General features: G+C 37.3%; 2 protein-coding genes and 1 long non-coding RNA gene across 3 annotated transcripts; 1 reads left to right on the forward strand and 2 right to left on the reverse strand.

Moving 5' to 3' along the window:
- The first annotated feature begins 10,592 nt into the window (after positions 1-10,592).
- Positions 10,593-11,781, forward strand: LOC133798007 (endochitinase PR4-like). Its single transcript, XM_062236169.1, has 2 exons — positions 10,593-10,964; positions 11,113-11,781. Exons 1-2 carry the CDS (start codon positions 10,673-10,675, stop codon positions 11,529-11,531), a joined length of 711 nt encoding a protein of 236 aa, XP_062092153.1. The 5' UTR covers positions 10,593-10,672; the 3' UTR covers positions 11,532-11,781.
- Positions 11,782-15,525: 3,744 nt separating this feature from the next.
- LOC133793932 (uncharacterized) lies at positions 15,526-16,145 on the reverse strand. The gene is made up of 2 exons (XR_009875037.1): positions 16,078-16,145; positions 15,526-15,756 (listed from the first exon to the last, which is right to left on the reverse strand). It is a non-coding gene; the product is annotated as an uncharacterized LOC133793932 (long non-coding RNA).
- Positions 16,146-20,380: 4,235 nt separating this feature from the next.
- LOC133795741 (pentatricopeptide repeat-containing protein At1g10910, chloroplastic-like) lies at positions 20,381-31,690 on the reverse strand. The gene is made up of 8 exons (XM_062233198.1): positions 31,620-31,690; positions 31,413-31,498; positions 31,273-31,367; positions 30,552-30,648; positions 29,553-29,875; positions 28,732-28,908; positions 23,166-23,294; positions 20,381-21,392 (listed from the first exon to the last, which is right to left on the reverse strand). The coding sequence occupies exons 1-8, from the start codon at positions 31,688-31,690 to the stop codon at positions 21,108-21,110; spliced, it is 1,263 nt and encodes a 420-aa protein (XP_062089182.1). The 3' UTR covers positions 20,381-21,107.
- Positions 31,691-72,089: the final 40,399 nt, after the last annotated feature.

Genomic DNA, 72,089 nt, shown 5'->3' on the forward strand with positions numbered 1-72,089 from the left:
AACAAAGAAATAAACAAAACAAACAATGAAAAACTAGCTATTCTAAAAATCGGGATCTTCTACATCCGATCCTTCATCTAGCATATCATTATCTATCTCCTTATAATCATCATTGTCTTGAGCCTCAAAATTTCCTCGGGGAAGATTTAAGAAGATCCTATGTTGTTGCTCATTAGTGAATTGAAACTCTAAATCATAGGTGAACTTAAGTATGAGAGAATAATATCTTAGGGCTGCTTGTAAGTCATCATCATTATTTATATTCTCCCATATTTCTTCTAAAGTTAAAATTGCTAAAGGAAAATCTTTTAAAAGCCTAATTACTAGGACATATTGTTCTGCAGCACTCATCATGATTTGCTTAGACTCTTGAAGGTGACCTATCTCTTTGTGGAACAAGATCAATCTTTGAGTGATCCTTTCTAGTGCTCCTACGGTGTTCCTTGGCTCCCTTATTCTTTTTAAAGCCTTAATGGCTCGGATATCCTCATTGCTTAAAGCTCCGTTCATTCTTAACTGAAAACATAAACAATAAAAGTGTTAGCTATACACATAAGCAAAGTAACTTGTAACTTAAACACTTACTTGGCGGTCCGATTCGGAGCTTTGAGCGTGTGTATCGAGGAGAACTTCATGCGAAGGAACCGTTTCTCTGATACCAACTGTAGCGACCCACTACTCTAGACTATTTGGACCATTAACGAATCTATACATAAAACTTACATTTTTGCGGAAATACCATAGTTTATTATAAACTTGTAGAAACAAAGGTTACTTTCATAAAATAAGTAGGATATGGGTACCCATTGTCTTTAAAACAAAAATAACTTAAAAACTAAAAAGAGTTACATAGAAAATGCGGAAAATACATTTGAAACCATAAAAACACAAAGAAGACTACATCCTCGAATCGAATAACGCTCGGCCCCTTGACTCCATTCACCATCGATACACATCCTCCAAGCGTCACGAATCTTACCACCTCTAAAGCTTATTTCCTGCACATAAACAGAAAGGAATGAGCCTAATGCCCAGCAAGGAAAAATCTAACACATAGTCATAAACATAAACATAATTTCATAATAACGTAAAAACATATCATAACACATAATACACTTATTATAATGGCCATTATTACTTGGGGTCCCATAGACTAAACAAGCATATGCCCATGGGGTTAATGGGGTCCTACTAGCTAAGTAGGTCATATGCCCATAACCCATTTGGGGTCTTGTTAGTCATATGGGTCATATGCCCAAGCCTACATACACATATACATATCATAACACTTTTAATAACATAAACATATAGATAACATAAGCACATAACATATTAATTCTAGCCTATTTTCCTTACCAAAGTTACCGGGATATAATGGACTGAGTTGGGACTTTTGGAACACTCCTAAAACCATAATGAACAAGAGTGAGTTGAAAGAAGAAGAAGAAATGAGAAGGATGGAAAGACTAAACCATAAAAAAAACATACTTACCGACTTATATGCTTAAGAGCTTGGATTCCCTAACCAAAATAAGAATAAGGTTAGGGGACTGAGTAGAAGGTTTTGAGAAAGGAAATAACATAAAATACAGAAAGGAACTAGAGTTTTGGGTTTACCTCAAAGATTGCAAGATCAATCTATCATCCACCGAAATACTATAGCACTCACTTCCCAAAGTGTTTGATAAGCTTATGATGTTTAAGCTTATAGTTTTTCCCCAAACCAGGTGTTTACACTCTCACACTCACTTAACACTAGCAGCTTCTGAACTTAGAGCAAATGGTGAATAATGGCTGGGTACTAGGTCCTATTTATAGAGTTTGGGAAAGAAAATATCTTGATTTTACTTGAATAAAAATAATGGCTTTTTAGGTGAAAATCATTTGAATAATCGTTCAGCAGAGGCTGAAGACTCGTTCAAAAGATGTTGGACTGTTGAAGGAGTTTGAATGGCTGAAAGGAAATGAATTCAAAAGAGTTTGAATTCATGCTGAAGGAGGCGATATATCGCCCCCTGTAGGCGATATATCGCCTGGGCCAGTATGCCCGAGGCGACCGTGCATCGTTTCGTGTTTTCCGTATCTACGTGCTGCGACATATCGCCCCCTATAGCTGCGATATATCGGCACACGCTGAATATTTAAACACGAAATTACACATTTTTAGCTAAGTTTGAATGGAGTAAACAGCCTTGACTAAGCCCTCAACGTACTCAAAGCTGCTGACTGACCCTATAACATTCAAACTTTACTCCTTATTATATTTAATCCTCAAAAATCTTAATCCTTAATTACCATTCAAAACATGTGCTTAAAATCCTATTGGTTGATGTCTAAACCTTATAATATAATAATATAATCCTTAATATCAGTCACATTAATCAAATCTTAGGTTATACTTAATATTCTTAAACTATAGGTTAAACTTAGAAAATCTATAAGTACTACTATGAGTGTCCAAATAACTCCCGGTGTGAACCAAAAATCCAAAGTAACAAAGATAATGCTATAAATACTATCATACTACTATCTATCTTAGCTAAGTAAAGTTCTTGGACTCTACAGGTTCATCAAAGGAGGTAAGATTCAATTCGTAGTTTAGAGTTTAAATTCTGAGTTTTCTTGATTGGTTTTAGAGTTCTTGAGCTACTGGGTTTCGAAAATCAAAATGGGAATTTAAGGAGTTTTTAAGCTAGGTTTTTGTTGGATTAAGTTGCTAGAATCATGTTAGGAGTTTGTGATCAATGGGTTTTGGAATTAGGATGCTTTGGGGTGGTTTTTGGCAAGGTTAGGATGCTAGAAATGGTGGTTTTTCTGGGCACAAAGGGTTGGGTCGCGGCTCTGTTCTAGAGTATCGCGGCCATGCGATGCAAAGAAGAGCCAAGGAGGCTCTACAGTGGGGAAGCGCCACGGCGCCACAGGGCAGGGCCGCGGTGCGTGTCTGTCTTCAGAGAGGCTTAGCCTCTGTTTCAGGGGCGGGCTGCGGTTGGGTTTCAGGGGCCGCATCCCTTAAGGGTATCTTTGATCTTTTGGAGGTTTTAAGAGTGGGAACTTAACCTTGGGTGCTCGGGATCGATTCCACCACCGTGTTTGGTGGAATTCGATGTCCCAGAAGCTAGAACTCCATCCGAAAATAATGGTATTCCCTATCTTGGTTGTGACTAGGTATTAAGCTAGGGCTCAGGAAGCGGATCGTGCTCAAAAGGCGTCGCTCATAGTCAGTAAACTTGGGAATTAAAGGTAAGAAAACTGTACCCGATTGTGGATTTATAATTGGACTAACAGTTCCTTATTTTTGTATGATTTTTAAAGGATGGTATTATGCCATGAGAACAATAAACCAACAGCCTAAGAGTGCCAAAGTTTACACTAGCGCATAGGGCGCGGCCCGGGCATTGGTAGCTGAGGATAGCTTATTATGCACTGAGCTCGGTTTAAGCGGGCTGGAGTCAGTGGGGTAAACAGAGGGTGCGACCTAAGGTGTCGACCGTGATTATTATGTGATTTGCTTGTTATTATTGATTGGTGGATAGTTATGATGTATAGTTGGGTGATGATTAGCTAACTCTTTGGTTGAATCTTCATGCTTTGTGATTATTGTGGTATGTTAAGTGTATGAACATGCTTAAAGGGGTTATCCAAATGTTATTATTGCTTGTTATATATTATGATATGTTTTCTTGCTAGGCCTTGGCTCATGGGTGCTTCATGGTGCAGGCAAAGGCAATGGCAAGCTTGATCAGTCGTGATTTGGAGAGCTCTGAGAGCAAAATGTACATGAGCAGCTGCTCAACCGCCACGGTTGAGGGGAGACAGGGACAGGAAAACCATAAACGTCTGTTTTGCCTTCAGAAAGGCTGGTGGTTGTCTGTACACTAGAAATTTTGTAAACATACTTTTGAACACTATTTCTTTTGGGATCCCATGTGTAAAATGTTTAATTATATGGAAAATATCTTTTGAGACCAAAACCTTTTAACCTTAGCGCATTAATGGCTTTGGCAATCATATTTTTAACTGATTGGCTTGATTAGCAAGTTCTGTACCTTTATAAATACACATTGTAGGGGTCTTGGCTATCCAGGGCGTTACACCATTAGGGGACGAGTTGAAGGAGTTATGGACTAAGGGAGTTGACACAAGAGATGGCAGAAATAATGAATTGTTTAAGATGAGAGTGACACTTTTGTGGATGATTAATGATTTCCCTGCTCGCAACAGTTTGTCTGGATGGAGTGGGTAGGGATACAAAACTTGTCCAACATGTAATGAAGATACTTCATCTATCCGAGTGATTGGTAAAACATCTTATGTTTGTTATAGGAGGTTTTTGGGAAATAATCATAAGTATAGAAAGAACAAAGAATTTGACGACCAAGTTGAGAAGAGAGATCGTCCAAGATAGTTTACTTGCCAACAACTTTTAGAGCAAGTTAATGATTTACCACCTCAAGTTCTCGATAAACATTACAGTTTTGGGGGTGTGAAGCGCAAACGAGGTTCATATGAAAGTAATTGAAGGAAAACAAGTATATTCTATGAACTTGAATGTTCAAGGAAAATGTATGTGATAGTCTCCTTGGAACATTGTTAGACAATGATAAGTCTAAGGACACTACTAATGGAAGAAATGATTTGAATAAAATGGGATGTAGGAAAGAGTGTTGGGTCTACGAAGATCATAACAAAAAGCTACTAAAGCTGCATGCTCCGTACGTTTTGACTGTTGAACAAAGGCGCCAATTTTGTCAATTTCTAAAAGGAGTTAAGTTGCCAAATGGTTTTTGTTCCAATCTGAAGAAGAAAGTAAATGATAATTACACAAACATTATTGGGTTGAAGTCCTGTGACTGTCACGTGATAATGCAACGATTGCTTACAGTAGGTGTTCGAAAGTTTCTACCAGAATTCATATCAGTCACAATCATGGAATTGTGCAATTTCTTCAAAAAGTTGTGTTTTAGGACATTGAACGTAAAAGACATGTAGAAAGAAAAACAAGATTTGATTATCATTTTATGTAAGATGGAGTTAATTTTTCCTCCAGCATTATTCGATATAATGATCTATTTGGTGTTGCATCTGCTTGACGAAGTTATATCAGGAGGCCATGTGTTTATGAGGTGGATGTATCATTTTGAAAGGTACATGAAAAATTAAAAAACTATGTCAAGAATAAAGCTCGTTCAGAAGGGTCTATAGCAGAAGGATATGTTGCGGATAAGGCTTTGACATTTCGCTCCATGTATTTCAAAGGTGTTGAAACAAAATTTAACCGTCCTGATTGGAATGAAGATATAATTTATGTCCCACGACAACTTTCAGTGTTTCAATCTCAATGTCGTCCACTTAGTAAGAGACATCCAGCAAGTTTAGTTTAGGAGACCAGCAACATAGTTAAGTGGTTCATTTTCAACAATTCTCCCTAAATTCAATGTTATTTGGAGTAAGTTCTTTAATAAAATTAAATTTAGTGATAATTAACTATTATCATTAATTCTAATATGTCCACTATGTTAATTTATAGTGAACACCTTCTCGAGATCCGACAACGTCCTCTATCTGTTAATCATGGGGAGTTACAAAAGAAAGAGTTTCGTACATGGTTTCATAAGAAGGTAATATGAAATTACCAAATTATTTACTCAAACATTGTATATTGTTTTATTGCTCAGGATCTTAATTTAAGTTTAATCTATATATATATGTTTGAGTTGCACCAACTCGAATCGCCTGACTGCACAAATGAATTACTAACTTTAGCATCTGGGCCAGATTTTCTTGCTCATTCCTACCAAGCTTGTATTGTTAATGGAGTTCGATTTGTGACACATAATCAAGATCATAATCGCATTACACAAAATAGTGGAGTATCTGTGCTGGAGAAAAAGGTTTGACATTTTATGGCCAACTTGAGGAAGTATTTGAACTATCTTATACTGGTGAATATAAAGTAATATTATTTCGGTGCAAATGGTTCAATACAGATCCGAGCAAGAACAAATCAATCACTAAAAATATTATTACTAGTATAAATGTCATTGGTGAATGGTATAAAAATGACCAGTATATACTTGCTACCCAAGCGAAGCAAGTTTTCTATCTTGATGATCTTGTGAAAGTTCGAGGTTGGAAGGTGGTTCAAGATGTGAATCATAGACATGTTCAAGATATTCCAGAGGCTAATGAAGTCATTACTGTTATTAATGTTGTCCATGATGATTCCTCATCAAATTTCATCCTAACTATCGATTTGGGAAAGTTGATTGTGCAATATTCTAAGAACCAACTCAACATGTTGACGTTGTGTCTCGTCCTTATACTACTAATCAACAAGACCATGACAGTGAGGATGAAGGTTTTATTAACGATGGTGATGGTGATGGTGATGGTGATGATGGTGATGGTGATGGTCTACTACTAATCAACAAGACCATGACAGTGAGGATGAAGGTTTTATTAACGATGATGATGGTGATGGTGATGGTGATGGTGATGGTGATGGTGATGTGATGGTGATGGTGGAGAAAATTATGATGAAGAATTGCTTGAAGACATTAGTGATGACAATAATGATGAGGAATAACAACTTGAAGACATTAGTGATGACAGTTTTTACTCTATGTAGTATAATTTTGTTTTCATACATGTAACAAAACGTTATGTTTATAAATTATAATATGTCTATTATTATTAGGCCAATATGTGTCTCGCATTAACACTATCTAATTTTGTCATATTTCAATAAATATTTTTGTTATAAAGATGCCAGCAGATGTCGCACGGTCTCATGGTGGAGATGCAGGAAGTGATCCTCCCCCTGATCCTACTAGGATCCCTTCATCTTGTCAATCAAGTAATTAAATTGAGTCTTTTTTTAATTTTAAAAAATTAAGTGATCGTTTTGTATTATTTATCAATATTTTTATTTTGTTCTACAAATAAATAAAAACATCTCCACGTAAAGGGCGTGGAGGAGGAATAGGCCAGGAACTCAAAAAGGCGAGGCGCAAAGCAGGCAAACCACTTCCAATAACTTTTGACTCAGACACTTATAATCTGTTGGGTAAGCATAGAACCTGGTTCACACGTTTAGTCGGGAACACCGTGACTAGCAAATTACCACCATATTTTCTGAATTGGAAAATAGTGCCTGATCAATACAAATAGTTTTTTTATACCACTGTAAAGGTAAATAATTCAAATATATTTCTAAATAATATGTGTTTTGGAGGTACGTCGTTTTACTAATGTTTTTTGTTTTCAAAATGTAGCATTATTTTGATATAGCAGGGCGACCAGACTATGATCATATTATTGAGGCTATAAATGATGATGCTGGCGTCAAATATCGTGATAAGAAAACGTGTAGGAAGGCGCACTTCAAGAAAATTTATGGTGAATATAAAAACTTAGAGTGGGCCTCAACAACCCCCACAGAGGTGTTAATGCAAAGATTGGATACAATGCATTGACTTATGGTTGGATGAGAAATCAATTAAACAGGTCGAAAAGAATCAAGCCAATAGGGATATGATGAAGTATCCTTCTACTCAATGATTGAAGTCGTTCGTGGTGGCCCGTCACGATAGAGTGAGTAACAAAAAAATATAAGTTTTCTTAATTAATAAATTATTTATCTAATACGTTGTTTCTTTGTGTTTAAGCGAACCCGAAATCTAGAAATGTACCAGGTTACATTGAAAGCTGGAATCAATTCCACACCCGCAAGGAGAAAGAAGAATTCGTCAATGAGTAAGCGAAAATGGACTATGTAAGAATTATCTTATTGTTTGACCTTAAAATCACTATGGTTTGAATATATTACTGATATTTTTATGTAAAAATAGGAAATGATGTACAAAGATTTTGAAGCACAGAGCCAGCAAGTCCCATCTTCCATTTCTGATGAAGGAAGCATGGTTGACAAAAGGATGATCATGAGAAAAGTGTTGGGTGAACGTCCCGTCCATGAACGAGGAGTTGGTCGCACATTAATGGGGAAAAAGGCCTCCAGCAGTCAATCTCAGACTCGAGCACAGTCGTCATCATACACTCAGCCCACTCAATCCAATGATAATAATAGCATGATGGGATAGGCGATGGTTAACTTCCTCAGACAATACAAAGCGAACATTGAGTTCCTGTCTCAGCGCCTTCCTCCTAAATCTCGTCCACCACCTCAAACAATGAGATCGGATGAAGTAACTCAATGGTGGGAGATGTATGCGACTGCACCATCACAAGCTCCACCACTGCCTCCACATATGTTCAGAGATGACGCGCCTATACATGTTCCCCTGCCAGTCCTGCCTCAATCTACATTTAGAAATGGCGTGTCTTCGTCAGCACCTCTGCCACGATCTCCACTGCCCCTAGTCATTCAGTATCCAGATGACAATGACGATGATCATGCAATCAACTTAGGATAGATTATATAGTTATATAAATAGTAGTGTTTATTTGTTTTATTACTATAAAGACAATTATTAATATTAGATTGTATGGTCTATTTTCTTATAAATTAATGGAGACTACAATTCTGATTTTCAATTTTATTACATATTAAATTTGATTTTTTTATTTTTTTTTCTGTTACACTATTTGCGACAAAAATATATCGTATTTGCGGCGAATATTTTGCTGCAAATAAGAGTCAAGCAAGACAAATCACCCATTATTTGTGGCGAATTATTTTAAATTTTTGTCGCAAATAAGAGTCAATTACGACAAAATCCAGAATTATTTGCAGCGGAATTACTAATATTTACGGCGATATGTTCGCCGCAAATAATGAGATTATTTGCGGCGGGAATTTATTCTCCGCAAATAAAGGTATTTACGACGACGTATTTAAGCGAATTATGAGGGTATTTACGGCGAAATTGATGGCCGCAAAACCCCAATTTCTTGTAGTGACTAGAAAGATCTCTGGGATATCTTTTCCTCCAACTGTTCATCGATCCACAAGATTGAGTTTGTAAAGTGGTTCGCTAGCGATCTCGCAGAACTAGGGGATGAGTCCGTTCACGCAATGACTCCTTTTGCAAGGACCCTCCTCGCAAAATGTCCATTTGGCTCTTTGTGAGAGTGTCTCCCTTAATCAGAAGTGGCTCTTAGATGGCATTCACAAGAATAGCAACTCGGGACTAGTCTTTGGGTGCCACATGCTCTTGTGTGAAAAATTTTATAACATTCTTAATAATTTTTTTTTTTTCAATTTTACGTTTATATTTAATGATTATACCTAAAAGTTTAAATCACCTAAGATAAAAAAAAGAAGCCACATTTTTTATATTTTCAAAATAAGAAGTCAGCTAAAATCTAGTTGATTTTTTTTTTTTTTAAAAAAGTTAAATAAATAAAAAGTATTTTATTATTTCAGTCAATTAACTCTGAAGAAAAGTATAATAATTTATTAATTTATTTAAATGTTAACTTTTTAATTAAATAAATAATTTTTCTTATTATAAAATCAATGTCAAAATTTGATTTTATATATATTATACTATGTAATTAAAATAGTATATAATTTAGATATACTAAAAATAAATTTGATCAAAATTGTGGTGAGGGTATATATGTTTTTATACTTATTTATTAATTAAAAAAGAAGTGATTTAATATTAATTAAACTATATAGTGGTAAGCTGTATATATGACCCCATAAATTTATAATTGGCATATATATATATATATATATACTAGATACTAACAATGTGCAATATGCACGTTTTGCTTAGTTTATAAAATTTATTTATTATTTTTATTAAATTTATATTAATGTCATATAAATTTTAAATAAATATCCTATTTTAATTAAATAATTTATTTATTATTGTTTAAGTTTATGTTTGTTCTAGCTTTTGAATTTGAGAGTGACAACAAAATATTGTATATTATACGTTTAATATAATATTAAATATTATATGTGGATTTTAAATTTAAGTTTCTTGCTAGTTTTTTTTTAAAGCAATTTGTTACTAATTGACAATAGATTATATTATTTGTTTAATATGATATTATTCTAATAAGTGTATTTAAGTTTAATTAAGTTTTATTTAAGTTAAAAAAAACGTATAATTCTATTATTTTTAAATAATTATCATTGTAAAATATCTAAAAAAATATCTTATTTTAATTTGTTTAATTATTTATTTTATTTATTATTTTTAAATAATTATCATTGTAAAATATCTCAAAAATATCATATTTTAAGTATTTATTTTATTTTATTTTATTTTAATTGATATTTACAATCTATCGTTAAATATAAGAATATTCCATAAAAGTTAACATTAAAAAAAATAAAAAACCGTTAAAACTAAGAATTTCTGTTATCTATACACTTTTTATACAGAATAGATATATATATATATATATTCAAGTAAAATGAAAACAAAACGAGAGAAATACTCAAAGTCATCACTATGCGCACTTCGTCAAGATTCAAAGTCATCACAATAGCGTACTTAGTCAAGATTCAAAGTTATTTAATTTACATAATGGAGTCGTAAACTACACGATTTCATGACTCTCATTTGTTTCCAATTCCATTTATGACGCTTACTATAAATACCCCTAATTCCCAAACCTTCCTATCTCATCAAACACACTTACTTTCATTTAATAATCCGTATAACCTCGATATAATAATATTCTGTGCCCCAAAATGACTTCTTCTAATGTGGCCAAAACACTAGTAAGCCTCATTGTGGTAGGAGCCATCCTAGCCCTGCCCAAAAATGTGATGGCTCAAAGTTCGGTAGGTTCTATTGTGACACAAGACTTTTTCAATGGGATAATCAACAAGGCTACCGGGGACTGTCCCGGAAAGAGCTTCTACAACAGAGACGCTTTCCTTAACGCTGTCAACTCGTATGGTCAGTTTGCTTCTGGTCCTGATGAGCAATCTAAACGTGAGATTGCAGCTTTCTTTGCCCATGTTTCCCACGAAACAGGATGTAAGATATTCTCTCTCCCTTTTGATGATAACATACTTTATTGAACCCTATTTTTTAAATTATCGATTGAAATATTCTAGATAAGTTAATCAATTAATACTGATTATATATATATATATGTATGTAATATGTAATTTCCTTCGTGCAGTTCTATGCTATATAGAGGAGATAGGAGGTGCAAATCTGGACCCTTCTCACTACTGTGACCAAACTAGAATTTCAGAATATCCATGCAACCCAAGCAAGGGTTACTACGGCCGTGGACCACTCCAGCTGACATGGAACTATAACTATGGAGCTTTCGGCAATGCAAACAGCATCGATGGCTTGAACGCACCCGAAACACTGGCACAAGACGCTGTCGTTTCGTTCAAATCCGCATTGTGGTTCTGGATGGAGAACGTTCATTCTGTGATCGGCGAAGGGTTTGGTGCCACCACAAGAAGGATCAATGGTGCTATCGAATGTGACGGAAAGCGGCCTGACCTAGTTCAAGCTCGCGTCAACTATTACAATGACTACTGCAACCAGCTTGGTGTTGCTCCTGGAGACAACCTCTATTGCTAAGCAAGTTATATATAATATATATATATATATTAATTACATGGCGATCATATATACACTCTGATTGCTTCTATCATATATATAAATTGTACTACGTACGTACTGCCCAGCCTTTTTCTATTTGTTTGAATAATTATGTCCACGCGCATTATCAGCGTTTTGGCCGTATGAACTACTCTTTGCTAATTTACATGTATATGCTATTAGAATAATATGTTCTATTTTTCCATATATGAATATAGACTTTTTTTAACTGTGTTTTGGAAAGAAACTAAATATTTGTTTTTCATTTTTTTTAAAACACAAAAAAGAAAAAAAAATTAATTTTTAAAAAGGTAAATACCCATTTAGTATTATATGTTTTATCTAAATACAAATTTGTTATCCTATGTTTTTAATAATCCTAATCAGGTACCATGTAATTTGAAATCATACATACATGGTACCTTAGTACCAAATTTCGTCAATAAAATTTTATCAATATGACTAAACTATTTTCGATTATATGGATTTTAAATTCAAATTTAATTACTTAATTACATTTAATTGAGGGTGATTTGGTCATATTGATAAATTTTACTAATCAAATTTGACTCTAGGTACCAAGTATGTACGATTTCAAAATACAGGATATCATACCAGAATTTTTGAAAACATAGGGTACCAGGTCTGTATTTCAATAAAATATAAGGTACCAAATGAGTATACATTTTTAAAAATAAAAAATAAAAATGTGTTTAGTAAGTATTTTTGTTTTTTATTTTGAAAATGAAAAACAAAAAATGTTATTTTAAAAAAATATAATGTTTGGTAATTCATATTTTTATTTTTTATTTTCCAAACTAAAATATAAAAATATTTTTGTGACCATTATTTATTATTTTAAAAATAAATATAAGAAAATTATGATAAAAAGATCAAATCAATAATATCAAGTAATTTAAACCTCGAAACGCATTATATATCCATAAAATAACACAAAATTAATAAAGTTTACATAGTAAAATAAAAATATATGAACTAATAATTATCCAAACTTAAAAAAAAAATTATTAAATGAGTCATAATAACCAACAAATGTCTTTAGTCATTCTTATTATCATCGATTAGTTTTTCATATATGATTAACAATTTCATCATAAATGTGAGCCATATAATTGAAAAAAAAATGTATAAACAAGGAGTTTACAAATTTGGATCCTTTTGTTTTTGTTTAATATTAATTTGGACCTTCAGTTTTAAACAATTACATACGAGACGATGTATTTTGTAAAAAAAAATACCAACTAAGACCCGTTATTAATTTTAGTCAACATAATACTACAATATGTCACTACAAGAAAAAGCGTTTTTAGAAGCAGAAATATTATCGGAGGACAAAGTCTGCTGGTAATGTACAGGTTATTAGCGGTGGTGTACTGGGTCCGCCGCTAATGATGGGGAAATTAAAATAAAAAATTAAATTTTTTTATTAGTGGCGGACTTGCCCATTATCAGCGACGGATGTCCATCGCCAATACAATGCCCGGGAAAAGAGAAGGAGAACGGGTCCAAATTTATTAGCGGCGGGTTCATATATGCCGGTAATAACACTACCGACGAGGGCATTACCGGGGGGGTCAGGGTGATAGCGACGGGGCCCGCCGGTAATAAAATTACCGGCAGGGACATTACCGACGGGGTAATAACATTACCGGCGGGTGAATTACCGGCGGATTATGGTGAATTACCGCCAATACAATGCCAGGGAAAAGAGAAGGAGAGCGGGTCCAAATTTATTAGCGGTGGATTCATATCCGCCGGTAATAACATTACCGACGAAGGCATTACCAGGGGGGGGGGGTCAGGGTGATAGCGACGGGGCCCGTCGGTAATAAAATTACCGGCAGGGACATTACCAACGAGGTAATAACATTACCGGCGGGTGAATTACCGGAGGATTATGGTGATAGCGACGGGTAACATTACCGGCGGGGACATTACCGCCGGTAATAATGTTATATAATGGTTTTTTGTGAGATGCCTCGGCCTCCTTCGCAGATCTCTCTCTTCGCTCCCCTCTCCTCCCTTCTCATTCTCTCATCCCTCTCACCGTCGGTTTCGCAATAGCAAAGGTGAATCACAGTAAGGTTTTTATCTATGATTTGTTTTCCTTTCTGTTTTCTTTTTCCTATCTATGGCTTTTTTTACTTTCTATTTTCTTTGTTTCCGCTAGGTTGTTCTATCAGAAGGTTGCACACCGTCGGCATCCCCATACCTCTCACCGTCGGCGTCTCTTCGCAGCAGTAGTCCACGACTTCCCGGTGCCGGCAGCAAGGAAGGAGGTCAAGTGGTACCCCGACCTTCTCTCTAGTACCTATTTTTGTCCCTCCCAAAAATATATTTATATAATACTTGAATAAAATTATATTATTAGTGAAATGGAATTGATAATAAATATTGGGTTGGTGCAGGTACATTGTTTCTGATTGTGACTCAGTGGATGTGTTGTTCAACTCCCAACACTACACTAAGACGTCCGAAGAAGCTACTGCCAAGTCTATATTAACTGGTAATTTGTTATCTTACAAAATATATTTTACCAAGTGGTATTTTTGAAAAAAATTTGAAACAAAATTGGTACTTTTGAAAGCTTATGGTCAATATATTTTACAAAATATAATTAGTAACATTTATAAATGTCACATGTGAATTAGTGACATTTCTAAATGTCACTATTATTAATATTTAGTGACATTTTACATTTTAATGACATTTGTGGCAAATGTGAGTTATTCTAGTTTCACTAAATGGATTATTTTAGTAGCATTTTAAAATGTCACTTAATTATAATTAGTAACACTTTGAAATATCATTAAATTATTTTTTATTTATTTATTTTTATATTCAAAGAATTCTTTTAGTGACATTTCAAAAATGTCAAAAATGCTAATAAGTTATATTAGTGACATTTTTTAAAATGCTATTGAATTTTTTTTATATAATATATAAGTTGTTTCAATTAAAAGAATATTAGGTATGTCATTCAATGTTTTCTATATAGTAAATAATAATTGATTTCAAATATTTTAGTACAAATTTAACTTAATATTTAAAAATCCATTCTAATAAAAAAAAAAAAGTTTGACACATAAATATCACAATGATATAAAAATGTAGTAAGATAACAATTTTTTTTACAACAAACTACAACAACAATTAATCAACAAAAATTAAATATTTACAAGAGTTTATTTTTCCAAGACAATGAAATCACATCATTGAATCATGGAGTTGTGTATCTAATTCCCATGAAATCTGCATATTTTTTAGCAAACATATAATTATTTGTGCACATATATGATATTTAATGCAAGAGAATTGCTTAAAAATTGTATTCAACTTACCACAAATGTCATCGGCCATGCAATAGGTGCTCCAACAACTTCATCAATTATCTTAAAATGTCAATATGCTCTAATTAATTGCTCGTTAAGCTAGATAGGAACTTGAACAATAACTTCATAAAAGAAATCTCTGAGCTCTTTTCCTCCAACTTCTTTTGATGGATCTTTAATACTAACTAGACTGATAGCACTACAAGAAAAAATGATTTTAATAACACCAAAAATGTGTTATCAAAACATACGATAACACTTTCTGATGTGTTAAGACCGACTATGTTATCGTAGGTCAGAATACTTTACATAACACTTTATCAGTGTTATACAGATGTGTTATTGTACTGTCAACGATAACACAATTTCTGTGTTATTTTAATATATAGATAAGTGTTGAATTATGTTATTTATAGTCGATTATATAACACTTTTTTTGTGTTATACTACACTTTAGTATAACACATTTTTTGTGTTATACTACACTTTAGTATTACACATTTTTTGTGTTATACTACACTTTAGTATAACACATGTGTTATATTAGCTTAGAGAAACATAATCTTTTTTTACTTACACAAAACTAGGAAAACAAATATGAAAGTTGAAGCCAAATAAGGTAACATAAATAGATTTTTATTAATTACTCAAATGTAATTACAATATTTAGTCTACTAGTCTAGGCTTAAGAAATCATATTACAACATAATTTATGCCCAATTCAGATTCCTTTATCACTAAATACAAAACAAGAAATGTATACAAAAATTAGTGAAATACATTCTTCCATTCTAAAGGCCTCAACTACAAATGTTGTCAAGAATTGCTCCAAAGAAATCATCTCAATATACCTGCACATTGTAAAAAAAAGTCCTTTTATTATTAAGAACATAAGACTTAAGCTAGTTTCCACCTGTAAGCATATAAAGTATAAATTAAATTTGTAATAACTCCAAAACTTGATGAAACAGCAGGGTATAGCAAGATGTACTACCATGCAAAACGATTGAAGCAAAAAAACATGCAACTTAAAACAATAAGCTAAGAGATGAACGAAGAGAAAATTCCACTGCCAAACAGAGTACTCTATCAATACCTAAAACTTAATGAAAATGAAAGAAACATTCAACAGCATAATTCTAAAGCACAACAGAAGACTTTCTTCTTTATACCTTGACAAGGGCTGATGAAAGTCATCTTTTTTTTGGTAATTTGTCTTCTAACATGGCCATATCAGCCTATTAAGAAAGAAAAATCTAAGCATATGAATTTCTTAGGTATTTTAGCTAGCCATGAACCCATGTGTCCCGGTAGGCGAGAATCACAAATATTCACGTAGTTAAATAGAGAAACATCTCAATTAATAAAACGTCATAGACTTTTATTAACTACCTATTCCATCCAATCAAAGTAATGGAAACTCATGTGTCCCGGTAGGCGAGAGTCACAAATATTTCTTACTTTATGAGTTTGACCCACGGCTTCGATTATTATAGACTTAATTCCTATAGTCAACGTAGGGATGAGTCTATAGAAGGTCCATCTATAACCATCTATCCTAAGAAATTTAACCATGTTAAGAAGTCCAGTGAACACCTTCCGTAGGGAGACGAAATCAAAGCGCCATGAGGCCCCACTGAACTCTAACCTTGTTAAATCAACGGTGGAGATCGAATTGAAAATTTTTAAAACTCATTATTAAATATTTTAGTATTTTATTCTTTTTGAAAAAATATCAACTTAGGTTTTCCAAATTATCAAAATAATCAATAAACCAACTAAGGTTCGCCAAATTATAAAAATAATCAACAAACCATAGTTTATAAATTTTCCATTAATTCTAAAACTACCATTGAAAATTAATCCAAAAATTAGAATCAATATGTTTCTAATCAATTATTAGGTCCAACTAAAAAGAATAACCTAATACAATTAAGTCCAACTTAGGTAAATGGGCCTTAACAATTCGAGCTTGCATGGAGGAGAGCTGGATTCAATATGCCGGACCCACTACTAAGGCTCCCTAACTTCCACACAAAGCCCAAAAAGACAGGAATTTGAACCTTTGTTTTATTAATTGTTATTCAATTGATTAGGCCCAATCTAGTAATGCAAAGCAAATGGGCCTTCACAAGTGGAACCACCCACAAGAGAGGAATTTAAACTTTACATGTTCAATTGGGCCCAAATAAAACCTAACATTTTATGAAAGTTTTATTTGAGTTTTCCCACATTTTTTAAACACAAAAATTGGCCCATCATTATACTTATATTTAAAGCCCAAATGCAAAAAATAACTTAATAATGATGTTTGATATGTTAATAATTGGATGGGCCTAACATGTTATTCTATAAGCATGTATTATTAAATTATGCAAATATTCCACAACAATACACTATTTTGTAAAATACCATAATTAATTAACATAGAATTCATCGGACAAAATTCAATATAATTAATTAAACAAGTTACAAAATATTAAATTAATTAAAATAGAATTTATCAAACAAAATTCAATTTCAAACAATTAATTTAACCAAGGTTGTTAAGTTGTTAGGAATGATAAGATATTTTATTTTTAAATATTTTAACAAATTTTAAAATATCAAAATATCTTTTAACCAAATTTAAAATAGTATTATTTGATAACTAATTATAAATATTTTAAACAATAAAAATATCTTGAATAATCAGATAACTAATTTTAATATTTTATTTATAACAAAATAAAAAAAAAATTATCTTAAAATATCCTGATTATCAGAGAACAAATTCAAAATATTTTAAAAAGAAAAAATATCTATAAAATTATCAGATAATCAATTTTGAATATTTTAAACCTAACTGCACAAAATATCCAATTTTTTTTTTTTTGCGAAAAAATGTCGCGCGCGGTTCGGCACCGACGCCGTACAGATCCGTACGGCGTCCGTACCCCCCGGTCCTGCCGGCGGCTCCATGCGTGCCCAGCACACACACTGCAAAAATCAGTCAATTTTTTTTTTTTTTAAAAATCTGTGCAGTTTTTAAATCCAAAAGAAGCCAAAAACAACCAAATTATTGCTAAATTTACATAAGAAAACATAACACATACACCAATAACATGTACCATCCAATTAACACCTAACATATCAATCAATTTCATACATGTTCATTCATGAAAATAAACTAGCAACCTATGGCTCTGAGGCCAATTGTTGGAAAAACTCATTGCAGGATCTTTATTTATTTTCATGCAATTTACATATTATCAAACAAACATGCAAATTCCTAGAACATGCTCCTATGAAATTGATACAAATACAGAAAGTAAAAACTTACATTATGCAGCGGAACTAGAACAACTCCATCCTTCAATCTCTCTAACCCTTGATTCCTTTCTGTAGCAGAATATTATCAAGAGATTGAACAAGATCAGCAACACAGTCTTCCTCACCAAGCCTTTGATCAACCTAGAACTAGTGTGGGCTAGTTCTCAACACATGAGATAGAGATCTAGAAAAGAAGAAGAGAATGTGGCTAAGAAATGATTAGAGTGTCTAGGTTTTCACTTACCCAAATCAACTGAGACTGACTTCATTATGAAAACCCTAGATATCATATTCCTTATATAGGCAACTTAATGGGATTTATTTAAATTTAAATTAATTAAAAATAATAAACAAAAATAAAAGCCTTGGGCTGCCATAAATGGACTTGGGCCCAATCTCTTTGTTTTGAATTTAAATCCCAACTGGGCCTAAATTCAAAACCTTTTTATTTTTATTTTTTTTAATTAATTAATTAAATCCTTATTCAAATTAACTAATTATAATTTGAAACTTGATTTAATATTATTTATTTATATTGATACCAATTTATCAATATTAATAAATTTACCCAAAGATTCTCTTTTATTATCTAAATCTCATATCTCTGTAAATTTTCCAAAATTGACCTAGTCAACTTTAAAAATCCTAATTGATAATTAAATCAATTAATTGAGACATTCTAGATGATTTACTCAAAGGTGATGTGGGGACCATGGATCCATGAAATCAAGCTCCAACAAGTTACCGTGAATTTATTTACGAATAATTTCATTACCCTATTAATTCCCCGTGACTCCACTATAGACTTGGAATTGAACTCTTGAATTCATAGAACGTATTTTCCAAACCATAAATACGCTATCCATTGTTATAACCATTACAGTTAGTCATTCATCTATCGATGACTTACTAACGAGCTGGGTGCAAATTACCGTTTTACCCCGCATCAGTATTTTATCCTTAACTCCCACTAAGTTCCTTATAAATGATATTTCCGTGAACTTAATCACAGAAATGAGATCTCAATCATTTAACATTTTGAACAAAGCAATTAAGGAAATCATCTTTTCACTTCTCATACAGAAGTTATAGATTTCATATCTATGAATAATACTCCCACTCAATTACACTAATAAATCTCCAAGATGTAAGTATGGGCTAAATCGTAGGGTAAGATGGTAACGAACAAGTCAAAAGATTTAAATAATATAATTAGCAGAATATTATCACTCAGAATTAAGATCGACTTAATATATGGTCAACGTTGTGACATTGATTAGATTTGATAACAACGATACTTATTTATCAATCAATAATCAATATCGGTCCTAGTCCGATGTAACTAAATACATCCGATCTTATCTACTTGGTCGAAGCCTTGGACAAGACATCACACCTTGAATGTGTAAGTAGATCATATCGTAGATTGCCTAATCAGTGAAAATCCAATACACTGATCTAATCTTAGGACTCGTTCTTTTGAACATATAATTACAACTATAATCCACTGTGACCTAGTCACTATAATTGTAACTATCCATATGTTTGGGATTTTATAAATGTTTGTATTATTTCAATAATCATGTAATAAAACAAGCAAGCAACACAGTTGTCAAACTAAATGATTTCTACTACTTTTATTGATAATATGAAATCGTGCTACATGTCCGACATGGTTTTATAAGGGCATAAAACCCAACAATAAAATCAGCAATTGATTATGCACTCAGAATGTTACTTACTTAATTACCATTGTAATTAAATCTTTACACTTATATGTTTCAGTTGATACCAACTCAAAGACAGCTTTTGTTACCAACTCAAAGATAGCTTTTGTTACAAAGACAAAATACTTATAAAAACAGAAGACAAGGCATCATCAAGAGAGGACCATGCAATAAAGTTTATACAGCATGCTACAAGAAAAAATGCTTTTAATAACACCAATATGCTTGTGGTACACAAATTTCAAATCATGGTAATGAGATGTATAGTAGCCAGAACCTGCATATGTAGTGACTTTTTGTTATTTTGTTTCTAATTAGTTCATTTATTTTGAATAAAAAATGAAACTAATACTTCCTTCTGTGATGTGTGAGTTTTTTTGGAGGTGTAATAGGTACCAAAATTATCCAATAAAAAAAGTATAATTTTGTTAAGTTAACTAGAACAACTACTTACTTATTAACTACTGTATTTAAAATTTAATTAGCAGAAATAAGAGAAATACGAAAAGGCCTTCAAAATCATAAATACCCATACATACTCAAATATTTTAAAAATAAAACCATACCTTTAATAGCTGAAAATCTTCTTCTAAGAGCCTATTCTGCTTGTCAGGCTATTCTCAGATCTAAAATATCGAAAATGAGGAAAGAGAAATAGATTTTTGAGACATGATATTGAAACTAAAAGAGAGGAAGAGAGAGAGTGAAATAAATGATAGAGATATGTGAGAATGAGATGATAATCTTATCCAAAGAAATCAGAGTTGAGAGTGGAAGCCACAGATGAGAGACGAAGAAATCGCCATTGATGTAGTGTGTGTGAGGAAGATGAGAGAGAGAGAAATGAAAAAAGTATTTTAAAAAAAACATAATTTTGTTTTCAAAATTTACTTTATTTTTATTTCTAAATTAAAAAATAAAAAGCAAGAGTCACCTACCGAACATGTTTCTTTACTTTATTTTGAAATTTATAATTAAAAAAATGAAAAACTATTTTTTAATGGTTACCGAACAGACCTAGTATAAGCAGAACTTCTAATTTCTTGTTACATAATCAGGCATTATTCATTCCTTGCACGATACAACAACAGAAGCATGAGAATATAAAAAAACATAGGTTTGATACACTTACCAGTGCAAATTTCGGAGAGAGATTTGTTGTATCAGTCAAATGGAAAGCTCTCTACAAAAGAGGGGTTGATCTGCAACTGTTCAACGAGCAATCCATCGTTTTTATCAGATTTTGGAGCTTTTAACATAGTATGCTGCTTGGACAGTATTTCAGCAATAAGTTGGCGACCAAATAAGTGAGAGTTCTTCAGGATTAGGTTTCTTGTAGATGAATCAACAGTATAATCATGTGGGGACATCCATTGCAGAAGTTGAATAAGTAAATCCTTCTTTTCAGGCTTCATAATATAACGTGATATGGCCATCTGAAATATTTCCTGTGGAACAAAGCAAGGTTAATGGCTAATTAAACTTGAAATTCAAAGCAGAGAAGGGAATAAAGGATTATTTTTATTTCATCCACAGGAATCTAACAATAAGAGGAGAGTTTAAAGAAAAGAGAGGATGTTTTAATTTTTCAATACCATTCCTATAGCAAACAATTATTTCTATTAAGAAAAATAAAAATTACAAAAAAGAAGGGAATGAAAAGTTCCACAAGAACTGACAAACCAAATCAGCAATACATGTGAACATAGTTCACATTTCGAATGATATGCTTAATTTATTTGATACACAAAATCTATGTCGACTTTCCTAGTTTAGTGGAGATATTTTCTTCGTTTATTTGTATGCATTTACTCCCTAAAATCAGGAATTTTACTTCCTATTCCTAATATTAAATAGTTTGTTTTTCTATACATTAGTCTGTATGTATTTCATAAAAGAAGAGGACAATTCCTATTAGTAATGCTAGACACACTCTCAATTTACGCATAAAAATTACACACATCAAGTGTATTTAATTTTAACCATAGACATTTTTAACTAGGGGCCACATCATCTTTAATTGCATGATTAAGATTAATAATGTTGACGCCGTTTCTCGTCAAACAGTAAAAGAAGAGCACGTAAACAATGAATGACAATGGCTAAACGAAATAAAACAAATCAAACACGCAATTTTTACGTGGTTCAGCAGTTAAATCTGCCTAGTCCACGAGTCTCTGTTATTAATCTTAAGATTATCTCTGAAAATTCCTTAGCATGAATTCTTCAGAGTTTTCTCTCAAGGATCAGAATTTCGGTCCTTTACAATGGTGCATGGCTTCTCTATTTATAGAGAAGGATGCAGAATACTATCCCACATATGTTGGGTAGTTACTCTTTTGTGAATAAAATAAATGGCTTTAAATGCCTATAATCAGATATAAAAGGAAACGTCCCTGAAGACCAGGAAATGCATAACTGACCAAATAATATCCCACGATTCTTGGGGATTTACATTAATAAATGAGGATTACATCTCATATTTATAATACTTGTAGATATTCAAGGTGATTATCACGTATCTCTAAGGCTTTAGCATCCCAGGTCTCACGTCATTGTTCGAGCTAATGGCATCTCCCGAGATCACGTGTCTTTCGAGATCGTGCGTACATCTAGCTCGAGACCCCCGATCCGAAGTCGTCCCCGAAGATGAGTGTGTTCTCGGAGCTACCTTTCGAGATTGAGACCATTTCGAGCTCATATATATTCGAGGTCATATATCGTACTTTGCAGGCTCGATATACAATCCTGGAGCATACTTCAATCCTTACGAGACCATTTGTTGCGAATCCAACTTTCGAGGTCATATTTACCATGGCTTGAAATCTGGGTATAACAAATAACACATTATAGTGAGTAAATTGTGTGTATCCCAATCATTGCTCATTACCTAAAACACAGTACAAAACAGAATAAAAATTTTGACAAATAATTTAAACAGAATTGTATAAACAAAAAGATAGAAGCGGAGGTTTTAGACGAGCATAATCTTCTTAACATATCTGGCTTAACCTGGATGCCTTTATGGGAGGTCCAACCTACGGTATAAATAGAAGAAAAAGGTAAAGAAAACGTTCAAACTTCAAAGTATGGACAGGCTTGATAACATTCAGGCTAGCCCCAGCACCAAACATATTCCAAGATCATCAGCATGGATCTAGAAAATGATAGGAGAATTGGAGTCAATGTAAGGTAATTCAATGACACCAGTAATTTGTTACCTCATCAATCTTGCAGCCGAAACCATGGATCACTTTCAAAACATCATTTATTGAATTGATGTTTCCTGACTTAATAAATATAGTTGTAAACTTTTTCATAGCAGGCGTGGAAATCAACTCTCCATTGTCCTGATCATGAAATTTGTGGTTTATAATCCACAGAAAATTCGTTTTGGAATACTTTTTCCTTTCTTGGAAGAGTTAGTTAAGGTTGTTAGCTAGTTGAGTATGTTTCAAGTGTTAGTTGGCTCGGGTTGTGAGCTTCTCTAACCAGTATATATATTGCATTATAATCTCAATTTATAAGGTCAAGAAAAAGAGAGTAAGAGAGAAAACTGAGAGAGATTGTGTGAGAAAGAGAGTCAAAGAAGAAGACTTATGAAGATGAAGAACCATGGCATTCATGGTGTCTCGAGTAGCTCAACCTTGGTGGTTTGAGAGTCAATATCTCTCTGTGTGATTCTCAGTTTGTAATACTCTCAATTGGTGTTTGTTAACAACCTTTCATAGTGGAGAAACTCCTTGGGGGAGAGCTGGAGTAGGACTCACATTGAGATCCGAACCAAGATAATTTCTTTGTCTTGTTTCTTTATTCTTCCTCTGTTTTATGATTGATTATGTTCTTAATCTATTTGATCTAATTTCTGGTTTAATCTATATGTTTGTGTGCATGGTTGTGTATGTTGAGCTTGTGTTGTAGGATTTACAACAGTGGTACCAGAGCCAGGTTCTTGGAGGATCCAAGACTCAACATCGAAGCAGTCAAGAATCAAGAAAGGTTGATCAATGGCTTCTTCATCAACCAGGTTTGATCTGGAGAGATTCGATGGATCAGGGGATTTTAGCCCTTGGAAAGAAAAGATGATGGCAATCTTAATCTACCAGAAGTTAGATTCTGCACTTAAGGAAAGACCTGAAAAATCAGAAAAGGAAGGAGATGCAACAAAGAAAAGTGAAGCTGAAACCATAATGAAACAAGCTCGATCAGCAATAATAATGAATCTTGCTGATAATGTTTTGAGACAAGTCATAGGGGAGAAGACAGCTTTGGGGATCTGGAAAAAATTGGAGTAATTGTACATGGCAAAGTCAACAGCAACCAAAATTTTCTTGAAAGGGAAGTTCTATGGTTTTAAGATGAATGCTGCTATTTCTTTGGAACAGAACTTAGATGATCTTAATAAAATTGTTTTGTCTTTGACTAACATGGGAGAAACAATCAAAGAAGAAGATCAAGCTGTGATTATATTGAATGCTTTGCCTGATCAGTTCAAGGAAATGAGAACTGTAATAATGTATAGCAGAGACACTCTTACTCTTGAAGATGTAATGAGCACCCTAAGATCGAGAGATGCAGAACTAAATTGGCAAAAGGCTGCAAGACAAGAAACCAGAACTGATGAAGCTTTGATGATTCGAGGAAGACAACCAAGGAGAGGAAATTCAAGATTCAGAGACTATTCTAAGTCCAGGAATAACTCAAGACCAAGAGGAAACACAAGATCGAAATCAAGACCAAAAGAAACCAGAAAATGTCATCACTGTGGCAAGATAGGTCACCTAATCAGAAATTGCTGGGAACTTAGAGACAAGAAGAAGCAGAACAAGGATGAAGAGGAGAAAGGCAGTGATTCAAATGCTGCAGTGGATGATCACTATAGCTCAAATGGAGATGTTTTTGTAATCATCAAGGCTCAAGATGGATGTTCAAATTCTGGAGATGCCTGCACCAGTTCAGATCATAGAGATCATGATGAATGGATCCTTGACGGTGGCTGCACTTACCACATGAGTCCAAACGAAGATTGGTTTATTGACTACTCCAAGATTGATGGTGGGAGTGTCATGATGGGAAATGATCACAAGTGTCAAGTTGTTGGTATTGGGACTATTGCCATCAGGAGTTATGATGACACTATCAAAACTCTCAGCAATGTAAGACACATTCCTGATTTAAAGAGAAATCTAATATCTCTTGGCACTCTTGATGATGAAGGATTTGAGTACAAAACTGGTAAGGGTACTATGAGGATCACTAAGGGTTCATTACTAGTCATGAGAGGCATTAAGAAACATGGTCTATATTTTCTAGATGGAAAGACAATGACCCCGGCTCAAGCTGCAGCAGTCACCAAGTGTAAAATTGATTCTAAACTTTGGCATGCTAGATTGGGTCACATAAGTGAGCAAGGATTAGTGGAGCTATCTAAACAAGGTTTACTAATGAATTATACACATGCAAATTTACCCTTCTGTGAGATCTGTGTCCAGGGAAAACAACACAAGATCAAATTCTCGAGAAGTAATTACAGAGCAAAACAGGTGCTGGAATATCTCCATGCTGATCTTTGGGGTGCAAGCCAGGTCAAGACTCCTGGTGGTAATCAATATTTTCTATCTATTATAGATGACTATAGTAGAAAGGTATGGGTTTTTCTATTGAAACAGAAAAATGATTGTCTTAACAAGTTTAGAAACTGGAAAATATTTGTTGAAAACCAAACTGAGAAAAGGGTAAAATCATTAAGAACTGACAATGGACTTGAGTTTATTAATGATGAATTTGATGAGCTATGTGTAGAAACAGGCATTAGAAGGCACAAGACTGTTGTCAAAAATCCACAACAGAATGGGATTGCTGAAAGAATGAACCGAACCATTCTGAACAAAGTAAGATGTGTCTTACTCGATTCTGGTTTGCCCAAGAAATATTGGGGAGAAGCTCTGTACACTTCTTATTATCTAATAAACAGAAGTGTTAGTAGAGCCATTGATCTCAAAACACCAGAAGAACTATGGAACCGTAAGCCTCCTTCTCTAATGCATTTGAGAACTTTTGGCTGTGCTGCATATGCACACACAATGGAAGATAAGCTAGGTAAAAGATCCATTAAGTGTGTTTTCCTTGGCTACCAAGTTGGTGTCAAGGGTTATAGACTATTATCAACTGAAACTAACAAAATTTTGGTTAGTAGAGATGTCATTTTTAATGAGAATGATTTTCCTTTTAAAAGAAATGAGAAAGGTATTTTGTCTGATGTTTCAGGTGACAGTTCTCTACCTAGAGTGAAAATTGAGGTGGAACCACTGCAGCACACTAATCTAGACTCACAGAATCAAGGTGGAGTTGATCAGGAAATTGAGGAAGACAGTCAAACTGAAGATCTCAAGAACTACCAGCTGGCAAGAGACAGAACTAGAAGAGAAATTACACCCCCTGACAGATATGGAGAAGCAGACATCATTGCCTATGCTCTTGCAGTAACTAAGGAATCAAGAGAAGCAGTGCCTAAAAATTATCAAGAAGCCGTCAAAAGCAGACATTCCAAGAAGTGGAATTCAACAATGAATGGAGAAATTACTTCATTGAAAAAGAACAAAACTTGGGCAGTAGTTTTGAAACCAGAAGGACAAAAGGTCATTGGATGCAAATGGATTTTCAGAGTTAAAGATGGATTAACTAAAGATGAACCAAAGATATACAAGGCCAGATTAGTTGCAAAGGGATTCACTCAAGTTGAAGGGGTAGACTACTTGGAAATTTTCTCTCCGATTGTTAAAATGAAGACAATAAGAATGATGATTGCTATAGCAGTTCAACTTGACTGGGACATACAATAAATGGATGTAAAAACAGCATTTCTAAATGGAAAACTTGAAGAAACCATCTACATGGAACAGCCTGAAGGATTCAAGGTGGAATCCAAGGAAGGAGAATTAGTTTGTCTGCTGAAAAGGTCTTTATATGGTCTGAAGCAATATCCAAGGCAATGGTATAAGAAGATTGATTTTGTGGTTACCAAGTTTGACTACATCAGATCCAAGTTTGACACCTGCCTATACTTCACAAACTTGAATTCTCAAGCTGCTACTTTTCTACTGATTTATGTTGATGATCTGCTCATCATGGGAAAAGATCAGAACCAGATAAACAAGTTGAAGTATGTTCTAAACAGTGAGTTTGAAATGAAAGACATGGGAGTTGCAAGGAAAATCCTAGGTATTGAAATCAAAAGAGACAGAAAAGAGAGAAGGTTGCTGCTTACTCAAAGGTCCTACATTGAAAAGGTTATAAAGAAATTCAACATGGAAGATGGAAAAGAGACTCAAGTTCCCTTGGCTGGTCATTTTGTGTTCACTACAGATCAATCCCCAAAAGATGACAAATCAAAGAAGAGAATGGATGAAATCCCATATGCTAAAGCCATTGGAAGTGTAATGTATGCAATGATAAGCACAAGGCCTGACATTGCCTATGCTGTTAGCACTTTGAGCAGATTTATGTCCAATCCTGGTGAGGATCATTGGACAGGACTAAAATGGCTTCTAAGGTATCTAAAGACCACTTCAAACTATGGCTTAAAGTTTGAGAAAACTGGCAACACACTGAAATTAGAGGGATTTGTGGATGTTGATTATGCATCCAACAGGGATACCAGAAAATCAATTACTAGCTACTGTTTCCAGTTGAACTCCTGCTGCATAAACTGGAAATCACAGCTGCAACATGTGGTTGCTTTATCTATAACAGAAGCTGAGTTCATGGCCATTACAGAAGCTTTTAAAGAAGCAACATGGATCAAGGGAATTCTGAAAGAAATCAGCATGCTAAAAGGAAAAGTATCAGTGTTTTCAGACAGTCAGTCAGCAATTCACTTAAGCAAAAACCATATTTATCATGAAAGATCCAAACACATTGACATAAGAATGTTTTGGATCAGAGACAAGATAGAGTCTGGAGAGATCGAATTGGAGAAGGTACCTACAGAGGAGAATCCTGCTGATGCAGGAACCAAAGTGTTGCCGGTGAGCAAGTTCAGTCATTGCATGGACTTGCTCAATCTTGGACCTGTTTAAAAACTCAGGTTCACTTCCCCAAGTTCAAGTTATCCCTAATTTTCTATGGATTAAGGTGGAATTTGTGGTTTATAATCCACAGAAAATTAGTTTTGGAATACTTTTTCCTTTCTTGGAAGAGTTAGTTAAGGTTGTTAGTTAGTTGAGTATGTTTCAAGTGTTAGTTGGCTCGGGTTGTGAGCTTCTCTAACCAGTATATATATTGCATTATAATCTCAATTTATAAGGTCAAGAAAAAGAGAGTAAGAGAGAAAACTAAGAGAGATTGTGTGAGAAAGAGAGTCAAAGAAGAAGACTTATGAAGATGAAGAACCATGGCATTCATGGTGTCTCGAGTAGCTCAACCTTGGTGGTTTGAGAGTCAATATCTCTCTGTGTGATTCTCAGTTTGTAATACTCTCAATTGGTTTTTGTTAACAACCTTTCATAGTGGAGAAACTCCTTGGGGGAGAGCTGGAGTAGGACTCACATTGAGATCCGAACCAAGATAATTTCTTTGTCTTGTTTCTTTATTCTTCCTCTGTTTTATGATTGATTATGTTCTTAATCTGTTTGATCTAATTTCTGGTTTAATCTATATGTTTGTGTGCATGGTTGTGTATGTTGAGCTTGTGTTGTAGGATTTACAACAAAAATATATCACAAGATCCTCAACTAAATTCATTACATAGAATGGAGAACCAGGAAACTTGTAAACAGCATAGCAAACCTTTACTACAACATAGGCATCTTTCAAAAGCCGGCCAGTGATTAAAATGTAGAGAATCTTTTCATGGATAGCCTTGCACATGGTGCTTTTTCCATATCTCAACATATTGTAGACAGAAAAAGCATCGGGGTGTGCCTTCATCTTACCAAGATGAAATATTAGGGAGGAACAGAGTTCCTACACAGCCAAAAAGAAAAAACTATTGGAATAGGTTCCCCCTTCATATATTAGCTCGTTTCAGGTCAGAGTTCAAATAGTTCAAGGCAAACCTTTATAAAAAAAAGAAAGAGCAAATCCAGATTAGACTTTAGTCTTGCATACTTGAAACCCATTATATTCTAAACCAAATACGGAACATCCTACAGCTACCTAATCTCCATAATATCTCATCACATTTTATCTTCCCAACTCAATACTCATTATTCCCGCATGTTTTCTGTCCTAAAAGTTGTCAGGCAACAAGGCCACAATGAGTATTTTTTTTAAATAAAAAAACAATTATTGGGTGAGTTCCTAAACCTTGTCTGAAAGATTATTTGGGAAATTGGATGTGGAAGATATTATCTTTTTTCTTCATAAGCTCATTACTTTTTTAATTAACTTCATTCATATCTGGAATCCTTCTCATTCTGTGTCTATCTTCCAAAATCTTCTTCATTCCCGCACTTTTTTCCATGAAATTTGCCATGTTTTCTATTTTACTCCTGCTTCTACATAACTTGTTTATTGAAAAATATATTATAGTTTTTTCTACTCATCTCTGGACAGAAAAACAAAGAAAAAAATGTGTAGCCAGTTGTAATCAATAGGAAGGAGCATACCTCATCTAATTGATGGCCTTTATTGTGCATGTCCACTGTCATTCGGTAAGCAAGCAAATACAACTTCTCCTTAAAGAAATATTTTATTAGGATATGAAAGGTATTATAATCAGGACTGATAGCTAATTCATCCATTTTCTTTAACATTTCCATTACGCTCTCCATATCGCCTGCTCTGCAGTAAGCACAGAGCATAGTGTTAAACATCACCAAGTCGTATGTGTCATATCTTGCTTCAAAATCCTTGGCCAACTGCTTTGCTTCTTCCAAAAGCCCGCCTCTGCAGAATGCTGAAATCATGATACTGTAGGAATAACCATCCGCCAGAGGAAAAATACATCATTTCAGCACAATGATAATCTATATAATTATACTAGATGACCTATGGAAAGCATGCAAAACAACAGCTATGCCCATCAAAGCTCATGTTGATTAAACTGAATCTATCAAATTTGAGAGTAAAGTTGCAACAGAGATTCCTTTATAACTTTACTACTATTGAAAGACACATATTATTGAAGGTGCATTATCAGTATTATAAACTTTTTGATACAAGATCTAAAACAATGTTATTCCAGGGCAAACTTTCTAATACTTGGATTCAAGGATCTGCCACAGGACATCTCATGACTAGGGTCAAAATACCAAATAAACGCGTTGAGGGTTCCTTATATGTTGAGGGTTCCTTATATATGTAGGTTACGAAGTCCCTTCTCAATTGCATTGAGTGAAAACTAATTTTAGTGTAGCATGCATAGCATTTTAACATTCGTGTTGAACACTTCTTGTCCAAATCTTAAGACCTTAATTAGAAACCCTAGTAAAAATCAAATTAAGTTATGAACAGGATTTTGGGGGCATGACAAATGATATGTTTAGTTTGATAACCTAAAGAACTAGATGCTTATGCTTTTTAGTGCATCGTGCATTAGTAAGAAGGTAATTCCAGTTTGATGTCTAAAAGAAGCCTACTTAACAACTTTATTCACTGCATACCTGAGCTAACGCATTTCTCAAGCATTTCATCAAAAACTGATTTAGCTTCATTGATCTGTCCAGTCTTAGCAAGTGCATTCATCAATAAACAGTATGGCATCTGAAAATAGATTGATGATGAGTGACAAACATACAATCACAAAAGGAAAAAAAAAACTGGAGCTAATAAAAAGTGTAGGTAGCATTCCCCCAGGGGCCAAAAGGAAATGAATATAGATTTTTAGTAAAATTACAAAGAACTCTAAGTTGCCATGAATCATAACCAAATGTTTGACAAGAGATGAGCATATATTGTTAGTTCCAAAACATTTAAAAAAAATATTAATCAATCAATCAACATAATGGCTATGCTTACTTGACAGATTTGATATTAAATTGAATGACCAAAGGAAATTTTGTTGTTTTGGAATTAAGATAATTAGTCATATCATCTCAAAAGAAGAACAAATAAGTAAAAAGCAAGTTGAAAGTTTCACAACACAAAGACAAACATTACCAGTAGTTGTAGCAAAAAGAAATAAATCAGACAATTTTGGCTCAGTCAACCGAATGTATTGACCAAACTAGTTCCACACTGAACTTTAATGATGATGCAACTTAAATCCAACACATTTGAGGTTAAATAAATGCTCTCAAAGAGAAAATCTCATAGTAATTACAAACTAGAAAACCTAGGACTATGAAACTAAATGATAGTTGTAACAGTACAGCTGTACAAGTTTACCTCATCTTCGGCGTAGCCCTTAGCTTGCAGTTCAGCTAACAATTCTCGAGACTTTTCAAACAAACCTCCTCTGACATATACCTTGAGCGCATTTTCTCAGTAACCAAACAAAGTTTTCTTTAATTGAAGTTGAAACAAACCTTCACTCAAGCCACTGGTCCAAGTTAAGTCGATATTGTAGGGACTGGACTCAACGTCAAGACCAGAACGGACCTTGTCGGGAAGCCTAGAGATGAATTCGGTCCTGAGCGAGTTAATAGAGCATCCTCGACTGAGTCGGCGATTCCGGCGACCATTACCACTGGGTCACTGGAATGGAGGCTCCGTCACTAGAATGGTCGGAGCACCTCATCGTCGCACGACCATTATCACTCGGTCTCCGACTTCGCTCTTCCGGCGACTGAGAGGCTCCTTCCATTCGTTGAGGCTTTTGTAGGAGGTTGCGTTGGAAATAGGTGGTGGTGTTCAAGGTTCGATCTTTACCAATTTTTTCAACTAGGTTTTAGAAAATTTATTAGAAGAAGAAGAGGAAGACAGTAACAGGATGGTCAGAAGTGGGTAGAGGTTTGGAAATAAAAAAGTAGAGAAATAAAAAAGTAGAGAAATAAAAAAGTAAAAAGTAGAATACTTTACTAAAATGCGGGCTCCCAAATTTTGTACCGCCAATTTTTTTTCCCACCAATTGTTTTATTATTTGATATACCATAATACTTTTTCAATACTATTATATTTATATGTTATGGAAAGGGGTATTTGGTGTAGTGTAGCAATTGTTTGAGGATCATTAGTGACACTCTTAAGATTAACCACTTCTCAAACCTGGACAATATAAATTATGACATAAAGATATATATACAAATGAATTCATTAATAAAAGATATGTTTAAATAGATAAGTAATAACAAAATTATATAGTTGTGGTAGTATTTACTTCAGCAACAGGGAGTATCATATGATAAAGATGAAAACAATAGTCGACGTTGTGGTTCTTTGTTACGTGATAGACAATCACTTTTGGCCTACATATATAATAGTATATCAATAAAATAAATATAGTTTATTGGTTAGTAATCTTAGAAATCATTTAAACAAAATAAAAAACTTAACCAGTGGTGAAGACGTGGTATTGCCATTGTGATTTGAAGCCTACACATAAATATATTCAGTTTTAATAACTACAAATCATTGATTAATAATCAAAATTAAAGAAAAATTAAAAGTCTAACCTCAACCAGTATTGTAGATATCTCATTGACATTGTTTTGTTTGTTCGAAAGAGTTTGAATTATTTGAGATGTTAACTCATTTATTTTAGATTTCAGAGCATCTACATACTCGTTTTGATTTCGCCCCCAAGTGGATTTTTTTTTCTCACACATCAAATGGGCAAACACCAAATCCATACATGCGAACTGATCCATGTTTTTCTTTACTCATAACTTCAAAAGGGTTATTTTTTAGCTGTGGTCCCCATTCTTTACACTTTGTAACACTTAGATCCCAAAAGTTAATTTTGTATCAGTTAGGCCCCCAAATTTTTCAAATCGTATCATTCAGGACCCTAATGCTATTTTTGTTTAATTTTTCTTTGAAAATACATTAAAAAAATATGAAATAAATGATGAATCATTCTTAAAATGTTTGGACATTTAATATATGACAATAACAAACATGACTTAAGAAAAATATTTTCATGGAATTTTTAAAAATATTTAATATTTTTATAAATTAAATTAATGTTTTATTAAAAGAAATATATTCTTACCTACATTGTTGTTTTATAATTAATATTAATAACTATGTTATCTCAATTGTCTTGATATTATCAAATTTTATTGTGTTTATGCTTTTTTATTTCATACATTCTTTTTAAAACTTAATAATAGTGTACATAAATTTATTTATGTGCATACATATATATATATGATTAGTTATAAGTTGCATTATAGAAAAAAATTGCAAAATAAAAATAAATATGTACATTATAAATATTGATAATATCGTGATAGTTCAGTTATTAATATTAAAGATTTGTAGGTAAGAATTTTTTGTAATGAAAAACTAATGTCATGAAAATATTTTTTTTCAATGTACTGTTTGGTACTGTTATAAATTAAGTGGTCAATTTTTTTTTTAAGATTGATTCACCATTTTTTATATTTCATTTATGAATATTGAAATAAAAAAAAGAAATAAAAGTATCATTAATGACATAATTTGAAAAGATTGGGAACCTAACTGATACAAAATCAACTTTTGGGACCTAAGTCTTACAAAGTCTAAAGAATGAGTACTGCAGCTGAAAAAAAACCCACTTCAAAAAAATGGTGTCATTGATACTCTTTTCTTTTAAAGCATCTTCATTTATTTCTTCTTTCTCTTGTAATTGTAACTATCATTAATTTAATATAGGTTAAGAAGTAATAAAGCAATAAGCTCAAAATAGCACAATAATTAAGAAGTATTCAATCATATCATTGCTTCTTTTTTCATCAACAACACTCTTATCTTTTTTTCTTTTGTAGCAAATTTTAAACATAGATGCGTGTGTGGGTGTACTTCCACCATCCTCCTTTTACAAATGAACATATTATTATAATTAAAAATTAACCAAAGTGGGCATAATTATGAAATAATTTTCAACTTATATGTTAAAAATAATTTTCAAGTTCTTCCTGCAATGCTCTAATTTGTGCAAAACTATTTGTACCACAAGGATTTTGCTGCAAATCCACAAAATGTTAGACTTGGGTTAGCTTCTGATGGAATGAATTCTTTCAAAACATTAAGTGTTAGCCATAGTACATGGCCAGTTATTTTGATACCATATAATCTTCCTCCATGGATGTGCATGAAACAACCTAATTTCATTATGCCTTTTCTCATACCCGGTCCAGATGCACCTAGAAATAATATTGACGTATATATGAAGCCACTAATTGAAGAGCTAAAAGAGTTAAGGGAAGTTGGAGTTGAAACTTTTGATGCATCTACCAAAAAAAACTTTAATATGCGGGCATCACTACTATGGACTATCAGTGACTTTCTAGCATATGCAAACTTATCAGGATAGAGTACAAAAGGAAAATATGTGTGCCCATCTTGTCTTCAAGACACTTGTTCTTTGTGGTTGAAGTATAGTAAAAAGCATTATTATATAGGTCATCGACGCTGGTTAGAAATCAACAAGCCATTTAGAAATGATGAAAAGTCTTTTGACGGAACAAAAGAGAAACGAATGTCTCCAACACCTTTAAGTGGCTCTATGATAGTGGATACGTTAGCAGGATACCAAATTAAATTTGGGAAGACAATTGTTAATCCTCCATTGCCATATGGTTGGAAAAAAAAAAGAGTACATTTTTTGAATTTCCATATTGGAAAGATAATTTATTACGACACAATCTTGATGTGATGCATATTGAAAAGAATGTATGTGAAAGTTTGATTGGGACATTATTGTGTTTATAAGCAAAAAAACAAAGATAAGTGAATGCGCATCTTGATTTAAAGTATATGGGTATTAGATCTGAACTTCATCCAAAGGAGAGTAAGTCTAAGAAAACTGTCTTCCTCCTGCATGTTTTACATTAAGTAAAAATGAAAAAATTGTCTTTTGTCGATTTCTAAAGACAATCAAAGTTCCAGATGGATATGCTGCCAACATTTCTAGATGTGTTGGTGTAAGGCAAAGAAAAATTTAGTGGCTCAAAAGTCATGATTTTCATATTATTATGACTCAATTGCTACCACTAGCACTGAGGGGAATATCAAGTTCGCATGTTCGTCAACATTTAAGTACGTTGAGCAACTATTTTGCATGATGTATTCAAAAGTTCTCAACCACAAGATTTTATGCAACTTGAACAACAAATACCTTTCATTCTTTGTAATCTTGAAAAATTATTTCCCCCATCATTTTTTGATATCATGGTTCATTTGGTGATACACTTAGCATATGAGGCAAGAATTGCTAGACCATCAATTTATCGTTGCATGTATCCTATTGAAAGGTAAAAATCTTGATTGATTTTCATTTTATTTAATTGTAAGATGTTTGTTTCATTGTTTTTTCTAATTTGTCTATGTATAATTATAGATACTTGTCTAAGTTAAAGTCATACGTTCGGAACAAAAGCAAACCAGAAGGTTGTATTGTGGAATATATTTAGCTGATGAATGTTTGACGTTTTGCTCAAGATGCATGGAAGGTGTGGAGACGAAATTTAATCGCAAGCCTAGAAATTAAAGTTATATGGAACCAAATGGAGAAACATTGCCTATTTTCCAAACGACAGGTCGACATTTGGGAAAAATAGATACTAGGACTTTAGATGAGGATACTAAAGTTAAGGCACATCGATATGTGTTATTAAATTGCAATATCGTAGATTCATTTATTGAGTAAGTATCATTTATTATATCTCTAATAATATTAAATACGTCAAACATCGTATAATTATGACTAATACTATTTCATTTTGTAGGGAACATCGTAATGTGATTTCACAACAAAACTCTCGTCAAACAACAATGACCATAGATCGGATTCATAGCCAATTATTTCCTTCATGGTTTGCTAACAAGGTAAGTTGTTCTTATTATATATAAATTTTGCATTAAGTTAATAAGTCATATACACATTGACTATAGTTATTACTTTTTGTCAAGTCAGGTAGAAGAATTATATGATGATGGGGATAATCGAGTATTTGAAGATTTCCGTTGTTTGGAAAAAGGACCAAACAATGTTTCCTTTCGATTTAAAAGATATCTAATAAACGGTTTCAGGTTTCACACAAATAAATCGAAAAGAACTTAAGAACAAAAAATAGTGGAGTTATTATGATTGCTAAGACTCAATGTTTCGCAAGTAGTAGGGATCCAAATCTTGTTTTAGGGATGCTACATTGTATGGAATGTTAACTGATATTATATAACTAGATTATTCTTCAGGAAATCGTGTTGTGTCATTTAAGTATGATTGGGTTTCAAGAAGTGGCGTTAAAAAAGAAAATGATTGCACAAGAGTCAACTTTTCAAAATTGCTACGTGACGATGAGCCATTTATACTAGCTTCTCAAGCAGAACAAGTAATGTATGTAGAAGACCTTGAACACGAAGGATGACATGTTTCTTTAAAAATAAATCCTAGAGACTATTATAATATGAGTGTGCAATCACACGATGAGAATGTGGAGTCTTATTTGAAAACTAAGGTTTGTAGTACAACTATTGATATTGCATATGGAAATATTAGTTTGGTTAGGAAAGATATGCAAGACTTAACTATTGATACATCAGTGTTGTTTGATATAAATGACATTGATGAAGAAGTTTAATTATTTTAATTTTCTTTTTTATTAATATTTTTCATAAATCGATAAATTTTATTTGTCTTAATAATATTTATGGAGTTAAATTTTATATTTTCAAAAAAAATTATTATAATCCTATGCTAATATTTATTTGATTATTTTTTTCATCTATGATTAGGCCTAAAAAAATAAACTACATTTAAACTCATAATATAAATTTGTAAAATAAAAACAAATTAAAAAAATAATTGACAAATTAAAAATGCCACTAAAAAATCACTAACACTTTTGAAATGTCACTAGATCCTATATTTTGTGTCATTTTTACAATGCCATTATAGATATATTCTAGTGATATTCACTACAAGAAAAAGAGTCTACAGCAATGACTTTTGTCGTCGTTGTAGATCAAGAAATCATCACTATAGGTATACAGGGACGACATGTCGTCGCCAAACTGACGTCGCTGTAGGTCTGTATGTGTAGCAATCTATGGCGATGACAAAACGCAATCGTCGTAGTAGTGGTTTACTACAGCGACGACATGTCGTCGCTGTTGGTGGCAAAAAATTTGAAATTTTGAATTTCAAAAACTCCTAAAGCGATGACAGGTGGTCGATGTAGGTCCGTCGACCGCCCTATCTACAACAACGCCATTTCGTTGCTAAAGAGCGCGTGGGTTTATATGCCTTTAGCGACAACATGTCTCGTTGTAGTGCCACGAAAACTCAGATTTTCGTGTTCAGCGTGTACCCTACGGCGACGACATGTTGTCCTTGTAGACCTACAACGATGATTTCTTGATCTACAGCAACGACAACAGACTCAGCCACAGCCCCAGCCTCAGCCAGCGGCTCAAGCACCCCCAGTAAGTAGGTCCATATGGGGGATGGCTGATGGAAAACTATGTGTCTTATCCAGTTCAGTACATAGAGTCGATCTACGAGCGTTTCCGTAAGTAGCACGCTCCAAAATTTGAAGGGACAACCAACCCCTTTGAGGCGGAAGAATGGCTCAGGAATGTAGAGCCAATCCTAGCACACATGAACCTCGGCAACGCAGATCGCACACATGAAATTGGCCTGTGGCCGCGGCCAGAGACAATGGTGGCCTTGGCCACTGGTCTTTGTGCCACAGGCCGCGGCCACTGAATGTTGGTGGCCGCGGCCATTGACCAATTTCAGCACAAAAAATTGTGTTGTTTTTCCAAACGGTTCCAAACCCTCCCAAATGATTTTGTAACTCCCAAAACACATTATTGGGGTTAAAATCATATCTCTAACAGCCATATCACATATGGCTTTATGAAATTCATCTCAATATTGTGTAACAACAATTTTACACAATAAAGGGTAATATTTGGAAGTTACAAATTTGTAACACCAAATATGTTACATTATTTGGATATATCTCATATATCTAAATATTGTAACTCTCTATTATATGTTACAATATGTGACACACTTTGTCACATTTATTTAATCTAAAACATTATATTATAATATAATATAATTTTACATTATATTATAAAATAATATAACAAAAGGAACCATACCGGATGACACCAACCAAACTCAAGGAGTTGAAGACGCAGTTGCAAGAACTCTTAGACTTGGGTTTCATTAGACCAAGCCATTCGCCATGGGGAGCACCGATTCTATTTGTGAAGAAGAGGTATGGAAGTATGCGAATGTGTACATATTACCGCGAGCTGAACAAGGTGACAATTAAGAACAAGTACCCGCTACCCCGGATCGACAACTTATTTGACCAACTCCGAGGAGCGACTATATTTTCAAAGATTGATCTACGGTCTAGTTATCACCAGCTCAAGGTACGGGAAGAAGATATACCAAAGACATCTTTTTGAACTCGATATGGACATTACAAGTTTCTAGTTATGTATTTTGGTCTTACCAACCCTTCAGCCGCATTTATGGATTTAATGAATCAGGTCTTCAAGGATTACTTGGAAAAATTCGTCGTAGTATTCATCGATGATATTTTGGTGTACTCCAAGGACGATGTTGAGCACGAGGAACATTTAAGATTGACTATGCTGCGACTGAAGGAGGATAAACTTTATGCCAAGTTTAAGAAATGCGAATTTTGGCTATTGCAAGTAGCGTTCCTCGACCATATAGTATCCAAAGACGGAGTCACAGTAGACCCAGCTAAGATAGAGGTTGTGAAGGATTAGTCAAAACCTAAGAATGCGTCAGAAGTTAAAAGTTTTCTCAGGCTAGCAGGCTATTATCAGAGATTTGTAGAAGGCTTTTCTAAGATAGCCACTCCGCTTACTAACCTGACCCGGAAACAACAAAAGTTCAACCGGACGGATAGATGTCAAGAGAGCTTCCAGTTGCTCAAGGATAAGTTATGCTCAGCACTAGTACTTTGTGTACCGACGCCCAATGACAAGTTTATTGTATACTGTGATGTGTCAAAGCAATGTTTGGGTTGTGTGGTGATGCAAAATGACAAAGTGATAGCCTACGCCTCAAGGCAGCTAAAGGAATACAAGTAACGCTATCTAACACACGATATGGAGTTGGCAGCGGTGGTCTTTGCATTAAAAATCTGGCGCCACTATATTTATGGAGAACGGTTTGAGATTTATACGGACCACAAGAGCTTAAAGTATTTCTTCTTACAGAAAGAGCTCAACATGAGGCAACGCAAGTGGTTAGAACTAGTAAAATATTATAACTGCGAAATCCTATACCACCCAAGAAAAGTGAATGTAGTTGCTAATGCGTTAAGTCAGAAGAGTTATGGAAATCTAGTAGCATTATTCGGAATAGAAAAGTCGCTTCAGTAAGAACTGATTAGTGTCGGAATAGAACTAGTCATTGGTCAACTGGCTAACTTGTCCATCTAGTAAAATTTATTAGAAGATATACGGATCAAACAAGGGCATGATGACACGTTAGTATCATATATAGCTACAGTCAAAGAAGGCAAGACCACAGATTTCCCCATATCAAGACAGGGGTTCTTGAGATATAAAGGACGGGTATGCGTGCCGAATGACCATGGAATTAAGATGAAGATTTTAGAAGAGACACACACTACCCCATACTCAGTTCACCCGGGATCTACCTAGATGACTCACGACCTTAAGGCACTATAATGGTGGCTGGGAATGAAAAAAGACGTAGTACAGTATGTGTCCAAATGCCTTATATGCCAGTAAGTAAAAGCAGAATATCAGTGACCCACAGGCTTATTGCAACTGCTTAGTATTTCGGAATGGAAGTGGGAAGACCTAGCCATGGACTTTGTGAAAGGATTACCACTAACAAATAAGCATCATGAATCAGCTTGGGTTGTGGTGGATAGACTCACCAAGTTAGCTCAATTCCTGCTTGTCAAGACTACGTACATTGCAGACCAGTACACAGACATTTATGTTCGAGATATAGTAAGACTGCATGGAGTCCCTAAGACCATAGTATCTGATAAAGGATCGACGTTTACATCGAGATTTTGGGGAAGCTTGCAACAAGCCATGGGTACCAAGCTAAGTCTTCGTATGACATTTCATCCTCAAACCGACGGTTAGTCTGAGCATACCATACAAATTTTGGAGGATATGTTGCGCGCTTGTGTACTATACTTTGGAGGATTGTGGAGTAAGTATTTGCCACTTATAGAATTCTCCTACAATAATAGCTACCATGCAACGATTGGTATGGCACCCTATGAGTGGCTTTATGGATAAAAGTGATGATCGCCGTTACATTGGGACTTGATAGGAGAAAGAAAACTTCTTGGACCCGAAGTTGTTAGAGAGGCTCAGGATGCAGTGACGCTAATTAGAAAGCGTATGCTTGCTGCTCAGACTCGACAGAAAAGTTATGCGGATGCCAAGTGGTGAGATGTGGAATTCAAAGTCGGAGATCAAGTCTTCTTAAAGATATCTCCTATGAAAAGAGTGAAGCAGTTTAAAACTTAGTCCCCAGTTTATAGGTCATTTTGAGATATTGGACAAGGTGGGAACAATAGCATGTAGATTAGCCCTACTGCCAGCTCTAGCAGATAGCCACAATGTATTTTACATCTCGATGCTGCGTATATATGTGTCAAACCCATCTCACGTCCTTAAGTGCGATACGTTAGCATTCCAGAAAGACATGAGTTACGAGGAACGACCGATTAGAATCCTAGAGAAGGGGATGAAGGAATTACGGTCTAAGAGTATTCCAATAGTCAAGGTCCTATGGAGTAATAGTTCAGAACGGGAGGCAACATGGGAGTTGGAGGAAGACATCCTAGCACGGTATCTGGAATTGTTTGGTAAGTAAATTTCGGGGAAGAAATTCTTTTACGTAGGAGAGAATTGTAGTGTCTCTGAATTTTACTTAGCTAGATAGTAGTTGTAGTAGTAGCTTGTAGTATTTTAGTTTTCGTGGTTATTGGTCCAAGCCGGGATTTAGTTGGAAAATCATAGAAATAGTTATGGATTTTACAAGTTTAACCTATAGTTTAGAAATATTAATAATAACATAAGGTTTGACTAATATAGCTGGTTCTAGAAATATTATTTAGTATAACTTAAAGTTACAATAGAATAATTAAGAGCGTGACACTTGTCACAAGCATGTTTATTGAGGATTTAAGTATTTTAGATTAATAAATTAATAAAAGATAGATCTAGAAGCCCTAGAACCTTCCAGCAACTGCTAGGATTATGTTTTACTCAGTCAAAGTTGTTTTAACAAACTTCAAATATGTTGAAAGTGTGCAAAAATGTGTTTAAAATATTAGTGTATGTCGATATATCGCAGCTATAGGTGTCGATATGTCGCCTACGGAAGATACGGAAAACACATCGACTTCGCACGAACGAAACCATGAAAGCTCGGGGCATAGGTAGGGGCGATATATCGCCTAGGGTAGGCAATATATCGGTTCTTGGAGCCATTTTTTTGAAACTTGGTGGATTTAAATTAGAAACAACCCTCAACCACTTGGGCTTGCTCTTGAAGGTTTTTTACTAAGTTTTGGGCATTTGTTGAACCGAAAAATTCAAATTTATTCAATTTATATTCATTTATTTATCATTTTAAAAGGGGTTAGTTTCACTCCTTGAAATTTATAAATAGGACCTAATACTCTGCCATTTCATTCATTATTCAAGCATTCTTTAGAGCTTCCAAGCTGCTAAGTTTATTCTAGAGAAAAAAAACACTAGGGTTTGGGAATTAAAAACTTTTCAATCTAAGCTTTATAAACACTTGGGAAGTAAGATAGAGTGTTTAATCTGTATCAAGGTGTAGATCAAAGTTCTAGTCCATTCAAGGTATTCTTATCCTCAGATTTAGTTCATCATAGTTCTTTTGTTTTCTTTTTCTTTCAAATCCTAACTCATTATTATGGCTTTTGGTTAGGTGTTTAAGTTTCTTGAAACTTAAGGTTTTCAGTAAGTTTCTATCTTGATGGTTTAGATCTCCTTTTCATCTCCATTTCTTTAGAAACTCATGATTCTTATTGTTGATTTAAGGAGTTTTCCAATCTTGTTCTTGTCTCCAATATCCTGGTTTTTTGTAAGGAAAATAGGTTAGATTATATGTGTTATGATATGTTTATGTGCTATGATATGTTATGAGCTATGTATATATATATATATGTTTTTGTAGTCACTTGAGGCTTTTAGTTGCTTAGATGGCAAACCCCTAGATTTTTTTTATCATTATCGTGGTTTAGAGTTATGATTTACCCTACCTCAATTAGTAGACTGAGGACCTAGATGGGTTATCATATACTATTTTGTGTCTAACCTACCTCGATTAGTAGACTGAGGACCTAGATAGTTTTATCACATGCTACGGTAATAAGGTAATGGCCATTAATATTGTAGTCCTATATGATATACGTTTTTACGTCATGTTTTATGATATTATGATGTATGATACATGTTTTTAGTAGATTTTAAATGAGCTTGGATGGCGAGATGGATTAGTGGCAGCTTGGCATGTGTATTAGGGATGGACTGATTTAATGGACTGCTGGAGGATCGAGGATAAAGTTATTTTAAGTCTTTAAATTTATGTATTTTTCGCATATAGTTTTGGACAATTAATTAAAGATTTTGTTTTCATTATGTTTTTTTAACAATGGGATCCCATACCATATTTTGTACCATATTTTGGAGTTTTATAATTAAGTTCTACTATTTTATATATGTATGTATTCCAAAATAGTAGCTATGTATTAGTAGTTTTTAATGGTTCGAGGTCTAGAATTAGTCGGGGCATTACACTGCGTTTATTTCTGGTATTTTTGAGTTTGATGACAGTTGTAAAACCCTCTATAAATAGGTTTTATTATCTCAGTTGTTTAATAGTGAGAAGAGAACAAATTTCATTTGCAAATAATAGGAGCTATTTTAGATAGAGAAAGAGAGAGAGCTTGAGAGAGAAACACCTGGGTCTTGGGTGAGAGATTTCTTTGTACATGATCAAGTGTACTTAGGGTTTTGCTTGGGTTCAAGGCATTGTAATCCATCAAGTGTAGAAGTTCTCAAGTGGTGACAAGTTGTAATCTCCATTGTTGTTTCATAGTGTAGAGAAGAACATCCCAAAGGGAGTTCAAATAGGATGTAGGCTCAAGTTTATTTGGGTTAAACCTCTATAATTCTTGGTGTTGATTTTATTGTTTTTCTTGCTGATTTTTCTATTGAATTTATGCATGTTGTGTCTACTGGTTTATTGATTTTGTGTTTGTAGATGAATCTAGTGTGAGGAAGGTGAATTTCTTAACAGTGGTATCAGAGCCAGGTTAATTGGAAAAGTTCAGCTTCAAGATCAAAGGTGACAAAGAAGGGAAGAACTGGTTAAATCAAGTTCTTCATCAGTAAGTGACACAGAAAAAATTTCAGTCAAGAAAGAAGTCCAAGAATCAAGTTCGAAGGTTCAAGAATATGTTCAAAGTCTCTTGGATTGGAGTTATTGCAATAATACAAGTAATATGAAGCTTGAAATAGAGAGGTTTGATGGTAATGGGGATTTTAGAATTTGGAGAAGGAAGATTAAAGGAATGTTGGCTTCTCAAAAGTTATTGCGTGTTCTTAAAGATCCTATTTCATGGCCTTAAGGTACTACAAAAGATCAAAAAGAAAAAATGCTTGAATCAACCATTGGGATTATGATTTTTCATTTTTCGGACTCCATCATTAGAATGGTTGATAAAGAAGACACTCCATCCAAGATTTGGAAGAAACTAGATGAGTTATTTCAACAAAAGACTCTCACCAACAAAATCTTTCTTAAGGAAAGAATCTTTGGATTTAAGATGAGCGGTAGCAAAAGTTTGGATGAGTTCCTAAGGATGAACATTGAGTTGGCTAACTCAGGAGAAGGAGAAGTTTTAATTGATGAAAACCAAGCAATTATCATTTTAAACTCTCTGCCTGAATTGTTTAAGGAGGTCAAAAGTACTATCAAGTATGGTCGTACATCAATTACTTTAGAAGAAGTAATTTCAGCATTGAAATCAAAGAATTTAGAATTAAAATTAGAGAAATCTTCTTCATCAAACATTGGAGAAAGCTACTATGCAAGGGGTCAATCACCTCACAAAAACTCAAATGGCTATCATGGTAAAAGGCACAGCAATAGCATAGGTAAATCTAGTTTCAGGGGTCCAAACAATTTAAGGGCGTGTTTTCATTGTGGCAAGCTTGGTCACATGAAGAGAGATTGTTATCTCTGGCTCAGAAAACAAAAGGGCAGGAGTTCCGTCTATGAAAACGCTAGATCCATCTACGAGGGAAAATCTGAACATACAGATTCAACAAATATTGGAGAAGCTTGCAATGATGTTGAAGCTTTAATTGCAACGACATGAGAAAACGAAAAAGATTGGATCTTGGACTCTGGGTGTTCATACCATGTGACTTTCAATAAGGAATGGCTTCAAGATATCAGAGAGTTGAATGGTGGTAAGGTTATTATGGGGAATAATCATTCTTGCCAAGTAACTGGAATAGGCTCAATCAACATCAAAATGTTTGATGGTGTCATTCGAACATTGAACAATGTCAGGTATGTTCCTATCTGTCTAGAAATTTGGTTTCACTAAGCATGCTTGATGATGTAGATTATACAGTAGAAATAGAGTGTGGAACCATGAAGATTTTTAGAGGTTCAATGGTAGTTCTTAAGGGAATTAAGAAGGAGTCTCGATACTACCTAATTGGTGAAACACTAACTAGCAGTAACATTTTAGCTGAGGCACCAGAAGATCACAAGGAAATCCTATGGCATAGGAGGCTTGGTCACATAAGTGATAAAGTCTTGCAAGTGTTAAAGCAACAAAGCTTACTTGGAAAGGATAAGGTGAGCAAGGTAGATTTTGTGAGAATTGTGTCTTGGGCAAACATCACAGATTGGCTTTCAAAGTTGGGCCACACAATTCAAGGGGCATACTTGAATACCTACATGAAAATTTATGGGGTCCAGAAAAGACTCCAACATTAAGAGGTAACAATTACTTTATGTCTATTGTAGATGATTTTTCTAACAAATTATGGGTGCATTTATTGAAACATAAAAATGATGCATTTGAGGCTTTTAAAATTTTAAAAGTTCTTATGGAAAATAAAACAAATATGAAGATTAAAATATTGAGGACTGATAATGGATTAGAATTTTGTAATGATATTTTTTATTCATATTGTAAAGAGAATGGCATTCAAAGACATAGGACTGTGAGATTAACACCTCAACAAAATGGGGTGGCTGAGAGAATGAACCGAACACTACTTGATAAAACTAGATGTATGATGATTAATTCAGGTATACCCAAGGGATTTTGGGGAGAAGCTATAACGACAACTGCATACCTAGTAAATAGATGTCCTAATATAGCTATAGAATTTAAGACACCTGAAGAAAAATGGTCCAATAAACCACCAAACTTGTCACACTTAAGAGTATTTGGGTGTGCCGCTTATGCACATCAAAGAGAGGGCAAAGTAGATCCTAGAGTAGTTATGTGTGTATTTTTGGGTTACCCACGGGGAACTAAAGGTTACAAATTATGGGTTAAAGAAAACAAGTGATGTTATATTTAAAGAAGATTATTTTCCCTGTTTATCTTAAACTAACATTCCTGCAGGTCAAGAACAAAATAGTACTAACAATGCAGGTACAGTAGAGACTTTAGTTCAGATGGAAACAAGAGCACCCAACACAAATCAAGTTGTAACGCCCTGATTACTCCAAGACCATTACTGTGAGCTTTGAACCGTGCTTAACTTGCTAATCAAGTCATTTGGTTATAAACGTGAATCTAGGTGTTATTAATAGGCTAAGGTGAAAAACTCGATCAAAAGGAAAGGATATATTTTATTTAAAACATAAAGTTGTACATATGCCCATAAAAGCGTTTATAAGTTATTTACAACTGAAAATGGTCAGTACAGTGTAAAAATTACAACCCCCCGACCTAAGCGACAAAAATAGGGTTAACCCCTAGTTCCTCTGAGAAACACCTTGGTTGTGGTGGTCAAGCGGCCGCATATGTACACATTTACACCTAAGCTCTCCACTCAAGGCTAGGTGAGCTTTTCTTTCTCTTTACCTGCACCACATAGCACCCGTGAGCCAAGGCTCAACAAGAAAACTCATTACTGCATGTATATAATATCAAATGATGATCATGATAATCATATAGAGATTATAGCCCTAAACAGATGAGTGAATATCACTTCAAGGTTTTAATAACCATGCTGGGGCTTGTAGCCCTAATCAGATAATATCGAGATTCTGATAATCATGTTGGGGCGTGTAGCCCTAATCATATGAGTGATTTAACACTTTGAGGTTCTGATAACCATGCTGGGGCTTGTAGCCCTAATCAAATGAGTGACTAATGATTAAGTCACTAACGTGGGCTCAGCACCCATAGCCATGTGACGATGCAGTCACCTGGGCCTTCTGGCCCTGGCTCTAAGTGACTAGCCATTAGACTAGACAAGCGCTTTTAATTTTCATTGAACTTGAGGTCTGTCAGGCACTAATGCTCATGATGAGTCATTCAATGCTTATGTCGATTAGATCTAATCTTTTCAACTTGCGTTAAACATGCTAAAACCATTCTTGACACTTAAGCCAGTACCATACAACTAGTGCTCAGTACTACTGCCGAGCTTGCCTAGCAAGTCACTGCTTCACAGTTAATACCGACACCATTGTCGATTCTGACTAATAAGTCAGTGACATTCACAAGTAAGCAAGATTTGCTAAGCATTTGATATGCAATCAATGTCCACATTTAAACACTCAACATGCCTCATTAATAACCATGCATGTCACATACGGGGTGCAGTTTTCTTACCTCTGGTTCGAGCGAGAAATAGAACAAGAATGACCCTTAAGAACGATTGATCCTTTGATTCTTTAGCGGTCACCTAGTCATAACCAAATATAACATCCATCAATGAAAATAAGCAATGAAAGGTTCTTGACCTAAACCTCCCTCTCGGGACCTCGAATAGAACCCAAACGATGAGTATATTCGATCCTGAGCCTTAGGAATTGAAACCCCGAGTCAAAAACCCTCAAAAGTGCTCAAAATAGGAACCTAGAAAAATAGGGTAGTGTTGTAGCGCTGCCCCCCAAGCGCCCCAGTGCTACAAGCAAAGCAGAATAACCGCTGGCTAGCGCTGTAGCGCCCATACCTGGGCATTGTAGCACTACAACCAGGGTTTTCAACCCTGGTTTTTCCCTCCTTCGACTTCTCCATTTCCAAACTTCATGAATTGATTCTAAACTTCACCCAAACTCACAAAAGAACCGGAAAACCATATATACAAGTCCTTTGCATCATAACCCAATCAATCATAGCCAAAAACTCTCATCAATCCTTAATTATCCAACTCAAAAACCTAGCTGAAAACCAAATGAAAACAAAGTATAAAACCTAAGTTTTAATGGCTAGAAACTTACCTCAAGCTCAGTTTAGAACCCTCTTCAATGGTGGAACACAACCCTAAGCCCTCAAGACTCACTTCCCTAGCTTGATTCCTCAAAGGAAGCTCAAAAATCCAAAGAGAAAAGGAACACTACTACAAAAAGGGATTTTTAGGACTAGCATTGCAAGTCCTAAAAAAAATTTTAAGACTCGCGGGGCGCGAGTCCTCTATTTGAGAGCCTTAAAAACTAAGGATTTTAGGACTCGCAAAGGGAGTCCTAAAAAATCTTGTTGAGTGCCTTTAATTAAGTTTTTAGGACTCGCAATGCGAGTCCTAAAAAATCTGGTTGCAAATCCTAAAAAAATGTTTTTAGGACTCGTAATGCTAGTCCTAAAAAATTGGGTTGAGTGCCTTTAAGTAATTTTTTAGGACTCGCTTTGCATGCCCTTAAAAGTAATTTTTTTTTTTTTTAAAAATACAACTACAATTTTAATTTTGATTTAAAAATATATATCCATTTGAGTGTCGAATATGTATCAAAAGAAATTTGAAAAGAAAATACTAAAAAAATGGCAAAAAAAATTTATGAAATAAATTTAAAATTTCTAAACATGTATTGTAATTAGCTAGCTATAACATCATTCATTTTTCTCTAACGAATTGTAAAAATGACATTGCCCATTCTTCTCGACTTCGTCAATTTCTTGAGTAGTATATGGTTTGTCAGAGGTGAACTGAAAAAAACAAAGAAACAAAACTTTAATTAGACTTATATTAGTGGTAATTAATTCAAAACACATACAAAAATTATGTAGAGATCTAAGTATGTATTTAAAATTCTATAATCAACTTAATTATTAATTAGACTGTCAAATGTTAAATATTCGAATCACAAATTTGTCATTGTGGCAGTCATCTTTTTCATATTTCCACACAAAACAAAGTACAAAAAAATCTATAGAAAATCATACAGCATATCCCCTAATTTACTAGCCTAGCCATCTGTCACAATCAATACCAACATGTCAAACAAATCAAATAACACACAGGTTTTCATCCATATATCACCGCAGCACACAAAATTCTCAGAACCTACTTCACTAAGACATGCAAGTTCTCAATCTTCCGTTATCACCGCTCTCACCGCAACACAGAATTCCCATAACCTACTTCACTACGGATAAATATCTAAGATATTTAAACTCCACTAAAGTAATACAGTTATCATTCAAATTTGTAAAATATTAAAAAAATTTAAAACTAAATCAAATACAGCATACCTCTTGCAATTAGCTACCAATCCAATGCTTTAAGACTAATCAGAATCCCCAAATGTGCGTCGTCGAGCGCCGTTCACCTAGCAGCCGCCGTTCAAAGAAAACCAACCGTAAATGGTGTGATTGAATAAATCCCCAAATGTGTAGTGCTTATGGGTTTTCTCTTGTGTTTTAACCCTATAATTTCGAAAAAAAAATGATAATTTTTTAAGCGTTTTACTTAACAATTTTAATGACTTATTTTGGGAGTCCTTAATACTCATTAAGTCCTAAACAATGTCATAAATATCAATTCCATCATATCTGAAACTAAGGTTTTTTAGTGGAGTGTAGGTTGAATACAAAATAAATTACAAGAAAATGCATCTTAGTTTGAAACTTTCACATATAAAAGTCTTGTTATAATAGAACCATAAATAATCTGCTTATGAGGGTTTGAAATATTCTTCAGAAACATTACAATTTGGACTAAAAATATAAAAGAAATTACAACAAAAAGAAATACATTTTCAGCATTTCTACTCGTAATATGAATTCTAAACTAAAAAATAATTAAACTAATATTTCAGATTCAAAGATTAGCAAATAAAATCCTAAACCTAAATAAGAGAATAGAAGAGCTGACATTCAACTCATCAACAATGATCCAAAAGACAAAAAGATCCCTCATTTGAAAAAAGAAAACCCAGCAAAATTATTATTTTGAAAAGCACAATAAGCTACCCAAAACGAATGCATCAAATAAATTTGAGCAATTACCTTTCAACAATGCAAATTGGATGAAGACCTTAAACAATTTAAAGATAAATCATATATGAATAACATGAAGACAAGGAAAGACCGGAGCAAGATGTAAGAGATTAACAGAGCAACAAGTAGAAGAAGGGAACAAGAAAAATATTGTGAAAATCTCTAGAGAAGAGATAAAATTTTAGCTGTTAGATATAACTAACAGTTGAGTCATTTGCTTTTATTATATATTGTATATAAAGATTGGTATCTCTATTGCAATCATCCCCAACACCACCAAAAGCAAGACTAAAAGAAAGATGACAATAAATACTCATGTATTTATCACGAAATACTCATATATCATCTTTATACATTACTCCTAAAAGGACACTCATTTTTGCTTTTCTGGTCACTCAATTCTTATATAGAACCAAGTATTGAGAATTAGTCTCAAAGCCAACCAATTTGGAAAATCCTCTTCAACATTCCGAATAAATAAACCTGTGGAGTACTACCAATAATCTATATACAATAATCAAAAATTAAACAATAAGAGATGGATCATGCATCTAATCATTCAAACAATATATACTTTAAATCAAATATAGACACCTCGTGCTCCCAAACTAGAACTTGTCGATTCAAAAAAATCAATCTAACACATAAAATCAATGAAGTTCATAGCAGAGAAATTAGGCATCTTGAGGTAATAAGTAGTGCTACAATACCTCAATTTTGAAGATGATGATCAGTTTCTAGCCATTAGATCTCACATAAGAACAAACTAAGGAAAATGATTAATCCCACAATTCAAATCTCAGTTTTGAACCCAGTTTTAAACCCAAATATATACAGAGATCTCAAAACAAAAAATATATACCCAAATATCATATTACATATCTCCATTTTGAACCCAGATATTTAAAAAAAAAAAAGGCTGAGGAAAAAACTTACCTGTTCGACCTCTTCAATGAAGACACAGTCGACCCTCGCCTGCGCCGTTCAAGCCCTCGCCATTAGAGCTCTGTCAATATCCCTTCATTGTCGACCTTAGCCCCTGCTTGTCCCTTTTACATCGAGCCTTAGTCCATAGCTGAGAGAGGATGAGAGATTGAGAGCCAAACCAGAAAGGGAGAGAGAGAGTGACTCGCAATATATATACCTAAACCCACAGCTGGAACCCACCGTTTCATCGCGAGCCACCACCTCATCGTGAGCCGCGAGCCACCGTTGCAGTGAGCCTTTCCGCATCTGCTTGAGCGAGCCACGGATCTCGTTGATGGCGTCCATGTGCGGCCAGGTGCGAGTCTGAAACTGAGGGAGACTCATGGAAAGGCTGAGGGAGAAGAGAGGGTTGGCAGGGCAGGGGAGAAGATAGGGTCGGCTGGGGGCTGAAGCTTTTAGGGATTTTTTTTTAAAAATACAATATTTGGGTATAACCCCAAATAAATAAAATTCAATTTTTTTTTCTTTTTTTAGAAAATAAAATAAAAATCTGTTTTTTTTAATTTAGTTATTAAAATAAAGCATTAATTTATTAATTTATTTATTATTTTTTACTTAAAAGTTTTTAGGACACCCAAAGTGAGTCCTTAAAAGTCACCACTAATATTACACTTAAATTTTCTATTAAGGTTTTTTAGGATGCACATATGTTTTTAGGACACTCATTGCGAGTCCTAAAAACAGTTTTTAAGGAAAATTGGAGGGAATTTGAATTTTTTTTTTAAATTTAAACTTTTAGGATACACATAAGTTTTTAGGACTCGCAATGCGAGTCCTAAAAAGTCCAGGAGGTATTTGTTTTAAAAAAAAAATCTCAAATATTTAGGACACACATAGTTTTTAGGACTCGCTCCGCGAGTCCTAAAACAAATTCTTTAAGGACTCGCATTTATGTGAGCGTCCTAAAAGTGTGTCCTAAAAAGGTGATTTTGTAGTAGTGGAAGAGAAAAGATGAACGGGAGAGAAGAAAACAATACTATGTTTTGCAAGTTCTACAGTCTTCAAATGGTTGTGTCTATCCTTAGGGTGAAAAGACTATATTGCCCCTAAGCTTAATTATAACCCTAAACAGCCTCCAAGGGCAAAACCGTCCTTTTCCGTCTATCTCATTAATCTTAATTAACGCTCTCCAATTCCAGTTATTTCCAAGATTCTCAAATACCAATAAGTCATATCCCATTACCCTTTAATTCCCAGTAATGTTCTAATCCTCAAATTACCCCGAGACTCACCCCGAGCCCCGAAATTAACCTCGTTATGACCAAATCGCTAGTCTGCATTCAAAGATCGTCTCATGCCGAATGGCTCGAACAAATCCACATTATAATGTGGCCTCATCAATAATCACCAACATGCATGAAAATACACAATTATTCCCTCAACGGGCCAAATTACCAAAATACCCCTATAACAAAATGTGGACCCACATGCATGCATTTATCATCATATAATAATATAATTCACATAAACATGCATATAATAAATTAATGGCATAATAAATCAACTGTGGCTCTCTCGGCCTACTAATCCAACCATTAAACCTCATTTGGGATTTTGGGGCATTACAACTATCCCCTCCTTACAGAAATTTCGTCCTCAAAATTTACCTGAGCAGATCGGGATACTGACTCTGCATATCTGACTCCAGCTCCCAGGTCGCTTCCTCGACGTTGTTGTTCCTCCATAATACCTCAACCAAAGGTATCGTCTTATTCCTAAGGACCTTGTCCTTTCTGTCAAGTATCAGGACTAGTTGTTCCTCATAGGAGAGATCTGCCTCAAGGTCCATATCTTCGTAACTCAAGACATGAGTCACATCAGATACATACCTCCGAAGAGCTGAAACATGAAACACATTATGCACGACCGACAATGCCGATGGTAAGGCCAACCTGTAAGCCACCTGACCAATCATCTCCAGGATCTCATATGGACCTACAAATCTATTGCTCAGCTTGCCCTTCTTCCCAAATATTCTCACCCATTTCCATGGCGAGACTCTAAGGAAAACGTAGTCTCCCACTTGAAACTCCACGTTCTTGCGCTTGGGATCTGCATAACTTTTCTGTCTGCTCTGAGAAGCGAGCATCCGAGCTCTAGTCTTCTCAATGGCCTCACTGGTCCTTTGAACTGCCTCAAGACCCAAGTATCTCCTTTCACCTGTCTCATCCCAATGAATGGGAGATTTACATTTCCTACCATACAACATCTCATAAGGTGCCACCCCAATGGTAGACTGATAACTGTTGTTGTAGGAAAACTCTATCAAAGGTAGATATTTATTCTAGGATCCACCAAAGTCCAGCACACATGCCCGCAGCATGTCCTATAATATCTGGATCTTCCTCTCAGATTGTCCATCTGTCGGATTCTCATGGCCTTCTGTAAACTCCCCCAGAACTTGGAAGTGAAAGTGGGGTCCCGATATGACACGATCGACCTTGGTGCTCCATGGGGGCGCATGATCTCTCTCACATAAAGATCTGTGTACTGGTCAACTGTATATGTAGTCCTCACTGGTAAGAAGTGAGCTGACTTGATGTAGCGATCCACAATAACCCATATTGAATCATGCTGACCAACAGTCCTGGGTAACCCCACCACGAAATCCATTGTAATGTCCTCCCATTTTCACTCTGGGATATCCAGAGGCTGCAATAACCCTGCTGGCCTCTGATGCTCAGCCTTGACCTGTTGATATGTCAAGCACTTAGCCACATATTCCACTACATCCTTCTTCCCTGGCCACCAGTACATTGATCTCACATCCTGATACATCTTCATGGTGCGTAGATGCAAAGAATAAGGAGTAGTATGAGATTCATCCAAAATCTCTCACCTCATATCAATACATCTTCATGGTGCGTAGATGCAAAGAATAAGGAGTAGTATGAGATTCATCCAAAATCTCTCACCTCATATCAGTGTCTAACGGAACACATATCCGACCCTTGTACCTCAACAAACCCAAATCAGACACTGTATAATTTCTGGATACTCCAGCCAAAACATCCTCTCTGATCCTAATCAGTTGTGGATCACCCAATTGACCCTCCTTTATTCTCTCCAACAGCGTAGACTGTAGCGTAATATTGGCCAACTGGCCTACCAGCAACTCTATATCAGCTCTGGTCATATCATCTGCTAACTCTTTGGCTATCAGCCTCGCACTTTAAATCTGTCCCGGCCCCTTCCGGCTTAAAACATCAGCTACCACGTTGGCCTTTCCGGGATGATACAAGATCTCACAATCATAATCTTTTACTAACTCAAGCCAACACATTTGTCTCATATTCAGGTCTTTCTGTGTGAAGAAGTACTTCAGACTCTTGTGGTTAGTGTAGATCTCACACTTCTCCCCATAAAGGTAATGCCTCCATACCTTTTAAAGCAAAGACCACAGTCGCTAATTCTAAATCCTAAGTAGGATATCTCTGTTCATACTCCTTCAGCTGATGTGAAGCATAAGCAATCACCTTCCCCGAATGCATCCAAACACAGCCCAAACCTTGATGTGAGGTATCACAGTAAATCACAAACTTCTCTTGATTTGTTGGAAGACTCAGAACTGGAGCTGTAAACAACCTCTGTTTCAGTTCCTGGAACCTGTTCTCACACCTGTCTGAACATAAAAACTTATGATTCTTGTGTGTCAACTCAGTCAATGAAGTAGCAATCTTAGAGAACCCTTCCATGAAACGTTTGTAATAACCTGCCAAACCAAGGAAACTCCTCACCTCAGAAGCATTCTTTGGCCTTGGCCAATCTCTGACTACCTCTATCTTGGTTGGATCTACTTCAATCCCATCCTTACTAACAATGTGCCCAAGGAAAGATACCTGAGATAACCAGAATTCACACTTCTTGAACTTTGCAAAAAATTTGTGCTCCCTCGGTCTCTGTAGAACCAACCTCAGATGTTGCTCATGTTCTGACTCTGACTGAGAATAAACCAGGATATCATCGATGAAGACGATCACAAACTGATCTAGATAATCCTTGAACACTCTATTCATCAAATCCATGAAAGCAGCTGGGCATTAGTCAATCCAAAAGACATGACTAAGAACTCATAATACCCATATCTAGTGTGAAAAGCAGTCTTTGGTATGTCTCCCTCCTTGACCCTCAACTGATGATAACCAGAACGAAGGTCGATCTTTGAGAATACCTTTTTACCTTGCAACTGATCAAACATATAATCTATTCTTGGCAGAGGATACTTGTTCTTAATTGTTAACTTGAATGCACATCCTCAGAGAACCATCATTCTTCTTCATAAACAAAATTGGCGCACCCCAAGGTGAGAAACTAGGTCTGATAAAACCCAAATCCAACAGCTCTTGCAACTGTACTTTCAATTCTTTCAACTTAGCTGGGGTCATTCTGTAAGGTGCTCTAGACATTGACTCCGTCCCTGGTGCCAATTCTATCACAAACTCAATTTCTCTGTGTGGTGGCAACCCTGGTAAATCTTCTGAAAACACATCCAGAAACTCACAGACAAGTCTGGTCTATTCTGGTCTCACTGGCATGACCTGAATGGTGTTGACCACACTGGCTAAGAATCCAATGCAATCTCCTTGCAATAGATCTCTAGCCCTCAAAACAGAAATCATAGCTATGTGAGATCCATGCACAGTATCAATAAACACAAAAGGATCCTCACCTTCAGGCTCAAAGGTGACCATCTTCCTTCTGCAATCTATGGTTGTCCCATACTTCACTAACCAATCCATACCAAGAATCATGTCAAAGTCAGTCATAACTAACTCTATCAAATCCACTGACAACTCTCTGCCTTCCACTGTCACTGGCAAAGATCTGACCCATCTCCTAGATACTATTAACTCCTCAATGGGTAATAAGGTCCCGAACCCCACAACATAATAATCACATGGTCTACACAGTCTATCAATAATTCTACTAGCAACAAAAGAATGTGTAGCACCAGAATCAATCAAAACATTATAAGGGGTTCCAGCACTAAGAAGCTGACTTGTAACTACTGAGGGTGAAGCCTCAGCTTCTACTTGTGTCAATGCAAACACTCGACCTGGGGTCGAGCTGTCCACTTTTTTGGGTTCTTCCTTTCTTGCTTTTGGGCAGCCTTTCTTGCAATGACCTACTGTAACACCCTACTTCCTTAGAGTCGTTACTAAGTGAGTTTAAAAATGTGCTTTCAACTCGCTAATCGAGGCTTTAGATCAAACAGTGTAATTAAGCTATAACAGAGGAAAAACTTTAGAAATAATAATTTCCATAGAAAATCATAAAAAAATTTACACTTGGGATCCCAAAATACAGTTTAGAAATATTTACAACATATAAACTGGACCACGTCGACTAAACGACAAAATCTAGGTTTATTTATAAGCATCTCCCAAAAATCTTCTGGCTGTGGCAGCCAGGCTAGCCAAACATGTACACGTCGCCTCACGCCTGCTGTACTCATGGTTGGTTGATCTTCTCCTTACCCTTACCTGCACCACAGAGCATCTGTGAGCCGAAGCCCAGCAAGAAAACCCACGAGCAGATAACATATGCAACACATATATCAAGCATATAAACAGGCCACCAATGGGCTAAACACATACGGCCTAGTCGTCCCAAGTGTTTACCAAGCCCTGGGTTCGCAGACCATGCTGTGAGGATATCCTAGGTATCCTTTTAGGGACTCGCCCTGGCAACTCGCACTCCACATGCTCAACGCTGCTCTCGGCCCCTTGCCGTACTCGGCCTTGCACTCGGCGTGCCTAACGTCATTCCCGGCCCTTCACCGATCTCGGCCTCAGCCGTTCTCGGTCTACACCGTCCCCGACTCTTGCCGATCATTCACATAATAGCATACATAGCATAACAAGCAAATACAGAATTCTAGCATAATCAGTTAAAGGGCTATGCCCCGCAGTTCAAACATAATGGGCTCAGCCCTACATACCAGTTCTATTCAAACACATTGGGCTCAACCCTACAAACAAGCTCTGTGGGAACAAGGGTTTTCTTACCTGAGTCCCGAGCTTTCCGAGCACCGATGCCCCGAGCACAGTCCTCTAACTTGAGCCTCACCGAAACCCTAGTCACAATACATTAACAATATCCATCCATCAAGTTCTAATCCAATAAATAACTTCGAGCCATAACCCTAACTTCCGGGACCTCAAATTCTATCAATCCAGGTGATAAAATCCATCCCAAGCCTTAACCATTGAATTCCCAAGCCAAAGCACCCTTAAAAACCCAAATTGACACTAAGGGTCACGACCCCACCGTCAAAAGTCGCGACTAGCCTCAAAACAGAGGGTAGCACACCCCTGCAACACACACGGGCCACGACACGCGCACCAAGCACCGCGGCGCGCATGAACTTCTCGGCCACCCTCAGCCGCGCATGCACACGGGCCACGACGCGCCCATCCTAGGGCCGCGGCTCTCATCACCAAACCCAGATTTTCTCACCATTTTTCCACACCTTTCCTCAAGCCAATTCATCCAAAACTCATCTATCAAACCCATATAATTAACACATATATTCCAGCTCTATAATAACCCAGTAACAACATCAAAACCCATTAAAATCTACCCCAAAACTCAACTAAATCACACAAGAATAATTCAAACTTGCTAACATGCATACTCTAACAACCAGCTGCAACTCTAAACATAATCCCCATAATTAGAGCTTACCTTGCTAAACTCAATCCCTGGGTTGATCCTCAATCCTTAAGCTTCAAGCTCCTAAGATATCATAGCTCAAATCCTTCTAGTTTCTAGCCAATTCCTCCAAATTTTCCTTTGAGTTTGCCTTAGAGAGTAAAGAAGAGAAGAGAATAAAAGCTATCTCAGCTATGAAAGATTGAATATGTCAGTTTCCCCAAAGTTCTAAGTAATTCCTCCTTTTTGTTTTACTTGACTTAAGTCTAAAGGGTCACCTCAAGGCTCGGGGTACCAAAACGTCCCCGAGGGCAAAATGGTAAATTTCCCCAATATTCCTGCCTAGACATTCTATCCTCAAATATATCTCCAAATATTTATTTTCATGTCCCGATAATCCCATAACACACCTAGTACCCAAACTACCCCTGGACTCGCCCCGAGTCTGAATCTCAACCTTGTTGTGACTTTCAGGCTAACCGCTCCCCATGACTGTCTCGGTTCGTGCTGCACAGACATATCACATATATATATATATAACATTTATCACATTTATGCCCCTAATATCCAAACGGGGTCCACATGCACATTTAACTCAATTAAACATACATCATTATTATATATTCACATTAATTCAGACATTAACATATTAAAGCATATTAAATCATTTATTGCCCTCCAGGCACACTAATCAAGGCCCTAAGCCCGATTAGCAAATTTGGGTCGTTACACCTACTGCCCAACATAAGAAGCAAGCCTTTTCCCTACACTCTCCCAAATGGCGCCTCTTGCACCTAGGGCACTCAAGATAAGTCTTCCAGGCCTCACTGCCACCCTGATGACCAATTGTAATACCTCGTGGTCGCCTGTCAGGACCTGGAGCTGGGAAGGTATCAGGAACCTTCCTCTTCTGATCACTGGGGCATCTACCCCTACCTAAACCAACAAATGGAGGACCTGCCCTCCTAAACTCTCTTCTAGCTGCATTGTCCTGCCAGATCTTGTTCTCTATGCTCTAAGCTGTGAGCGCCTTCTCCACCACCTGTGCATAAGTAGTAACTCTAGCCACAGTGGTGATACGAACATCCCAAGTTAATCTAGGTTGTAGCCCTTGGAGAAACCTCTCTCTTCTGTTCCCATCAGTGGGCACCAGCTCCATGGAAAACTTTGCCAATCTATCAAACTTCAGGGCATACTTAGTTACTGATAAACTCCCCTAAAGTAATCTGATGAACTCTTCGGCTTTAGAAGTCTTGATGGCACATTGTAGTACTTCTCATTGAATAGAGTCTGAAACTCTTCCCAACTCAGGGCATTGACATTTCTGGTATGGGATATAACCTCCCACCGAATTCGGGCATCCTCTTGAAACATGTACGTGGCACAGGCCACCCTTTCATTACCATGAAGTCAAGGATGGTGGTAATCATGCTCATCCATTGTTCTGCCTTAACAGGATCTGCACTGCCCTCAAATACTAGAGGTTGTTGTTTCCCGAACCTTTCATAAAGAGGCTCCCATTTGCTTCCAACCTCAAGCAGCTGCTCAATTGTTGGCACTGGTACAGGTGGTGCCTTGGGTACACTGGTCTCTGCAGGAACCTGCTGCTGTCTCAGGAGGCAGATTTCTTCTTCCTGCCTCAAAACTCTAGCCTGCAGGTCATTAAACAACTGCTGCCAGTTATCAGGAGCTGGTTGTGGAATATGGTTCTGGTCATTCTCTTGACCCTGCCTGTTATTCTAACCTTGATCATCCTGGCCAGCTGATAAATCTGTCTGTCTTGGAATCATTCTTATCAACTTATACTGTGTTGAAATAATCAATACGGCTAGTTAAGCAGTAATAACTAATCCTCTTGCCGCCTCATGGTCCAAGATCAATAGATAATCACCCATATTCCACAAATATAGAGATATACAGATGGATACATGGTCATAGCATTTAGTATTTAACACGTATCAATTGATAATTCACAATGAACAATACTAATGAGTATGTTCTAGCAATATCAATACTAATAAGCACATTCTTGCTAATGATGCAGTAGTCAAGGCACAACCTTATCAAGGTATCACATGTAGACAAGTAAAGCATTCATACTTTATTTAAGCAGTTAAATATATAACTACATAAATAGTTACCAAACCATGAGTCAAGCTTGTCTTCAGTGGTGAGTGTACATGTCCAACTAGTCTACAGGAACCCTAAACCTTGGCACGTTCTGATACCAAGTTGTAACTGTAATGCCCCGGGTTCCCTATTATGGTTAACGGCCGGGATAGTAGGCCGGGAGGGCCATAATTGTCTAATTATGCCATGTAATGTGTTTATGCATGTTTATGAGAATTATATTATAATATAATGTTAATTGTATGCATATTGATGTTATGTGTTGAGACCACATTATGATGTGGGTTTGTTCGAGCTGTTCGACATGAAACGATCGTAGAATATTGATTAGCGGTTTAGTCACAACGGGATTAAGCGTTGGGACTTGGGTTGAGTCTCGGGGTGGTTTTGATGATTAGAGCGTTACCGGGAGATAAAGGGTAACGGGATGTGAATTATTGGTGTTTGAGAATAGCGGGAATTGGAGAGCGTTAATTATGATTAACGAGTTAGGAGGAAAGTACCAAAAATGCCCTTAGGAGCCTTTAGAAAGTATTAAATGACCTAGGGGTAAAATGGACATTTCACCCCTAGGATAGATATAACACTTGATAGCTGAGAAAGGTGATGGAAAACAGAGTATATTTTAGAGTTCTCCCGTACCTTCTTCTCCTCACTGTTCCTTGTGGTTTTTGAACCAATTTTGAGGATTCAAGCTTAGGAAGCAAGCCTTGGGAGTTTGGGAGTGTGTTCCACCATTGAAGGCCATCATAAGCCAAGCTTTGGGTAACCGCTAAGGAACTAAAAGATCGATCGTTCTCAGGGGTCGTCTTTATCATACTTCTCGCTCGAACTTGAGGTAAGAAAACGGTGTATGAACACAGTTGCACCCTGTACAGGTATATGACATGCACGGTTTGATATTGAGGCATGTTGGTTGATATATGTGAACGTGGATTGCATATTAAATGCTAATGAATGCTGATTACCTGCTTGAGACACTGACTAGTCAGGGACCGACTCTAAAGTCGATGATCACGCATTGAATGGCTATATGGCATTAATGCGGGACCGGCCCTAAGGTCGATGAACTTATAAGTGCTTGCCTGGTCTATGACCAGATGACTATAGCCAAGGTATATGACCCCAGTGACCGTTTGTCACGTGGCTAAGGGACGTTGTCCATAGTTTCGACCCTAGAGTCGTGAGGAAGGTTATGTTGGTGACCAATCACCATGCACCTGTCCTGAACATGCTTATGAAAGAAATCACCTATCAGCTAAGCCCTGGTGACCCTATCGTCACATGGCTAGAAGGAGCGATGCTCGTTATTGTGACTTTTGGCTATTGTCACCTATTTGTCGGACTGATAGTCCTGAATGGTTGTTATGATCATTGTTGATATTATATCATGTTTTATTATGTTTTCTTGCTGGGCCTTGGCTCATGGGTGCTATGTGGTGCAGGTAAAGGAAAGGAAAAGCTTGGCCAGCCTTGAGCGGAGAGCTTGGGCGATGTGATGTACATACAGGGCCGCTTGACCGCCACGGTCAAGGAGTACTCAGAGGGACTAGGGGTTACCCTATTTTTGCCGCTTAGGCCGGCGGAGTTTGTAAATTTGGAACTGTAGCGACTATTTTGTACTACGAACTACTTGTAAACATTTTGAAAGGCTCATGAGCAGTTTATTTACTTAATGAAATGTACCCTTTCCTTTTTACTGGTTTTACACCTTAACCCGATAACAACACTAGATCACGTTTTTAACCAAAGGACTCAGGTAGCGGGTCAAATTTTTGGTTCACCGTAACTGTTCTGGGGTAACCAGGGCATTACAGTAACGCCCTGATTACTCCAAGACCGTTACTGTGAACTTTGAACCGTGCTTAACTTGCTAATCAAGTCATTTGGTTATAAACGTGCATCTAGGTGTTATTAATAGGCTAAGGTGAAAAACTCGATCAAAAGGAAATGATATATTTTATTTAAAACATACAACTGTACATGGGCCCATAAAAACGCTTACAAGTTATTTACAACTCAAAATGGTCATTACAGTGTAAAAATTACAACCCCCCGACCTCAACGGCAAAAATAGGGTTAACCCCTTGTTCCTCTAAGAAACACCTTGGTCGTGGTGGTCAAGCGGCCGCATATGTACACATCGCCACCTAAGCTCTCCACTCAAGGTTGGGTGAGTTTTTATTTCCCTTTACCTGCACCACATAGCACCCGTGAGCCAAGGCTCAGCAAGAAAACTCATTACTGCATGTATATAATATCAAATGATGATCATGATAATCATACAGAGCTTATAACCCTAAACAGATGAGTGCATATCACTTCAAGGTTTTGGTAACCATGCTGGAGCTTGTAGCCCTAATCAGATAATATCAAGATTCTGATAATCATGCTGGGGCGTGCAGCCCTAATCATATGAGTGATTTAACACTTCGAGATTCTGATAACCATGCTGGGGCTTGTAGCCCTAATCAAATGAGTGACTAATGAGTAAGTCACTAGCGTGGGCTCAGCACCTATAGCCATGTGACGATGCAGTCACCTGGGCCTTCTGGCCCTGGCTCTAAGTGACTAGCCGTTAGACTAGACAAGCGCTTTTAATTTTCATCGAACTTGAGGTTGGTCAGGCACTAATGCTCATGATGAGTCATTCAATGCTTATGTCGATTAAATATAATCTTTTTGACTTGCGTTAAACATGCTAAAACCATTCTTGACACTTAAGCCAATACCATACGACCAGTGCTCAGTACTACCCCTGAGCTTGACTAGCAAGTCACAGCTTCACAATTAATACCGACACCATTACCGATTATGACTAATAGGTCAATGCCATTCACAAGTAAGCAAGATTTTCTAAGCATTTGATATGCAATCAATGTCCACATTTAAACACTCAACATGCCTCATTAATAACCATGCATGTCACATATGGGGTGCAGTTTTCTTACCTCTGGTTCAAGCGAGAAATAGAACAAGAACGATTGATCCTTTAATTCCTTAGCAGTCACCTAGTCATAACCAAATATAACCTCCATCAATGAAAATGAGCAATGAAAGGTTCTTGACCTAAACATCACTCCCGGGACCTCGAATAGTACCCAAACGGTGAGTAGATTCGATCCCGAGCCTTAGGAATTGAAACCCCGAGTCAAAAACCCTAAAAGTGCTCAAAATAGGAATCTGGAAAAACAGGGTAGCGTTGTAGTGCTGCCCCCCTAGCGCCCCAGCGCTACAAGCAGAGCCAAATAACCCCTGGCTAGCGCTGTAGCGCTACAACCAGAGTTTTCAACCCTGGTTTTTCCCTCCTTCGACTTCTCCATTTCCAACCTTCATGAATTGATTCTAAACTTCACCCAAACTCACAAAAGAACCCTAAAACCATATATACAAGTCCTAGGCATCATAACCCAATCAATCATAGCCAAAATCTCCCATCAATCCTCAATCATCCAATTGAAAAACCAAGCTGAAAACCAAATGAAAATAGAGTATAAAACCTGAGTTTTTGTAACGCCCTAAACTCCAGGGACCGTTACGGTGTGCCTTGTAAACAGTGCTAAACTCGCTAATCGAGTCATTTGACCAAAATCGTGTAACTAAGTATGATTAGCGGTTTAGGGATTAAAATTTTTGGTTAAGATGTAACGTTTCATTAGAACGTTTACTATATACATTGGGATCCCAAAAATATAATTTAAAGATCTATTATAAGAAAATATTTGCAACAAGCCGATCTAAGTGGAAAAATAGGGTTAACCCTAGTTCCTCTTTCAAACCCTCGGCCGTGGCGATCGAGCAATCGCATATGTACACGTCGTTACCTAAGCTCTCCAACTCAAGGATGGTCCAACTTTCTTTTGCCTTTACCTGCACCACATAGCACCTGTGAGCCGAAGCCCAGCAAGAAAACTCAACATGCTCATGAACAGTAATAACATGTCATCGAAACATAATGTGCATGCCTAGCAATAATAGCTTCCATCATGCATGCAAATAAGTTCAAATAAATGATTATGGGGTCCTGCATCAGAATAGAAGACTAATGAGTCATTCTCGGAGTGGGTGACTAGTGAGTCACACCCTGCATAGGTGACTTATGAGTCACACTCTGTATACATGACTAATAAGACATACCCTATGTAGATGACTAATGAGTCCATCTCTGTCTAGGTGACTAATGAGTCACACTTTGTATAGGTGACTTATAAGCCACACTCTGTATAGATGACTAATAGGTGACTAATGAGTCACACTCTGTATTAGTGACTAATAAGTCACATTCGGTATAGATGACTAATAAGTCAATCTCCGTGTGGATGACTAATGAGTCATACCCCGTATAGGTGACTAATGAGTCACACTCTATATAGATGACTAATAAGTCATACTCTGGAGGTCCCATACCCTCCTAGCCATGTGACATGTAGATCACCTTAGCCTTTCTAGCTCTGGCTCTAATTAACTAGCCCTTAGACTAGACAAGCGCGTATGAGTTTCATCGACCTTAGGGTCGGTCTGGCATTAATGCTCATTCGAGTCATTCAATGCAGATTTCGATTAGATCTAATCTTTATTGACTTGCGTTGAACACGCTAAGGCCGTTCTTGACTTATAAGTCAGCACTATGTGACCAGTGCCCAGTACCACTGCCGAACTTGACTAATAAGTCACAGCTTCACAGTTGATACTGACACCATTGCTAATCCCTGACTAATAAGTCAGTCCTTCCTAATTTAGGTAATACAAACAAACATATATCATATGTCAAATATTCAGGTATAAGGGATTTAGCATGCTCATTCAGTAATCAAAAGCATAATTATAATCATGCACAATTACAGAGACTCAAGCTCTGATCAATCTCATAATCAACATTCATGCCATGCCCTAATCTCATGTATCTTATACATTTTGAATGCAATCACTGCCCACATATAGAGCACTCAACATGCTTCATGAATAATCATGCATGTCATATATGGGGTGCAGTTTTCTTACCTCTAGTTCGAGCGAGAATTAGAACAAGAACGACTCTTAAGAATGATCAATCCTTTAGCGATCACCTAGTCATAACCAAATACCAACTCCAATTAATGAAAATCAACAATAATAGGGTCTTGATCTAAACCCCACTCTCGGGACCCCGAAATGTACCCACACGGTGAGTAGATTTGATCCCAGGCCTTAAGGATTGAAACCCCAAGCCAAAAATCCTTAAAAACACTCAAAATGGGATTCTGGAGGAACAGGGTAGCGCTACAGCACTGCTCCCTAGCGCCCCAGCGCTATACTCAGAACCCCCAACCGCCCAAACAAAGTCCTGTGTAGCGCTATAGCGCCCATCAGAGGGCGCTGTAGCGCTACCCCCAGACTGATGCTCCCCTGAAACCTTCTTCTTCGACTCCTTCAATTCTAACTCAATTCCAATGCTTCCAAACCCCAATTTTGATTCCAAATGAACCCAAAAACCATCCTCATATGCCCCAAGCATCACAACCACAAGAACCCTAGCCAAAACTCCAATCAATTCCCAACTTTCTAACTCAAAAACCAGCTGAAACTTAACTAAGAAAATAAAGCAAAAGAAAGAGTTCTAATGGCTAAAAACTCACCTCAATCTCAGCAACACACCCTCTTCAATGGTGGAGCATAACCCTAGCTTATCCCAGCTTGGTTCCTTGGCTTGGTTCCTCAAGAAGAGCTTGAAAATTCAAAGAGAAAAAGAAGGAAAAAGAGGTACGGGAGAAGAGGAAGAGATGCTCTGTTTTCAACAAGCTTCTACAGCCTTAATGGCTGATATCTATCCTATGGGTGGAAAGACCAAAATACCCCTAGGTCAATTAAGGGTTTCTAAAGGCTCCCAAGGGAAAAATTGGTATTTTTCCACCTATCTCGTTAATCATAATTAACGCTCTCCAATTCCCGCTACTTTCGATATTCTCAAACACCAATAATTCACATCTTGTTACCCTTTTATTCCCGGCAACGCTCTTGTACGCTGTGATTTTCCCACGGGTTGATTAGCGAGCTGAGCTGCGGCCTAATCATGATTATCTCGTGGACATCCCCAAAACCGGAGCTGCCGTCATAAGATCATACCTCCTTAGCTCGAGGTAACCTAAGGGTTCGCCTCTGGTAACTTAAGGACAGAGTCCGGGCTCTGAAGGCCGAAGGTCGAGTTAAGTATCCAGCCCGTAGTACGAGCTAGAGTTGAAGGCTATGACCCTTTATAAAGTCAGCCACGCAAGGTAAACGTGCATATATCAGACATCACGTGTTTGATATATCCCTGACTTCTCGGACACGCAGAAGGAACGTGTGTATTCAGACACCCACGACTGGGTTGGGCCGTGCGGCCCATTATCTCCTTACCTATTGATTTGACCACACTTATGTGTTAGGTTTAGGAATTAATCATGAATGTCACAGAGTTGACATGATAGGTAAGAAGGTCACGGGATGACCTTCTTACCAACTCCCAGGTGCCTTCTCCTATAAATATGGAGACCTTGGGAGTTAATAGAGGTTGGATTCTTTATTGTAAGAAAGACCCTGTAATCAAATATCCAGTATATAGCAATAATACTAACTAGTGGAGTAGAAGGATTTTAACCTTTGAACCACTCAAAAAACGTACTTTGAGTCACTATTTCATTTCCTAAGATCATATATCTATTTCGGTTCAACATAAGCACTAATCCCTTTCTCTTCTTTTCTTAATTTCCTGTTGGCGAAGAACCGCGTCAACAGTTTGGTGTTTTCATTGAGAGCAAGTTCGATTAGTGCTGTCGCAAACATCCAACTATGGTGACTACTCGATCCAGGCACGGTAACGAGACAGAGCAGCATGATGGGCAGGAGACTCATCATACTGGCATCCCTGGTGAACAAGTTCCTGAAGCCCAGAAGCGGCCAGGAAAGCAGCCGGCGGGCCAAGATGACACTGGAAGTTCGGCACCCCGGCCACCTAATCCAAACCCGTGTTATTACATTGCAGTGGAGATGGAGAATGCTCAGCTGAGGAGCCAGCTAGCAATAGCTAGCCAACAGATCAAGGATGCGCTGGCCCGACTACCCCCTCTCACAACCGACGCTAACGTCGGAGAGAGGCAAGGCGAGGCTTCTAAGTCTCCCCGGGGTAACCGGTCCAGGCATAGCCGCTCGGACAGATTTCTGACAGCCAACTCCACTCCTTCATCACACCATCGAGAGGCAAACTTCAAAGAAGTGCCTGGAGCCAGGCAACAGCAATACAGCCGTTCGGTCAGAACGTCGACTCCTAGCTCCCAACCATCCTTGAGAGCGCCCAGGGGAGCTCGAGGAAATTCCCGAAGGAGATCCGGGGAGGGCTCGCAGCATCAGCCTGTCCCCAACAACCATCCTGCGCCTCATCCAGATCGCCAGGCTCGAGACCAACAGGTTGGCAAGGCCGAAAGGCCCCCACCGAACTTGATCCGTCCAGACGGAACCAGGATCGCCTCTCCAGTCAGGCATCCTTCGTCTCCAATCAGATATCCATCTCCTCCTCGGCCCGTTCGAGATATTCCAGCCTATGGAAGTAGCAGGAGAGATCCACCATCTGCTGGACATTCTCGGCGTAGCAGGGCACCAAGGGAAACCCCAGGTCCTCAGCACCAAAGGCGAGCTCCAAGCCTCTCTAGCAGGAGCTACTGGACCAGCAGTCGCCGGAGTGACCTTTCTGGCGGAGACCTGCGTCAACACCTAAGTTCAGCACAAAGCCCACAAGCCACTCGGGGAGGTGATCTGCGGGATCGCCTTAACTCTTAATAAGGGGGGCCAGCAGATGGAGACCGCCATGCTCGCTCAGGGGGGGCCCTATCCAAAGTACGTAACGGTGGGAATGCCCCAAATAACCTATCTCAAGATAGGAGGGGCAATAACCCACCAAATATGTACAATGGATCCGGAGCTGTTGAACAGCCTCGGAATAACCAAGGATATCAGGACCAAACCCTCGAGCGCCTGGCCCAGATGGAGGAGCTGATGAGGAATCTCCTGTCAGAGAAAGAAAAAGATGAATATGATTCTGGGGATGAGATGGAGCTCTTTGCCCCCAGCATAGCAGCAACGGCTTACCCACCTGGTTTCCGTATGCCGCACCTGTCTAAGTTCAATGGAGACGGAGACCCGTCAGATCACCTAGGGATGTTTAACACCCTGATGATGGCCCACAACATTGGCCCCGAGCTGAGGTGTTTAATCTTTCCTTCCACACTGACTGAACTTGCCAGGCAGTGGTTCAAGCAAGGTAAAAGATAGTCAATCAGCTCCTGGAAGACTTTCTCGAAAGATTTCAAAAGGGCTTTCTGATCCTCCCAGGTTGCCCGCGTTCAAGCCGACTCTTTGGCTAACGTGAGGCAACAGTCCGACGAAACTCTGAAGGCCTACCTGAGCAGATTTGCGAACGTCGCTGCTCGGGCCAGAGACGTGGATGATAGCTCCAAGCTCATGGCCATGAGAACTGGAATCCTCGTCGGAGGGGATCTCTGGAAAGACATACAAAGAAAGGGAGTCAACTCGGTTAACAAATTCCTTAACAGGGCCCAGGAATGGATAAACTTGGAGGAAGCCGAAGCCTCAGCTGCAGGAACCAGTCAGGTCCCTGATCAGCCCGCTGGAGTGGGGACAGAGGTCGTGGCAACGACCCAAAATGTCACACAGAACAACCAGCTCGGTGGAGGCAAAATAAAGGGGAATGGTGAAGGCAACCAGTACGGCCAATAGAAGAATAAGTCTGTAGCCAAGTTTAAGCCCATCTACGCTACTTACATAGAGCTCACCCAGTCTAGGGAGAAAATTTTCCTAGCTAATTCTACCCGCCTCCCCTGGAAGAGGCCCGAGCCGTTGAAGCACCAAAAGGGGAAGAGAGATACCTCCAAGTTTTGCCGCTTTCACAACGATGTTGGCCACAACACCAATGATTGTAGGCATCTAAAGGATGAGATCGAGACTCTCATCTGAGCCGGCCCCTTGACTCAATACGTGCGGAATAGAGTCCCAGCAGGTCGACCCGCTCCAGAAGTCCCGGCCAGTCAGCCCGGGTCTCGGATAGATCAGGACGTCCCTCCTCCTTTGGTTGGAGGGGAGATATCCACCATCTCTGGAGGTCCGCATGTGGCTGGCACGAGCAGGGGTGCCCAAAAGAGGTATGTGAACGAACTTAAGGCGCACAATGGAGAAGAGTTCATCCCGGAGCAGCGCCTGCCAAAGCAGCAGCGATTGGAGAAGCAACCAATCAATTTTACAGAGGAAGATGTGGGCCATGTCCAGTTCCCTCACAATGACCCTTTGGTCGTGGTAGTTCAACTCGCCAATTGGAGAGTGAGGAGGGTGCTGATCGACAATGGGAGCTCGGTGAACCTTCTATTCCGGTTCACGTTAGAGAAGATGGGTTTGACCGTCGCCGAGCTGAGGGCGACCTCCGTGATGTTGTATGGTTTTTCGGGAGAAGTATCTGAAACAATAGGGACGATCGAGCTGGTGATCACCCTAGGAGAAGGATCTCGAACAGTCTCCATAACTCCTCGAATTCGTGGTCATTGACTGCTCCGCTGCGTACAACACAATTTTGGGACGACCTACGCTCATAGCTTTTGAGGCCGTCACTTCCATTCACCACCTCGCGATGAAATTCCCTACTTCCACGAGAATATGCACTGTCCGTGGTGATCAGCTCACTGCCAGGGAATGCTACAGCATTTCCATGAAGGGAAAATCTAAACCCGAGCAGCTGGCAATGGCCATTCAAGGTGGCGAAGAGGAATCTCAGGAACCCTTAGCTGATCCCGAGATTGAAAAACCTCAAAGCGCCGAAGGGGAAAATGTCATCTTAAGTGAGGATATTGACCCCTGAATAGGCGAGGATAGATCCGAGCTCCAGGCTATTGAGGAGCTATAGGAAGTGAACATCGACCCGCAGAACCCTTCGCGGAAAGTCAAGCTCGGGAAAAACCTCTGTAGCAAGAGGAAGGCGGAGCTGACTAGGTTTCTGCGGGATAACCTGGATGTATTTTCATGGTCACACGAAGATATGGTGGGAATCAACCTGAGTGTCATCATGCACACGCTTCATCTGGATAAAAGTGTTCCCGCCAAGTCCCAGAATCAAAGACGCCTAGGAACGACCCGGGCTGAAGCCCTAAATGAAGAAGTAACCCGGCTCAAGAAATGAGGCTTTATCCGTGAAGCCAAGTTTCCGATCTGGGTCGCCAACCCCGTGCTAGTTCCAAAGCCTAACGGGAAGTGGCGGACCTGCATCGACTTCTCCGACCTGAATAAAGCCTGCCCCATGGATTGCTTTCCATTGCCAAGGATTGACCAGTTGGTGGATGCCACAGCGGGGCACGAGCTCATGTCCTTTATGGACACGTACTCAGGCTACAATCAAATCGCCATGAATCCGGCGGACCAGGAACACACCAGCTTCATGACCCCGACTAACGTTTATTGTTACAAGGTCATGCCGTTCGGGCTGAAGAACGCCGGAGCTACCTACCAAAGGTTAGTAAATAGAATGTTCGTAGACCAGATCAGAAAAAACATGGAAGTGTATGTTGATGACATGCTAGTAAAGTCAAAGAATGTCGATAACCATGTTTCCGACCTGGAAGAAAATTTTAAGATACTACGGGAGTATGGCATGAGGCTTAATCCACAGAAGTGCACTTTTGGAGTCGCGTCAGGGAAATTCCTGGGGTTCATTGTCAATACCCGAGGAATCAAGGCAAACCCCGACAAGATCAGATCACTGCTCAAACTTCCCTCGCCCAGGTCGCGAAAAGATGTCCAAGGCCTGACAGGAAGAGTGGCGGCCCTCAATCGGTTTATTTCCAAGTCCACCGATAAGTGTTTGCCATTCTACAACCTGCTCTAAGGAAACAAGAAGTTCGAATGGAAAGAAGAGTGCGAAAGCGCATTCCTCGAATTGAAGGCACATCTGGCCAAGCCGCCTGTACTATCCAAACCAAAAGCAGGAGAGCCTATTTTTCTCTACCTGGCTGTCACGAAGGATGCAGCCAGTGCCGTATTGGTCCGGGAAGAAGACTGAGTTCAGAGATCAGTCTACTACATCAGCAAGAGACTTCTCGGGGCTGAATCCCGGTACTCGTTGATGGAGAAATTGGCGTTTTGCCTTATCACGGCCTCGCGAAAGCTCAGTCCGTACTTCCAGTCCCACTCGATACACGTCATGACCGATTAGCCTTTAAGGCAGGTTTTGCAAAAACCTGAAGCATAGGGACGTTTGTTAAAGTGGGCAATCGAACTCAATCAGTTCGAGATTTTGTACACTCCGCGAACTGCTATAAAAAGTCAGGCCCTGGCCGATTTTATGGCAGAATGCGCGGGATTCCAGGAGGATCTCGCGGAGGACTCACCCCAAGTCACCTCGCCCCAGGCATCGTGGAGGATCTTTGTGGATGGTTCATCCAACGAGAACGGCTCCGGAGTTGGAATCATTTTGATATCCCCCGAGGGACATAGATTCCACTCGGCACTGAGATTCGGATTCAAGGCCTCCAACAACGAGGCCGAATACGAAGCTTTGCTGGCCGGGCTGAGGATAGCCCAGGAGTTGAAGGCGAGCTCCGTCCAGTGCTTCAGTGACTCCCAGCTCATGGTAAACCAGGTTCTGGGAGAATATCAAGCATGGGGACCCAAGATGGCCACCTATCTGGAAAAGGTAAAAGTTGAGCTATCCGCGTTTGAGCGAGGCTCGATCGAATAGATACCTCGGGAGCATAACGCTAATGCAGATGCCCTTGCCAAGCTCGCCACCTCTGGGGAGACGGAGACCTTGGGGTTAGTACCAATAGAATTCTTGGAAAAACCAAGCATAGAAGAAGTCAGGACGGAGGTCGAGATGATCGATGCCAGGCCGACCTGGATGACCCCCATCCTTGAATATCTCGTCGAGGGAAAGCTGCCTGAAGAATGTAATGATGCATGTCGAGTCCTGTGTCAGGCTCCGAGGTATACGATGGCTGATGGAGTGTTATACCAGCGTGGGCACTCCCTACCTCTCCTGCGATGCGTTCTTCCAGGCGAAGCAAAGGCCATCCTGCAGGAAGTACATGAGGGTTTTTGTGGAGACCACACTGGGGGGCAGAGCCTGGCCTTAAAGGTCCTGAGGCAAGGATATTACTGGCCAACTCTGTCCAAAGACTCGATTTCATACGTGAAGAAATGCGACAAGTGCCAGGGATTCGGCGGAGTTGCCCGAGCTCCTCTAGTCGAGCTGAAGATGATCTCGTCCCCATGGCCATTCGCTGTTTAGGGGATCGACTTGGTGGGCGCCCACCCTACTGTAAAAGGCGGGGTCCGTTACGCCGTGGTAGCCGTCGACTACTTTACGAAGTGGGCTGAGGCAGAACCTTTGGCGACGATAACGTCCAAAAAATGCTTGACTTCGTGGTTAAAAGCATTGTTTGTTGATTCGACCTGCCCAAGAAGATCGTTTCCGATAATGGCACTCAGTTCGACAACGACCTGTTCACCGAGTTTTGTGAAAGGTACGGAATTGTGAAAATTTTCTCCTCCGTGGCATATCCTCAGGCGAATGGCCAGGTCGAAGTTGTCAACAAGACTCTAAAGGCGAGCCTCAAGAAGAGATTAGATGAAGCGAAGGGGTTCTGGCCAGAACAGCTCCCCCAGGTCCTATGGGCATACCGGACCTCGCATCGGACTCCTACGGGTCATACTCCTTTTTCCCTAACCTTTGGGAGTGAGGCAGTCCTCCCCGTGGAAATTAAGATGCTT

This window comes from Humulus lupulus, chromosome 8, assembly GCF_963169125.1.
Source record: "Humulus lupulus chromosome 8, drHumLupu1.1, whole genome shotgun sequence".
NCBI classification, from domain to species: Eukaryota; Viridiplantae; Streptophyta; class Magnoliopsida; order Rosales; family Cannabaceae; genus Humulus; species Humulus lupulus.

Bases quoted from the DNA above. Each gene is read 5' to 3' on its own strand.
- LOC133798007 (XM_062236169.1), top strand. From the start codon at position 10,673: ATGACTTCTTCTAATGTGGCCAAAACACTAGTAAGCCTCATTGTGGTA. The intron at 10,965-11,112 runs GTAAGATATTCT...TCCTTCGTGCAG, and splicing joins TGTTTCCCACGAAACAGGAT to TTCTATGCTATATAGAGGAG.
- LOC133795741 (XM_062233198.1), bottom strand. From the start codon at position 31,690: ATGGAAGGAGCCTCTCAGTCGCCGGAAGAGCGAAGTCGGAGACCGAGT. The intron at 31,368-31,412 runs GTTTGTTTCAAC...TTGGTTACTGAG, and splicing joins GACCAGTGGCTTGAGTGAAG to AAAATGCGCTCAAGGTATAT. The intron at 30,649-31,272 runs GTAAACTTGTAC...ATCTATTTTCAG, and splicing joins AGGGCTACGCCGAAGATGAG to ATGCCATACTGTTTATTGAT.